General features: G+C 37.7%; 5 protein-coding genes and 1 non-coding gene across 12 annotated transcripts in view; 3 read left to right on the top strand and 3 right to left on the bottom strand.

Moving 5' to 3' along the window:
* Positions 1-6,020: 6,020 nt before the first annotated feature.
* LOC105045970 (MACPF domain-containing protein CAD1) lies at positions 6,021-15,291 on the bottom strand. Its single transcript, XM_010924430.4, has 7 exons — positions 14,476-15,291; positions 10,639-10,877; positions 10,363-10,558; positions 10,183-10,260; positions 7,882-8,065; positions 7,620-7,783; positions 6,021-6,793 (listed from the first exon to the last, which is right to left on the bottom strand). Exons 1-7 carry the CDS (start codon positions 14,728-14,730, stop codon positions 6,161-6,163), a joined length of 1,749 nt encoding a protein of 582 aa, XP_010922732.1. The 5' UTR covers positions 14,731-15,291; the 3' UTR covers positions 6,021-6,160.
* A 13,227-nt stretch (positions 15,292-28,518) lies between these two features.
* LOC105045968 (pentatricopeptide repeat-containing protein At5g15300) lies at positions 28,519-31,786 on the bottom strand. 4 transcript variants are annotated; one of them, XM_073258411.1, is made up of 3 exons: positions 29,070-31,786; positions 28,807-28,892; positions 28,519-28,707 (listed from the first exon to the last, which is right to left on the bottom strand). In XM_073258411.1, the coding sequence occupies exon 1, from the start codon at positions 31,495-31,497 to the stop codon at positions 29,905-29,907; it is 1,593 nt and encodes a 530-aa protein (XP_073114512.1). In that variant the 5' UTR covers positions 31,498-31,786; the 3' UTR covers positions 28,519-28,707; positions 28,807-28,892; positions 29,070-29,904. The 4 variants fall into 4 exon arrangements, with proteins under 4 accessions (XP_073114512.1, XP_073114513.1, XP_010922730.1 ...); XM_073258412.1 differs by having other exon boundaries at positions 28,519-28,892; positions 29,203-31,786; XM_010924428.4 differs by having other exon boundaries at positions 28,519-28,892.
* Positions 31,787-33,734: 1,948 nt separating this feature from the next.
* Positions 33,735-47,761, bottom strand: LOC105045967 (serine/threonine-protein kinase STY13). Of its 2 annotated transcripts, none has more exons than XM_073258413.1 (7): positions 47,537-47,761; positions 46,725-47,428; positions 43,066-43,198; positions 42,641-42,836; positions 41,164-41,288; positions 39,904-40,116; positions 33,735-34,300 (listed from the first exon to the last, which is right to left on the bottom strand). In XM_073258413.1, exons 2-7 carry the CDS (start codon positions 46,958-46,960, stop codon positions 34,010-34,012), a joined length of 1,194 nt encoding a protein of 397 aa, XP_073114514.1. In that variant the 5' UTR covers positions 46,961-47,428; positions 47,537-47,761; the 3' UTR covers positions 33,735-34,009. The 2 variants fall into 2 exon arrangements, with proteins under 2 accessions (XP_073114514.1, XP_010922729.1); XM_010924427.3 differs by having other exon boundaries at positions 39,904-40,062; positions 47,537-47,760.
* An 11,806-nt stretch (positions 47,762-59,567) lies between these two features.
* Positions 59,568-68,508, top strand: LOC105045966 (UDP-xylose transporter 3). Of its 3 annotated transcripts, XM_029264750.2 has the most exons (9): positions 59,568-59,664; positions 59,737-60,058; positions 60,200-60,343; positions 62,743-62,927; positions 63,802-63,869; positions 64,862-64,994; positions 65,850-66,011; positions 66,094-66,366; positions 68,015-68,508. In XM_029264750.2, the coding sequence occupies exons 3-9, from the start codon at positions 60,232-60,234 to the stop codon at positions 68,129-68,131; spliced, it is 1,050 nt and encodes a 349-aa protein (XP_029120583.1). In that variant the 5' UTR covers positions 59,568-59,664; positions 59,737-60,058; positions 60,200-60,231; the 3' UTR covers positions 68,132-68,508. The 3 variants fall into 3 exon arrangements, with proteins under 3 accessions (XP_029120583.1, XP_073114515.1, XP_010922728.1); XM_010924426.4 differs by lacking the exon at positions 59,568-59,664 and having other exon boundaries at positions 59,681-60,058; XM_073258414.1 differs by lacking the exons at positions 59,568-59,664; positions 60,200-60,343 and having other exon boundaries at positions 59,679-60,058.
* A 1,302-nt stretch (positions 68,509-69,810) lies between these two features.
* LOC105045965 (small ribosomal subunit protein eS26) overlaps positions 69,811-72,089 on the top strand; it is a 4,094-nt gene continuing 1,815 nt past the window's right edge. Inside the window, exons 1-4 of the mRNA XM_073258415.1 lie at positions 69,811-69,956; positions 70,040-70,133; positions 70,389-70,473; positions 70,569-70,699. Of these exons, the coding sequence (XP_073114516.1) occupies positions 69,955-69,956; positions 70,040-70,133; positions 70,389-70,473; positions 70,569-70,699 (312 nt within the window). The 5' untranslated portion in view covers positions 69,811-69,954. The remainder of the gene's footprint in view (positions 69,957-70,039; positions 70,134-70,388; positions 70,474-70,568; positions 70,700-72,089) is intronic.
* LOC114914282 (small nucleolar RNA snoR99) lies at positions 71,792-71,893 on the top strand. The gene has a single exon (XR_003801067.1). It is a non-coding gene; the product is annotated as a small nucleolar RNA snoR99 (small nucleolar RNA).

Consider the following 72,089-nt stretch of genomic DNA (forward strand, 5'->3'; position numbering starts at 1 on the left):
AGCTCTGGCGGCTGTACGGCGATCGGAGGAGTCGACCGACCCTAGGTCGGTGGCCAGCTGAGTGGCGTCGGGGCCCTCCGTTGGTCGGCGAGTGAGTCGGCCATCAGACTTCCTGGTCGGTCGGCCAGTCGGTCGGTCGGTCGGCCAGTCGGAGTCGTCCGTCGGAGTCGGTCGGTCGGCCAGTCGGTCGGTCGGTCGGTCGGTCGGTCGGTCGGCCAGTCGGAGTCGTCCGTCGGAATCGGTCGGTCGGCCAATCGGAGTCGTCTGTCGGAGTCGGTCGGTCGGCCAGTCAGAGTCGTCCGTCGGAGTCGGTCGGTCGGCCAGTCGGTCGGTCGGTCGGCCGGCCAGTCGGTCGGTCGGCCAGTCGGTGTCGTCCGTCGGAGTCGGTCGGTCGGCCAGTCGGTCGGCCGGCCAGTCGGTGTCGTCCGTCGGAGTCGGTCGGTCGGCCAGTCGGTCGGTCGGCCAGTCGGTCGGTCAGTCGGCCAGTCGGAGTCATCCGTCGGAGTCGGTCGGGGTCGGTATATCCCAACAGACATGATGACCAATATTATTTCATTGTCCCTTGCGCATGGTAACTGGTCTGATCAGCTCGAATGGGTCTCTTCTCGATCCTTATCAGTTGCTTCGAAAGATCTTGGACATGTTCTTCACAATGATGAAACTCATTTTCTGCCTCATAATTTCCATTGGGTGTGGCACTTGGCTGTCCCAAAGCGGGTCCAGTGTTTTTGTTGGAAATTGTATGGCAAAGATTATTGCCTTTGAAGGAGATGCTATTATATCGAGGTATTATTGCTGCTCAATGTTGGACGTTTCTCAGTTTAGTATTCCATTGCCCGCAACCTACTTCCTTGCTGATGGTGATATCTCAATGTTGGAAATCATCGAGTTTTTCAACATAAGCCTTCATATCCGATGGATCTGTTAAGGCAATGTATATGTTTCTTCCACGATCAATTTCCTTCTACTGCTTTCATTATGTCTACTGTGAGCACTCGGTTTAGGTACTGGAGCTTTCCTTGGCTGTCTACACAACCTTAATATTCTACTCGTCTCATGGAAGCCCCCTCCCCATGGAGTGCTCATTGGTAAACTTTGATGGTGCTGTGCGTGGTCATCAAGCTGCGGCTGGCTTTGTTGTCCAAGATCATTTAGGTAAATTTCTTCTTGCGGGTGGCAAATTACTTCCTAAATCGTCTGTCCCATTTGCAGAGCTTATTGGAGTATGGTTGGGTATGTTCCATACTGTACATTCTTTCCAGCCCTCTTCAGTGGAAATTCAGGAGGATTCTATGGTTGTAGTATCTTAGCTGAGGAAAATGGTTCTTAATCGATTTACTTACTCACCTTGGATGTCAGACATCCGATATTGGGCTCGCTCACTTGTAAGGAGGGGAATCAAGCTGCTGATTGGGCCTCTAAATTTGCCTTTGCAGGAGACTCTACTTTATACTTTAATGACTTGCAGGGATATCCAGATTTGGTGCGCATTTTGGCAGCTGATGCTTATTCGGTGGCCTACTTTAGACATGGGCAGTGCTATGCTTAGCCTTTCTATATATTTATTCCTAGCCTTATAGTTTGTTCAGTCAGTGAAATAATAAGGTATGCCAATCTACTTTGTTCAGCTTTTTGTGGCACGCTATGTGGCATTTGGTTTCATGGCACGCACCCTTGACTATGTGTGGCTGGTTTCTGTATATGGGTCGCATGCTACATATGCTACCGACCCTTGTGCACCTATGCCTGAGGAAGGATATCCTTTCTACAATTCAGTGCAGAGAGGCCCATGGGTGCAGTCTTTGTATGGATACCTCAGTTGGTGTCTATGTCGGCTGAACAAGCTGATGATGAATTTTTATTCTGAACCTGTGAAACAATATTCAGGTGATCCTTTTTGCTATTCAATGCAGAAAGGTCTATGTGTGCAGCCTCTTTGTGGTTATTTTGCTTGGCTTTGGTTTAGCCTGAAATAGCGGATGATGAATTCTTATTCTGAAGCTGGGAAACAATGTTCAGCCTATCCTGTCTACAACCCAATACACAAAGCTTTATATGTGCAGTCTCTTTATAGTTTCTGTTACATATACTACACCCAACCTTTAATTATACTGTACAAATATTCTGCTTCCAGATTCAACGATATATTCTTTCCCAGAACAGGAACAACAGGTTATCTCTGTTTTCCAACAACAAGAACAATTGTTACAGCTTACTACGCATGTCCGTGTATTGGTACTTCAGAACCGAGCCTCCTTGTTATCTTGGGCTCTATTTTTTGCGATTAACATTTTGTACTGTATGATGTACCTTATTTGCTGAATGAAGTTACTGAAAATTGACCCAAAAAAAATCCGCATAGTGATATGATGCAAAAATAATTAAATATAACCACCCTTCCACCAAATGTGGCTTCTGAATTTCATAAAAAACTGACTCCTGAGCGTAGTAAATCCATTTATGTGCTCTTTTGGAGGCAAAGGCATAATGTAAGAAAGCAGTGTCACTCGAGAGACCTCTCAATTTAATGCTTATATTTTTAAAGTCTTACCCTCTGACTTTAAAACATCTTTACTCTTTATTCGGTACAAAAAATAGATCGAAGAAAGGATGGATGGATAAGACCTATAGGATTAAGCAAATAATTGAAATCCGAAGAAATCCATCTAATTCGACCCAATAAACATTCGTTTCGGTCAGTTAAAAGATATAAATCACATGAAATCTAATTGAGATTTGTAAAAAATTAATTATTTACGATCGAATTCGGTTCCTATACTTTTAAATCGTATGAAATCAAATCCAATCGATATAGTATTTCACAAACTCACTTCACTTTTGAGACGACATCGTTTAGACTTCAATACTTCATTCTAAAAAAATATCTCATCACCAATTTAGATTCATAAAAATATTAATGTTGAATTGTTGATAGAAGCACATCAATTTGAGACAATTTTAAAGTGAAAGCTTTCACACGTAGTTGCTTTTAAATGAATAAATCTTCCCTATTCTATTTTATTTTATAAATATTCAAAAATAAGCACAAAATTTGTAACTTATAAGGTTTAAATCTTTTTTGCATTAAATTGATAAAAATGTAAATAAGTTTAAGTTGATCAATATTGAGCTTAAAATTAACATTGGGTCAACATTAAAGCTCAAACCGACACAATCCACATGAACTCGTTATAAACCATTTACTTCGATTTCAAACGATTTATACATAATAAACAATCGACAACAGATTAAATTTTTTTCAACCCAATTGGGTTCGATCGGATAAAATTTTTCTCTCAACCTGATCGAACCCAATCCATACTCAGTCTTAGAGGAGGAAGGATAAATGAGGGAGAAGATGGATAGATCTTTCATCTATCATTTTATATATTTAGTAAAACATGGATGGATGAATAAAAATGATTTCCTCCTCTACTTAATATAGAAGGAATGAAAAGAAAGAAAGGTAATATTTATATAACATTTTTACTAGACTACCTCTTAATAAAAATATTACTATTATAAATTTATAATATTTATTTATATATAAAAAATAAACAATATATAAACTTATAATCATTATAATCTATAATTATATAAAAAATTATATAAATATTTAATTTAATTTAATTTAATAAATAATTTACTAAATAAATTATTAATGAATTAATTATATATATTAATTACATAAATAACTGATTAATTTAAAATTTAATTTAAATAGTTAATTAATACTATTTATAAATAACTAATTAAAAATAATAAATAAAAATAGAGAAATAAAAGATAATTTTAATTATTTAATTATAATTATTGACATTGTGTATTAAAATTAAAATAATCGATAATATAATTTAATAATATATATAAATATATATATAATAATATAAATAAAAAATAAAAAAATATAATTTTATCAAAAAATTAATAAAAAATAATTTTATCAATACTGTTGGGTATAAAATACCCCCAGCCGAAGTTTGTAAAAGACCGACCTTTCTAGAACTTTTTCGGCTTCCGACCTTGTGTGACGTCTTTCTGAACTCCCTCGACCATCCGGACTTCTCCGACAATGAGCTTCCCCATTCATCTACCAGGCCACTCCAAAGGCTCTCTGGGCTTCACTATCAGTCGACCTTCTACAGTGATCAACTATTCTCCGAATCCCTTCCAGACTCCTTCCGACCGCGGACGACCCTATTCCGAACTTCTTCCAAACTTCGTCAATATCCGAGCTTCTCCGACAACGAGATTTCTACGGTAACCAGACTCCATCCAAGTTTCTACGTCGGTCGACCACCTTTCGGATTCCACCCGAGCTCCTGCGAGAGCCGAACTTCTACAACAAGCAGTCTACTCCGAACTCCTACTGCAGGCGGTCTACTTCGGATATCTACTCCGGATCCCAGATGAGCTTCTACAACGGGACAGGCTCCGCCGGCTAGGTCACTACTCCGAGCTTCCACGACAACCGATCTTCGACCGAGCTTCTACAATAAGCGACCTCCTTTCAGCCTTCTGCAAGAACCGGGCTCTGTCCGAACTTCCATAGCGGATGGATTCCAGACGAGCTTCTACAACAGACGGACTCCAGCAGCTGGATTTCTACAACGGCCGATCGCCTCTGGTGTCTGCCGAACCTCCCCAGCCATCAACCTTCAATAGCGTCAGCCGAACTTCAACAACGCCATCCAGACTTCCATAAGATCCCCTAACTCCTCCAGCGGACGAACCTCCCCAACGCCATCCGAAGTCCACCTCCGACCGACCCTCCGCCAGATTCTTCCTGAAACTGGACTTCCCCAACGGAAAGTCCCCGTCCGAGCTTCTACAGCAGATGGTTCTCGCCTGTAGCATCAGTGCTCTGGGCACCCAACAACAGTAGACCCGTCACAACCTCGGATGTTTCTGAGCTTCTCCCAGATCGACGAGATAGAGAGCCATTCCGCTCCATCGGACATCCCAGTCGAGCTTCAGCCGACAGATCCGAACTCTCTGACAAATCACGACAATGGCTACTACCCTACTCCACTCACTGCAATGGATTCCGCGTCGCTCCACCACTCTCTAGCAAGTCGCGACAACGGACACCACTCTACTTTTCGTAACAAACTCTACGTGGCCCTAAATGACCCCTGACGCCACTACTCTCCGTAACAAACTCTACGTGGCTCTGAACGACCCACTACCAGACGGTTAAAGACGTCACTGTCAATCAGTTACGCTCTCCGTCTATAAAAAGAGACCCTCAGATACGTTCTTCTCTAAGCTCTAAACTTTATACTCTGCTAAAATTCCCACTCGAGCACTCCATTTCTATTGAAGCAGAGTACTGATTTGAGCGTCGGAGGATCTTGTCGGAGCACCTCCAACTCCGGTTTAGACTTTCCTTGCAGGTCCCGACGACGGCCGCGATCATCCCAGCTCCAGTTTCTCCGGCTTCGACGAAATTCTACACCAACAAATACAAAAATCCATCCATCAATGCACAAATTTGAGAAAATGCAAATTGATGGACCGATATAGATGGACAATTCCTCCATTTCCATATCCTCTCCGCAACTTTTTTTAATCAAACAGTGAAAGAAGACCTTCCATCCCTTCAATCTCATCCATTCACTCTCTCGCGACTCAAACCAAATATAGGATAAAACACCACAAGCTGGATAAAATTACATCCAATAAACCCCCATATCCTGCAGCTTTGGGTAAATGCAAGAAAAAACAACTCAAATAAAAATTAAAAACCCCAAACCAAAATCTTCTGTAAAAAAGGTTATGAAACCACCATCAGATTAAGCATTGAATTGGGATCGTGGGAAAAGAACAACTGTACGGATCACATGGTGAGAAGGTGAGAAATATGAATTCTGAGACATGTCAGGGGTATACATCCGCCACCTCTACTGGGAAAACACCCAGGTATCTAGGCCTTCTTCCCCTAGGGTTCTACCATATCCACCTATTTAGAGCAAGCTGCTTAGCCATAAAGCACCTTCTTCAAACCACAACATCAAGCGTGCTGTAAAATTTGATGAAGTGCAAAGAATGTAAAAATGCCACTTAAGAGAAACCCAAATCCTCATCCAAGCTAAGCCCCAACAGACTGCCATATTTTACATGCATAACAAACACATCCTTTCAACTAAAACGACTGACATTAGTAATTCAACAATGAATACTTTACTCTCAAGACAATCTTCCCTTTCTCGACTCCAAGCTTTCCACCAGTCACCAACCAGTGCGCTGGTATATCATCCGGGCCTTTGCACATCTCCGACATATCGACTAGCTTCATAAGTTTCCCCGAATCGCTTGAGCCTGAACTTGAGTCACCTGAGTCCTTAGAATCTCCCGCAGACAGTCTCTTTGATTTGTTGTTTGGGCCTGCTGGATTGTGGTCCCACAAGGATCTTCTTATGGTGCATCCAGGTACCTTAGAATAGAGAAGTTTCATGTACAACACATTCTTTGTTCCGAAGTCCCAAACTCCAAGCTGCGCTCCAGTGACTATATACACACCAGAGATGTCACCAAGAAAAGTCTCATTGTGCTCAATTGGCGCTGTACAGATGTGAGAGAAGTTCCTCCACTTCACAGGCTCAAACCACCGGCTATCTTGCTCCTCAGGTCCCTGCCACTTTGGTGCACCTATGGCAATATGAGTGTCCCAATAAGGTAGAAGTATCTTTGGAAGAGACGCCAAGTGCTGGACCTGAATACATAGCCGGTTCTGCTTGGCTCCTTCCAAGCACAATCGTAGGCCAATGACAGGCTTACGACCAACGGATACCTGCATGGTTGTCCAAATGGCATCACAGGAAAAGGAGGATTAAGAAGAAGGTTTACTGCCAAAAAATTTAATGACACCAGGTCATCTGTGTATAGAAAAGGTTTTAAATTATCATTGGCTCAGTGTACGTGGAGTAGAAGGAAAGCAAGAGAAAATATGGATGAAATTTCAGTACAAAGTACGTACTGCATAAAAAATTAAACGTGATAACATGCCTATGACCCTTTCTATATTAAATAGATTCAGATAATCAATAATTTAGACAGCAATTACTGAGAGTTATTATATATGAAGATTCAGAATATGAAGTTGCGGAATGTTGAGAGATGATGATGCCTAATGATCCTTCTGATACTTTTCCAGGTTGCAAGCAGATGCCATCTAAAAAAGGTATACCAATTCTCCTAACTGGTTTAACAAGAAAGGACAAAGATAGCATGACATGTACTGGTAGCATATTAGAATCAGTATAATATATCACAATGCAACCGTAGTTTCAAAGCAGGTACCATCATAAGCAATGGTCATTAAAGTCAACTTTACAATTAAAATATTATTTGCTCTACTCCAATTCATCAAGAAAAAGTTTTATCAATTTCAGATGACACTTGTTTATAGAAATTATTACCAATAAATTTGTTGCTAAATTCACATATTTTTTTGCATAACCGTGCATAGCATTTATGTATCTTTAAGGGCATGAAAAGGAAAAATGAAGGCAGCATTCCCCAAGATAGAGTTTAAAACATTCCAATAATAGAAGCCAGTATCTACCCTGTGATTCTAACGGCTCTATTCAATTCCATGTACCGCATGAAAAGCACACCTGCTCTTGGCTGACATGAAGCTTTGGCCCCATAATACTGAACTGCAAATGTGGGCAGACTGGCTCTTTTCTTTGATGGCCTGGAAGTTCGTTTCGAACTGGGGCCCAAATTCTGGGGACCTGAAACTCTAGAAAATACCGTAGCTCTTCGATTGGAGGCTTATCTGCAAATGGAAATGGAGAATATTTTCAGGTTAGACATATAAAGATCCCATGAACATAATTTGAAAAAGAAACCCATGTGCAAGGGTGGAATATATACACTCCAGATAAAGATTGATAGCCCGCGTTAGATGGTCCCTCCCAGGGATGCTTTCAAGAAGAGAAGTGATCGGATTGAAAGTCATTTCAATAACATCCGGAGCTGAACAGACAGTTCTTGCCCAGTTGGTGTAGCTTTGGACAAGATCATCTCCGCCCCTTCTTCTGAAAATGACAGTAACATCCTGCATCAACAATTGCATCAGAAAATGGAGGCTCAGACATTAAAACATTGCTCGATGCTTAAAAACTGCCAAGGATTAGATATAAGCCACAAGTGAGCAACTTGACATTTGCTGGTATATCTTTATGTTACTAATAAACTCATGGAGAATAAGCATAATAGATGAATGTCCCATCCAAATCGAACAGAAGTCTGTTTCACTAACTAGACTGATAATAATTAGAATAAGAGCAATTAGTTTAGGTTTCTGCTGAAATTGACGAATTTAGTTTAAGACAGCACTCGTGGTTTCAGCTGATCTTAGCTAAAAATGACAGCAATTGACCGCAAGGGCTAAATTTAAATCATGTTTACTAATGTCCCATACATCTAATACATGTGAAGAAAGCATGAATACTTGTGATCCCCATCTATTAAAAATTTTTCCTATTACTCATGTAACTTGATAAATACACTTCAACTTTAATGGGCAATCTTCAGACTAAACTAAGATTTTACCAAGTTTACCCAAAGAAAGATTTTACAAAGTTTACCCAAAGACTTACTGCATTCAGAAAAATGAGAAAATATTTTTTAATAGTATCCATCACAATTCCATCTCCAAAGATCGCAACCAGTACAATACAATCTTTATTAATCTGATAATTTTTCTTGATTTAATTGTTTTTTGCTTTTATTTTATCTTTGTAATTATTTTTTCAGTTGAGATTGCAGAAACTGTTAGTAAAACTCCTTCGGCGTGACATGTTCTTGGTCAACAGCTTAGTTCCAAAACACGTGGTAGAGGATTCAAAACTTCTTTCTTGCATAGAACTTCATTAAACTAATTATGTACTTCTTAAACCAAATCAATTTTGGATTTAGCCAATCATAAACTTGGAGAGTGGCCTGTACAGATGTGGCACATCACCGTACTAGATTATTCATAAGTACGGGAGATGAAGACTAAGGTCTGGCCATGGACCTCACACATATGGGCTCTGGTCTGCTTGTGGTATGGCCATCAAAGTATGAGCGCAAGCTTGATCAGCATCAATCATGTAAAACTTGGACAAAGTCATAAGCATCACTTTTGTGACCAATTCATTGGTCACACATGTAGTATCTAAAGTAGTGAGTATTCAGCAGTCACAAGTGATCATGCAACCCTAGCTATATACTAACATATTTTCAAAATGCAAGCTTCTCGGTGACCTCAGATTGCTCTAGCTTGTGATAGCCTTTGGACATGTGGACAATTGTAGATAGTTATCCTTCTCTTGGAGGTGGGTGAACCACCTTCTATAGGACCTTATGACTTAAGGCCTAGCTGCTAGTTTCTCTCGAGAATGCACAAAAGGAAAGCCCAAAGAGTGCCCAGGGATTTCAACATGATGGTTATGACGAATGGCCAATTTCAGACCTCCTTCGATAGATCAAGGATTTATTTTCAGTAACAAGGAGACCCTTCTGCAGATTCATCCGCAACTACTTGTTGATCTTAGTTATTGAAATGAAGAGAACCAACATTTGAAAAAAAATTCTTCTAGCCACGTCTGAATGCCAGAACACATTTTGGAAGAAGATATTCTGTAGCAATCGCCATCGCAAAAGAGTCACAAACATTCATAAGTTATCAGTTTGATACATTCTACAGAGATATGCTTATTCTATAAAAGTTTTCCTGATATAACATATACATAATAAAATTAAAAAACAATATATCTAACTGCTTATAAATACTTGAGTATGTTCGTGAAATAGTATGTATATGATTTAAATATCAATGGACACATCAAACAAATTTCTCATATGGAAAGCAGCTTGGTTTGGTTTCAATTTCCATATTGCAATTGTTACCATGATATCATGATCTAGGATCACCTCCATATCTTATATTGCATGCATATAAATGCAGGAAAGCTGGTGACGTACATCATCTTCTTGGAAATATTTAAATTTCTAATTCACTAATTTCATTCCCTTTTCCTTATTTCCCCAGTCATAACACCATCATGGTGGTGAAGAAATTTTAATTGTTGTTAAGGGAGGCAATTTGTAGCCTTTACATGCATCTATAAGTCAGAGATACAACAGCAATTGTAAAATATGAATAAGAAAGTATATATGTTGTACTACCTCCTTTGCAGTAAGATATGGAGCACTGGGTGGTTGCGGGTATATTCCTTGACTGTTGAACACAAAAGGATCTACAGCCTGGCAATCCATCCGGTACAAATATGTTAAGCCGATGCACAATACAGGCTACATAAAATGTTCACGAGCAATTTCCAAGTGAAAAAAACACAAAGCACTAGCCTTATCCTTCAGTTTCAATGGACCTGAACTTGTATGCCTTCCAGTTTCTGAGAACCTTTGGTCTCCAATGTCCTGGATATAGTTCTTTATTTCCATTGATGATAAGGGTGACGAACTGTGCTGCTTGACATAAATCACATCCTTACCGCCAATAGTAATGGATGTGATGACATGAGTCCCATAATTCTCAATAAATCTGTAAACAAGTATAATTTTAAATGTCTTTTATTGTCGCAAAAATTTTTCTCTCCTTCACCACACCATTTGTATATTTACCTTGCTAATGACAACGGTTCCCATGAAAGTGGCACAGCATGCCTCACCTCTCCTTGTAATGATAGAGGTTGTTTTACCAAGTAAACCTTACATAAAGGGATGAACATCCCTTCCATTGCAAGGCTTTTTGTAGATGCAGCATCAACTTTCTTTGATCCAGTAAAGCTGAATGCAGAATTGAAGCTTCCTATGGGACAATTTCCCAGCAGATCAGCTTTTCTGTTAAAATATTCTGCCATCTGCACTCACTCATTTGGGTGAGAGGTGGAGGGTCGGTCATAACCAATCATCTAAGATACTCAGCAAGGAAATAGAACATTTCACATCATACTATAATCAGCATATAATATACAATATGGAAAAAACCATCTTCACTTTCTGGAAAAAAAATATAGCCAGGATAGCACGAGCTACTGTGAACTGGAAAAAAATAGAACATAACTTCATTGTCCGCCTGCTGTCATATTGCAAAATACTTTATGAATGATGCGGCAAGGAAGGGTATGGGCAACTTTGGACAGTGGTCCAAACAATTTACCACTGAAACAAGCAGCATGGTGATAGTGTTCCTTTCTCCTTGATGAGAGATTCTAGACAATGGCTAAAACAACTTACAATTGAAACAAGCAGGATGGTGGTAGTGTTCCTTTCTCCTCAGTGACAGAGATTCTGGAAAATAGGTTAAAACAATTCACTACTAAAACAAGCAATAAGATGATAGTGCTCCTTTCTCCTCAATGACCAATAAGCATTATAAGAGCCAAGGTGCATCGATGCTTTTCACAAGATTCTCGGCTGTTTAACTTCTTTTCTTCCAGACATGTGGATAGCCCACTCAGGGTTGTAAATGATACCCGAAAACTCAATAATCTGATCTGACTATTTTATAATAATCGCAGTATGGATCCAAGTTAAGTTTGCAAGAACCTTATCAAACTGAAGTCGGATTCTATATATTGGATCTGATTTCTTATTTGATTAAATGCTGATGCAGCTATGTTCAAATACAAAAACATTGATACATACATATATGTATAAAGATAGAAATATAAAGAGAATAGGCACATGACTTGTGTTAATTCCTTTTCTTCTTGTTTGGAATTATGTCTTTCCTGCATGCATGTCTCCTTAACTCTCACCTATTGCTATTTCAGTTCCAAATCCAAGCCAATACTTAGACTTTGCTTACATTTTAATCGATCTAGATGTAAATAAAAATTCAAATATGTTTCTAAAGCAAAGTTTGCCGTACCGATACCGAACCAGTATGCAGTCTCGTACCATACAGACACTCAATACGCCTTACTGTCTCGTACCGTACCGCATACAAACATTGTAATAGGATATATTGGTACGGGATCCGGCGGCAAACCTTGTTATAAAGTGATTAGATTTATTTTTCAAAACCAATTATTCACTTCTCAGATCATCCTTCTTTCCCACCAGAAACTAACAAGATTCGCTATTTATGGAAGACTATTGTGATAACAGTCCTTGCAGTTTTGCACATTGCTAAATGTCGACTAGTTGGTGCATAAAAATCATGTGCTAAGTTGAACCTCAAGAAAACTTGAATCTAAATATTAATCAAGTTTGGAAGCTAGTTCAGTGTTTACTGATTTTGATGGATCCAAACTCAATTTTTCTTATCAAGTTTGGATGCAGATACAACATGGCTCAGACCCAAGTCTGACCCATTTACAGCACTAAGCCCATTGTGCAATTGGTGAATAGAAGATCGAAGGTTAGGAAATTGCCAGGTTTAAAAGAAACTCATGGGCTTAAAAAAAGGCAAAGATAGAGGGGGAAGGATAACAGGAATTTATATGATTGCCTCTTAAATAAAGGTTATGGAGAGTAATAATTTTAAAACAATACTATGCATACGGCACAAGGCTTGGAACATATTGCTCGGCCAAAATATTTTAACACCAACTATTTGAGTGTTGGATATCTAAAACCAAAATTTTCATAGTTGGATACCCAAATCGAGCAGGTTTAACCTCTCCATTCTAGAACAAATATGTGGCTCATTTAATTCCTTCTGGATATGAGCTTTGAAGAAAGAGTTGAAAATTTTTGGTTGAAAAACCATTCCAAACTATATTTCCACCCTCTCTATACTCTAATACCTTGAACTATAAGAAAAATAAAACTTATTGGTCCCGCCATCAAGACCCAATCTTGCTCTTGCTCACATTCCCTTTCCTGGTTTTAAAAGGCATGGCAATATATTGCCTAGAATTGTTTTAAGGTAGCCATGACATTTTGGCGATACAAAGAAGGTAATTTTCTTGTTGGTTAAACGGCTAACCCTTGAATCTATAAAGGGTTTTTAATCCATAAGAGAAGGTATATAAAACCTGAAAATCAGTGAACAATAGTCAATAGTCATTGACCAATATATGTGGCTTAGCTCATAGAAAGCTTCAGTCCTGAAACCTTGATTTGTCATGCTACAGAGCTAACATACCAAACAGTAAATTCTATCAAAAGTTATATTCTTCCACCATATTAATCAACCAGAAATGAGAAAGACAAAGGTCTCTATGTCAAAGATAAGATTCTACAAAATCCTTAAATAACCCAAAGCAGAACTTGACAAACCTTTAACATTACTGCTTTATGAAAATACCTTTTTCCCTCAGAACCATGTAAGGCGGTCAGCTTCAATCAAATGGCCATCATGGGTTCCATGGTTAAGTTTAAAAAATTAAACTGCAATAACCATTCTGATCATATGTTGCAAAATTATGTTCATTAAGAACTATAATGCATGTTAAAAAATAATTTCTCAATCTTGAAAACTTCAGCCTGACTTCTTTCCTTGTGGTGCTTTATAAAGTCATATGTGACTTCTTACACATCAGTGCTTCTAATCGGAAAAGGAACTACCCTTTGAGTTAATTATGGACTGAATTCTCCTCTATCGCATGATGCATCGAACAAGCTTGCTATCTGAGGTTTGCCGTCTCAATACTGAACCCCATACCAGTACCATCCTATTATCATGTCAATATATAGTAGATACAAGAGGGCAAGACATACCGAGTATTGGTGCCAATTCAGTACTCATACAATACAGTATGCTTAATATGGTACGGTACCGACCGGCACAGCAAATCTTACTATTTTCATTCTCCTTTTGAGCATCAATCAAAAATGACCCTTATTGTTTTCTTAGTTATCATACATGCCCACAAAAAAACACTCTTGAACAAAGATTAACTATTAAATCCAACAACTGATTGGTACTAAATCAAATTAGTTTACAGACCTTTTGTTGACTCAAAAAGACACTGAAACATGCAAATAGTTATGTTAAAGAAGCTTATAAAATTAAAAATGTTGATATACACTAGAATTTAATCCAATGAGCCTAAAACAACACTGAAAACAATGACCAAGTGGAGTGTATTCCCACATATTTTGCTGGCGATCTCAAAACTTATCCTAAAACAGACAACTGATCTCATACAGGACCAATCCTATGTTAGCAATATTTCTTGAAATAACATGTAGCAGTTACAAATCATTGTTCCAATCTTTCATGTGTATTATACATTTCTAATTCTCATTAATTACATCACAGAACTAAAGCAAGATTTTCAACAACTATAATAACAGCATTCTAAGAAAATTAAATAATTCAAACAAAAATCACATATTAAAATGACAATTCACATAAACTAAATTCCCTTGCAATAATTTACTTCCCATCATAAATCCGCGACCAATATGCAGTAGCATTTAACAGGAATCATCACAGAGACGACAACACAAATTAAACTCAGTGAAAGGAACAATTAGGGAAATCAAGGAGAGTCTGCACCATACCTCATAGAACCCGCAAGCACCGTTGCTCTCCCGACCGCCGCTCACGCACGAGCACCTAACATCTCTCGACACATTGGGCACGATCAGACTGTGAGACACCCCCAGATCTCTCGTATGCTCCTCATCGACCTCAACAAGCCTCGACCCGGCAACCCCCTTGCAGTAGAGCAACCGTGTGTCATAGTTAACATCAAAACCCCTCCCCAGAGCCTGGATTGAACTCTGAATAGTGCGAAGAGCAGCATGCTCCTCCATCCTCACCACCTTCCGGACAAAGCCAAGAATCTACACAACCTAAAACTCCAAACCTAAATCCAAATCCCAAAAGACCCAGTCAGATCCCTTTGCATCCATCTCCAGGACCGATCTCTCCATCTAGTGGTTCTCAGAAACCCCCGGGAAGGATCGAAGACCGAATCTTTTGACGGCGTTTTTTCCAATCTTTCGAGCTTAATTTCTCGGATCCTGCGAAAAGAAGCACCTTTCTTCCTTCTTTATTCCTTCCACATAGCTAAAACCCTAAGCCCCAATTTCCAAACCGCGGATCTCGCTTCCCTCAACTAAATTAAAATATTTTTGGGACAGGGATTAAAAGACTTGAAGCTAAAAGGATTATAAAACGCTCTTTTAAACTTCCTCAGGGCGAGGGATTCCTTTTAACCGTAGAGCCTAAAAAGACCTCATTTCTCTCCCCACCCGTCCAGCTCCAAGAAGTTGATAATAAAGCCTTTGAGGACTCGAGCTGCTCTCTCTCTCTCATCTAACTGCGCTTTGACTGTGGGGATCGGACTTTTCCGGACGAGGAGCTTTGGTACTTTAGATTGATGGGATTTGTTAGACCAACCGTGATGTGTCCACACCACACGCAGTCTTTGACTAATTCCAAGATTGGATGTCTGATTTATTATCTAAATTAGGATTAAGAAATTGTTTAGAAAAAAAGGAAGACTAACTGTACGTGCGTGCGGAGATGAAGCTGTGTTTATGGTAGGAAGATTGTCTGCTAAAATGGGGCAACTCTTGGTGACCTGTACCTTACAAGATATCGATGGTACACGTTCCCTCTCACACGAAGGCTTTTTTTTATTCTAATTGTTTGGAAGAATAGTGAGCTTTCATCAATCAGCTTGTTATGCGTTTCCATTTAAGGTGAGGAGAGGAAACCAGACTTATTTTACAAGTTGGCGTAATTCTCAAGTCTAATTAGTAGGAAATTTTTAATGGCTTGACCATCAAGAAGTTGTGAGGATTTGTGAGTCCCACCACCCCGATGATGAGGGAGATAAAAAGCCACTCAACTTTTATTATCTAAATTAGAGATTATTTACAAATAGTACATCTACAACGGAGGTTGGGGTTGTATTTCACGCTAAAGAATGATTTATCTTCCTTTGCACAATAGTCACTTTAACAAATAAATAAAGAAGTTTAAAATGCTTAAAGATTTGTGCAAGATGCGATTCAATAGTCGATACCTTAGAAAAATATCAATCATTCTTTCATTAGAAAGATACAATCCAAACCCTTACAAGAGAAAGCTAGTGTGCTGCTCTTTGAAGAAGCTACATACAAGTATGAAGATGTTGGGACTATTCAACCGACTCCAGATTCCGACTCTACATCGGCCGAATGAACACATTGTGCCGACTCATAATCGATTGACCGATCGACAGTCAGCTATTATCAACCAACAACGGACAATCCCGATCGAAGACCATCAACATATCGGAGTTACCGACGATGCTCATTCAGATCTCCAGGACTACCAGCTTACCACTATTACTGATATATAGTCAGTCTATCTTCTCAACATACCTAACCGTTATAAACGGTTATCGATTACGTGTCACGGTCATTAGTAGGCATAAACAACCCATTAACTCCATGATTATAGTCCGATAATTTAGCACCATAAAAAATGAGACCACGTGCTCGATGATTACAGCAGAATTATCTATAAAAAGAAGGTAAATAAACAGTATCGATAAAATAATTCTGGACTGATACCCTGCTATTTCAATTACTCACTATCTGCTGTTCATCAACTTTTCACTAACTTAAGCATCGGAGGGTCCTCGTCGGACACAATTCCAATTTGTGAGGATTTTGTTTTACAGGTGCTCTTCACCGATGACAGATGATAGGAGATTGACCGCAACAGATTGGCGCGCCAAGTAGAAAAAAACTACGATCAACCATGCTGAAAATCAGAGCTCAATACTTGACTGGATCGGTGAGACAGTCTTTCCATCGGAAAGATATTTCTCCCCCACCTCCAGTGGCAGAGCCTAGTTCTTCGCATCCTGTGGTCACCACAGACGTACAAATTGTTGCACTCATACAGTAAATGAAGGTTTTGACAGAGGTAGTTCAAAACCTCCAGTAGTAGCAGCCGTCGGTGGCTCAGTTAATGCCATCCAGACACAGTCGCCATCCTCCACGGCGCTCACCCTCCTCATCTCTGGAGCGACCACCGTCTTGACACTCCTATCGAGACGAGCAACTGCATTCTCAGCACTCCCATTATGTCACCCATCATTCACGGTGTTCTCCCTCTCCTTCTCATTTACACAGTATCAGGAAGGGAAAGTGATCGCGGACACCTTCTGCTTCTCCCTCTTTAAGCTCTTCAAGGGATTCTACCCCTGAAGTTTTCCAGCAACGGCAACTTGACGATCATGAATGCAAGTTCAAAGAGATTAATCATCAGCTTGCCTGACTTCATGTGAAAGATCGGAAATCCTCCAACAACTATGACTTCTACGCTACCCAGCCTCTCTCTCGACGCATCCTGGATGAACCGATTCCATCTCGGATCAAAATACCATAGATGGACCCATACGACGGCTCCACCAATCTGATCGACCATGTGGAGAGCTATAAAGCTTCCATGATGATTCAAAGGGCAACTGATGCCCTTTTGTGTATTGGCTTTCCGACAATTTTAGAGAAGGTTGCTCGAGCCTAATATTTCAGGCTTCAGTTGGAAAGCATTAACTTTTTCGAACAGCTAGAGCATTCCTTCATGGCCCACTTCAGTACTAGCTGAAGGCCGCTACATACATCAGATAGTCTCTTTTCTATCAAGCAAGATGAGATAGAGACGTTGAGAGACTTTGTGGCTCGGTTCAATGCAGCCACACTTGAGGTCAGGGACCTCAATAAAGACATGGCCATTCGACCATGAAGAAGAGTCTGAGGGGATCGAAATTCACCTACTCTCTAGACAAGACTCTCCTTCGAAACTATGCTGAACTTCTAGAGTGCGCATATAAGTACATTCATGCGGATGAAGCTGCTTCTGACCAACGTCAGACAGACGAAAAAGTTCAGAAGAAGAAATAAAAGAAAAGTGAGGCTCCGACCGAATCAAGTAGGCCGACTATCAATAAGCGAGCTTCACCTCGACGACAAAGTCTGAAGCCGAATAACTACAGCAGGTATGACTCCTATACTCCTCTTTCTGCTCTCCGTGCACAGATCCTGATGGAGATCGAAGGAGAGGAGTACTTACGATACTCCCCACCAATGAAAGCGCCATCGAGGAGCCAAGAGAGGAAGAGATACTTTTGATTATATCGTGATCACGGTCACGATACTGAATAGTGTATCCAGCTTAGGGACGAGATAGAGATCTTAATTCGATGAGGCTACTTTAAAAAATTTCGACGAGATCGCCCGACTCAACCTCCCACCGACCAACAATCTCAGCCACAAATTGAGGAGACACTCGACAATCGACCAACGATGGAAGTAATCAACATAATCTTTAGACGACAAAAAAATTGGGGGATAACTTTCAAAGAAGAGTCGACGAAGAAACGATAACTCGACAATGTAATTACTTTTTCGAAAGATGATGTTTGGAGAATACAAACTCCTCATGATGATGATGTCATTATTTTAACAATGATAATAAATTATAATGTAAAAAAAAAATTAGTGGATATAAAAGCTCGATGGATGTTTTGTTTTACTTGACTTTCTTCCGAATGTGACTACTGATTGATCGACTCAGGAGAGTCTCGACGTCATTAGTCTGCTTCACTGGAGATACGATTATTATGGAAAAAGAAATCACTCTCCCATTGACCATAGGAACTGAATCACAACAGAGTACTGTTCTCATGATATTCATGATTGTTCGAGTTTCTTTGACTTATAATGCCATACTTGGATAACCTGGACTTAATGCTCTGAAAGTAGTAGTCTTAACTTATCATCAACTAGTCCAATTTTCAATAAGAAACGGAGTCAGAAAGATGCATGGCGATCAATAACTTGTCCGACGTTGCTTCCTAGTTTTCATACAAAATAATCAATCTGAAGACTCTTTGTCCGTATATAAATTAGACCAAAGAAAAAAATGAAGAGAGAGATGAACCAGTCGAACAACTGATTTTCATCTCACTAAAAGAAGAGGATCCTGAGAAGATGATCCAAATTGGATCACAGTTGCCTGATCCAAAACGACAATAACTAATAAATTTACTAAGAGCAAATGTCGATATTTTTACTTGATCGGCTACTGACATTCCAGGCATTCCTCCAAAGGTAATAACCCACCAGCTAAACATTGATCTGAAGGTTAAACCGGTGAGATAAAAGAAAAGACCTTTTTCTTTTGAAAGGCAGAAGATCATCGATGAAGAAGTCGACAAACTCTTCGCAGCTGGCTTCATCAGAGAAGCTACTTATCCTGATTGGCTCATCAATATAGTAATGGTGAGAAAGACTAATGAAAAATGAAGAATCTGCATCAACTACACAAATCTAAACGAAGCCTGTCCGAAGGATAGTTTTTCTCTGTCGAAAATTGATCAACTGGTTGATGCAACTTTTGAACACCGACTTTTGAGCTTCATGGACATCTTTACAGGCTATAATCAGATTCAGATGGCATCCAAAAATGAGGAGCACACAACCTTCATAATCGATAAAGGCATCTACTGTTATAAAGTAATGCCTTTCAGTTTAAAAAATATCAGAACCACATATCAACGGTTAGTTAACAAAATCTTCAAGGTACAAATCGGGCAAAATATGAAAGTTTATGTAAATGATATACTGATGAAAAGTCTTCAAACTACTGGTCATATTCAAGATCTAAAAGAAGCCATCAGCACACTTCGATGATATCAGATAAAGTTAAATCCGACTAAGTGTGCATTTGGAGTAACTTCTGAAAAATTTTTTGAATTTCTTGTATCGCAACGAAGAATCGAGGTCAATCTTGTGAAAATAAAGACTATCGTCAATATGAAGCATCCAAGCTCCAAGAAAGAGATACAGCAGCTCAACGGAAGGATCACCGCACTCAGTCGATTCATATCAAAGTCGACAGAAAGATGTTTGCCTTTTTTCAAGATCTTGAGATAATCAAACAACTTCATATGGTCAAACGAGTATCGACAATCCTTCGAAGATCTAAAAAAATATTTGATATCTCCACCGTTGCTTATAAAACTAAAGGTCGGAGAAGCTTTGTATCTCTACTTAGCGACATCAATGGAGGCGGTTAGTTCAGTGCTTGTCCAAGAGGATGAAAATCAAATTCAATGATCAATCTACTACACTAGCAAGGTGCTTCACAATATCGAAGTAAGATATTCAAGAACGAAAAAGATGATCTATGCTCTAATCATATCATCACAGTGACTTCGTCCATATTTTCAAGCACATCCTATTATCATCTTGACATATCAGTCGTTGAAGATAATTTTATACCGGTCTGATACTTTAGATCGAATGATAAAGTAGATGATAAAATTCAATAAATTTGATATACAATATCACCCACGTCCATCGATGAAGATGCAAGTTTTGGCTGACTTCATCGTTGAGTGTACAATTCCAGATAATAATCTTAAAGATGAAGCTAATGACAAAATAAAGAAAGTTACAACTCTCGAGTCCGACTTAACGTCGGTATAGATGCTACATATTGATGGAGCATCTAATGCACAAGGTAGTAGAGCTGATTTTATCCTTATCAATTTCGAAGGGGTTATAACTGAATATGACCTTCGATTTAATTTTAAAGCTTCGAATAATCAAATCGAATATGAAGCATTCTTAGCCGGCTTGAAGATTGTCAAAGAGCTTGACATCGATAACCTGAAGATCTTCACCGACTCATAATTGATTGCTGGATAGGTCAAGGATGAATTTGAAACCCGAGATCCTATTATAATGAAGTATCTTCAGAAGGTGAAAGATTTTACGTTCACTTTAAAATATTTTGAGATCTTTCACATCCCAAGAGTAGAGAATGCCCGAGCTGACTCACTTTCGCGACTCGCAACTACTTCTTTTAACTCGCTGGATCAGACATTCATCGAATATCTTAAACAACCGAGTATTAATAAAGTCGAAGAAGTGCTACAGATCAATGATGAACTAAGCTGGATGAATCCGATTGTCCAGTACTTAACTAATGGAACTCTACCTACGGATCCCTCAAAAGCCAAATGACTCAGATGGATAGCCTCGCAATATATTTTGATGAATGGCCAACTATATAAGAGGTTGTTCTCTCTTCTCTTATTGAAGTATTTGAGACCGACAGATACCGACTATGCACTTAGAGAAGTTTACAAAGAGATTTGTGAAAATCACTTGGGGGGTAAACTTTTGGCTTACAAGGTCTTACAACAAAGATATTACTGGCCCACCATAAAGAAAGATACAGTTGAATTTGTCCGAAGGTGTAAATCATGTCAGAAATATGCAAATATATAATACCAACCGGTCAGTCAGTTGACATCAATTGTTGCATCATGGCACTTTCATAATGAAAAATTGACATACTTGGTCCTTTTCCTCCGACATCTGGTCCGAAAAAGTTTATAGTGATCGTCATTGATTACTTCACTAAATGGATGAAAGCTAAATCTTTGACATAAATTACTGAAAGTAAGATGAAAGAATTCATTCAGAAATCAATCATATGCAGATTCAGTCCACCACACACCATCATCACTGACAATGGCCGATAATTCAACAATCAGAACTTCAAAGAGTTCTGTGTGAAATTTCACATTACGTACAAACTCACATCAGTCGGCCATCTACAATCCAACGATGAAGTGAAAGTGACAAACCGAACAATCCTGTATGGACTCAAAATCAGACTGAATGAAGCTAAAAGTCTTTGGGTGGAAGAGCTATATCCGATTTTATGGGCATATCGAATGACTCCTCGCATGCCAATGGTAGAATCGCCATTCAATCTGACTTATAAAATTGAAGCGATGATCCCACTTGAGATCAGATTACCATCAGCAAGGATGGAGCAATACAGTGAGCCAAATAATTCAGAATGTTGAAAAGCCGATCTAGATCTACTTCCAGAAGTCCGACAACAAGCTCAAGTTCGGATGACAATATATCGATAAAGGATAATCTGATACTATAATACAAAAGTTAGGTCGAAAGTATTTCATCCAGGAGATCTGGTTCTAAAAAAGGCAGAAGTCTCAAAGCTTTTGGACCAGGAGAAATTATCTCCAAATTGGGAAAGACCCTACAGAGTCACTGAAACACTTAGATCGAATGCATATCGGCTGAAAACTTTTGAAGGAACAGCTATTCCACAAACATGAAATGCTGACAACTTAAAGATGTATCATCAATAAAGTTGTTCATATGTACAGTATTTAGAATGAAACATTGAATTTTAGAATCACAAAAATTTCAGACGACTACAAAGTAATGTTAAACCAATGAATGGACGGTCAATTCCTATCAACTATATTTCGACTTTTCACTGTGAAAACTGACACATCGAATATATCTCGGCTTTTACTGTAAAAGCTGATAAACTGAGTGTATTTCGATGCTGACTATATTTCGACTTTTCATTGTAAAAGTCGACTCTAATCGAATGATTATTTATGCCGACTTAATTTTAACTAAGTAGAACATTATACCAATACAACCTAAGTTGAATTGGAATTATAGCGACTTGACTACGGTCGGTTGAAGGATATTCGGCTTGCCATCTATTATCAAATAACTAGACATACTAACCCGACTATGATCGACCGAAGGAATTTGACTTATTACCATTTATCCTGATACCTAAAAGGTAAAGTATGTCAATAGATATTTGACTATTAAACTAGACTAACAAATAATTCTACAAGTACTACTGAACGTTCGATTTTTCGAGCGATATTCGATAGTCAAATGATAATTCTATGATATTGCAAATATACAGAAAAGAAAGAGTTGATATTTGAAAAAAAAATTATTCATTAAAAAAATTATAAAATTAAACCGAAGTCAGATTATAAAAGTTTATAATTACAAAAAGAAAATAAAAACACTACACCGATCATCAGTCATCGTCTCCATCTCCTTGCTCCAGTGCAACATTGACAACCGGAACATCTTCTGGTGCAATCGGTGCAACATCTTCAGTTGGTGCAGCTCCTTCTTCGGCAGCTTCATCTTTCGGTGCAGGAGGAATGATTCTACTTAAATCCAGATTTGAGAACAACTTTCTGATCGCATCTCGACCATCCTCATACCTGACGCAGTAAGAGGCGAACCCGTCTTCGAAGATTTCTTCCTTAAACTCTTCCAAATTCTTAAAGTTCTCGATGGTTTGGTTCAGAGCTTCCCTTGTCGACTCTGCTTCAGCTTTTGCTAACTCCGTATTAGCTCTTGCGGAGGCTGACTTAGCATCGGCCAATGCCAACATTTTCAGGCTAGCCCGATGCCTTTCACGTTCGGTTTCGAGTTCATCAATGCAATCATCCCTTTCCCGTCGAAGCCGATGGATGGAATATTTTTTGCTCTTGATCTGCGATTCAAGAGACAAGACATTTTGATGAGCCAACTCAAGTTCGGCTCTGGAAGATTGTAGATCGATGGTCAAACAAGAGACTTCTTCCTGAAGCTTCACCTTCCGCTCAGTCACCACCTGGAGTTGTTCAAAGGCAACTGTCTTTTCAGCATTGGCGACCGCCACTTTGTCCATCCATGACCGACGGAAGTCAGCAATTTTCTAATAGCCGACCTCCAGGTCATGCATATCGTGCGTCCACTGAAAGCAGAAGATAAGTCAGATCAGATTGAAAAAAAAAATGAAAGATGAATCAAAAAACTTATCCCGAGTATTATCGGATTAAAGGAAAAAAAAATATCTCGGCTACTGTCTGGTTCTTCCTGTTCTTCTGATCAATTAGGAGTAGAGCAGCTTGGATGAGCCACTTGACTAATGCTGGATTGGCCAAGACCGACTCACCCTCGAAAATTCTGATGTCGAAGAGAACGAGATGGCCCGTCGATGATCCATCGTCAGCCGAAGTCACCGGCATTTTCCCCCGATCTTCTGTCGACAGCCCCGCGCTTAAGAATGCAGAAAAGTCGGTGCACAACTGTGCCCGAGAATGTTCCACTGTCGGAACAGCTGGAATAGCTGTGGATCGTTCTGGCTTGACTGCGACTTTCGCCTCGATCCGAGCTTCAGCAGATGGAGCTGCCGACAGTACTGCTGTAGCTCCATCTTTTTTGCCGCCCCATCTTCAGTGGACGGCACCTCAGGGAGTCAGGGCCGACAATGCCAAAACTAGCTCGGAAACTGACTCCGACAGAATGTCGGATTTCCTCACCAATGCAGATGGAGTAACTACTCGACCCTTCTTCGACGGTCGGGATGGTCCAGCTTTAGATACTGCCTTCTTCTTGGCAGCATGCTGACGAATATCAGCAGCCGACACTCGTGCCCTCGGCTGCATAGTTGCAATCAAAACAAAAAAGTTAGTACAGTTCAGAAATAAATAAAAGCAAAAAGTAAATAGCCGACTATGTTATACCTAAAGAGGTGATCGAACTAAGGTCGGCATTGTAGAGAACTTGATTGGTCATCAGCTCTCGCTGTGGTGGAACTACCATATCCTTCAGTCAGTGAAAATCTTCTCGATCATCGACCTCAACCTGACTATTCTCGTTGGGATCGATCCTTGGATCACCCCACCACGAAGGAAAGCCCCAGGAAGAAGAAGAAGAAACAAAAAAAAAATTGATTCTTCCATCCATGAATGGACGATGAAAGACTGATGATGAAAGAAAAGTCTTTTTTTGTGTTGAAGAACCACCAACCCTTGGCCTTGGGATGAGAATGAAGGATGAAGAAAATTCGAAAGAGAGAAGGACGAGGCTCAGTCGGTATGAGCCGACATAACAAAGCAAAATTGATGATCAGCCAGATGAAGTTCGAAGCCAGCTGAGCTGGATAGAGATTGTAGTAGTCTAGAAGATTCCAGACGAACTCCAAAATCAAAAATCGAAGACCGGCCTGAAGATCTTCGACATAAAATGCAACCTGACCCGGAGGAGAAGAATTAACCCAATCGTCCGCGCTAGGAGCAAAGAGCTGATACTGCTTCGAGATATGATACTGCTTTCGAAGCCGTTCGATATTGGATCTGGATAGGGAAGAAGTCTCCACTTTCAGACCCAAAGGAGAGTCGTCGGTCAGATTCTTTGACCAACTATCCCGAGAACAAGAAGCCCTAGCCATAAAGATGAAAAACTAGAGAAAATCCTAAAATGAAAACTCAAAGAGAAGATGGACCCAAGGAGAAGGAAAACTTGATCTGAAGTTAAAAAGGGACGAAGAAGAAACCCTGGAGCTCTGGTACTGGGGCGATCTTCCAACAGAACCTTCCGTTACAGAGGATAGTGACAAATGCAAAGTAAAAATTTGACTGAAAGCGACTCCATATATATAGAATCCCTCAACGGTTCGGATGAAATCGGTCAAATCTTAATCTCATCAGATGACGACAAGTGGCAACATCCAGACTAACCATTGGTCGGACGGTTCGATGCACCTGCTCCAAATCGTGCCACCTCACTGTTATCCACGTGAACAGCTCCGATCTAATGATGTTTGGATACGTGGCCAAGATCTACTAATCAGAATTAAATCGTCTAGCGCCAAATTATCTTTCTGAAACAATGGCTCAATAATGATTTCACAGCTATCGAAACAACAAAATAGCCGGAGATCTCTTGTACTCCGAAAAGTCATTATCATCAGCAGTCGAGTCAGAGCTCGAGACGACATATGACGACTCTCTTCGTCCAATATGACAGATCACATGATAATATACACATCGGACTATCTTGGACTTGGGAGTGGGGGACAACTATTGGGACAATTCAACCGACCCCCGACTCTGACTCTACATTGACTGAATGAATACATTGCGCCGATTCACAATCGGTTGACCGACCAACAGTCGGTTATAGCAACCAATAACGGACAACTCCGACCGAAGACCATCGGCATATCAGAGTTACTGATCGATGCTCATTCGGATCTCTAGGACTACCAGCTTATCACTATTACCGACATATAGTCGGTTTGTCTTCTCAATACACCTAACCGTTATAAATGATTATCGATTACGTATCACGGTCATTAGTGGGCATAAACAATCCATTAACTTCATGCTTATGGTCCGGTAATTTAGTGTCATAAAAACGGGACCACGTATTCGACGGTTACATCAGAATTATCTATAAAAGGGAGGTAAATAAACAGCACTGGTAAGACAATTCTAGGCTAATACCCTGCCATTTCAATTACTCATTATCTGCTGTTCACCAACTCTCTTCTAACTTGAGCATTGGAGAATCTCTGTCGGGCATAATTTCGGTCTGTGAGAATTTTTTTTTACAGTGCTCTTCATCGGCGATAGATGATAAGAGATTGACCGCAACAGGAGATATAAGCAATGATGATTAATTGAAGAAGTGCTGCAACCTCAAAAATAGCTAGTGATAAATCCATAGGTGCAATCTGATTGAACAAAGACAGCATGAGATGACTAGCAGAGACGATTGCAAGATTAATGGAGCCAGCAGTAAACCTGCAGAGGTTGAAACAGAGTGCCCGATTTGAGAGATGATTGGGACAGCAGGAATAGGGCCCTAAAGTTGCCATGTGCAACCATCCACCTAGCACTCATGCACCTTGAGGCTTGTTAACCAAGCTTTATACTTTGATTTCTGCACAACATTACTTGAGACAAACATTTGGAAATGTTGGAGAATTTGCTAGTCATGAGCATTTTATCTGTGTTAGCTTTATTTCACATGATCATCTGGTTGCTTGGCTCAGCAGTCAAGGTAGAGATGGCTGGGGTGAGGTGAGGTGGTGCAGATTATTGAGTTTCAATTTGCTGCCCAGAGGTGAGCAAGTATGCATGCCTGCTCAGGCTAAAGTAACTATGTTTTTTTCCACTTCCAGTGAAGAAAGAGATCTACTCGACCGCAGGGTGCAATTGTCCTTGTGGATATCCATAGTTCAATATCTTATGCATGCATGCATGGTCAACGTTTCAATTTTCAATCTACAATGACAACATCTATGATGGATGGAACATGGGCTTGACATTTCTTCTTGTTAACTGGCCTCCTTTAAATGAGTGGATCGCAAGGGACAACCAACTTATCCAAGTCATAGTCTCTTTGGAACGTTTCTAGGGCGAGAAACTCTACGTTTTCTTTTGCCCCTCCACCTCTCACGAGAAAGGGATCTCCTCCAAGATCTGGAAACATTATTTTCCATACAGAAGAATACATGGATATTAACAAGCCAAATATGAATACGTTGGAAGGGTTGGGTCAAATTTGACGCAGCGTGCGTTTAGTGGCTAGACCTACGGCTTTCACCTCTGTTTCCCATCAATAGGCTTGGACCACGACGAACGATAGGGCAGATCAATCTCCCAGCGGGTCCCTTTCGGAAGTGATTCCCTCACCTCAGCGGCCAACGCAGCCCTTGGAGAGCAAGGTCCATGGTTTCAGACGTTAGAAATATTCTGTATAGAATTCCGGGGCTCTTCTTTCTCGCGCGTGTTGGTAGGGTTCCAACCATAACTGTAGGGTTCAAAGCATAACTGCAGTCAAATTGGTGTTTGTCAAAGGAGTAACTAGTTGCAATTTCAGCCGAGAGGACACGTGAACCCATTCCAGTCAAATTGGTGTTTGTCAAAGGAGTAACTAGTTGCGATTTCAGTCGAGGAAAATCCCTCTTCATACTATGTACAGTGGTTTTCTGAACTTTGTTACATGATCTTGTATCAAATCATAGTCTAACCAATGTTATAGCATAATTTTACACCTGCATCAAGATGAAGAAGCTGGTCAACATGCGTGTATGTTCCAAGAAAAAAGAGGGAGTGAGGGATAACGGGGATATATGTCCAACTAGGATCTTTTGCGGCACAATCCACACACCGCACAGTATTATGCATCTCTAGATAGCCACCTTCAAAAGATGGACAGCCATCTAACAGGACTATTTTCATGCTATGTTTTCTTTTTCTCACATCTTAAAAAAGAAATCAAAAGTCAAATATGTATAGGACTTCTCCTACTAATGAAATTTATTAGTTCAATAACTATAAAAAAAAAAAAAAATTGTATATCTAAAAAAGATCCTTCATGAGGAAAGACTGTTTATATCCTCTTTTTTCCTTATTAAGCTATTTTTTTCATCCATAAAGTTTTCTTCTCAAGTCTCTTTCTCTTCTTTCAAATCCCATATGCTATCTCTTCTATTTGTGAAGTCTTTATCAAATCTCTGACTGATACATATTTTAAATAATACACACTAGATAATTTACTGATGAGCATCATATTATAGAACTATGTATCGATTTCTCTAAATATGTATATTGAGATGTTGGATAAATATTTTTTAACTGACTATGTACTGTATATTGATTTCCCCTTTTTCCATGGAAGATTATTTCATTTTCCTCTGCCCAACCCAACCAACATACTGCTGAAGCCAAAGTCATCCTTCAAACTGTAAATCATTTCTTCGGTTAGTCTCTTTCCAGTCTTGCCATAGCCCATTGACAATGACACTGACTTACAAAAAGAATATGGGAGAAATGCAACCAAATTGACTTGAAAAGGAGCATGTAACAAACAAATGATGTGCACTTTCCTCCTGTTCACATAAGGCACAAGTCAGCAGAGTTGCAATTCCTGTTTCTCAAATGGCTAAAATCCTTGGTTTAAAGAGTGAACACTGGGCCACTTTGATTTTTTATGGAAAAATGCATACACTCCAGATTTGTTTGATCTGGTAAGAACGATTCCACTGAAGTTCAATCTCTTGTAGCAGCTGTTAGTTGTGAAGATTCCATTGGCATTCCATCTCCACTCAATCGCGTCCATTTCAAGAGAATTCACCACATCCTGCAAAAGATATATACTCTTGACCATCTCTCAATTGACACCTTGCCATTTGGGTGATAAAGGTTGACAGATATCAGAGAATAAAGCCTTCTTGATCACCATTCCAAAAGAGTTGCAAAATAATCCATTCGTGATTGTAGAAATAGCCAGCAGCCATTCCAGAGCTCTAATACAGCCTCCATTTCCTACACAAAATTGTTCCCACTTTGAAGATATCACAATGTGAAATTCGTTTCTAAGATGGAGAAGAGAGATCAATAAAAGAGTAAAATATGATTAAAATATTTGACAAACAGTATACAAAAAGATGATATTGAATTGGATTCTATAAAAGTTTCTTGTTAAGATTGACTTGTGAATACCCTTCAAACTCCAATTTTTGCCATTCAATTCAGTTGCATCATTGGCCTGATACCTGAGAAAATACATTGGCAACACATATTTTACCATGGTCTTCAGGAATGGAAACTACCAGCCTGAACAATCGCATCATACCTTATCTCACATACATTCTTTGTGACTAACACAACAAGATTCCAAGGCAACCTTTCTCTGTCCACCTTGGCTTCTTTAAAATTCCCATGACTCCTCATGTTTATGGGCAGGTCATTAGTAAGGAGAGAGGAGCTCTGCCCACTAATCCTCCTTGACCATAAGAGCTAAGTCTATCGGTGATTGGTCCTTTGTCAATAACCCCTTTCCATCTCTCATGCATTTGAAACATGCAATCACAGCAAATAGAAGTTAACTTCACTTTAGGCACAAAGTAACAAACTTTCACTCGCCAACGACATGGAGGAGATATACGAGACAGAAAAACAGGGCATCAAAGTCTGTATAACTATAAATCTCATCCCAATTAACCATGCTTATGTCTAATATCTATTTGAGATCATAATGCAGTACATTCACAATGAACCAAATGTCTTCAGCCAACTCCATGAGCTACTTTGGTTCACAAAAGATTGGCTCTAATTGTAAGAACCAATCCAAGAATCAGCTATAGAATCTAAGGATCTTCTATAAATAACCACCCTGTCTAGGCTTGATCCAACATGGACTCACCATATACTAACCATATGCCAAGCAGTATTTCAAGACAATGTGCATGGCAGTCTTTCCGGGACAGCATTTTGAGCCCTAGATAGCACCTTCCAGTACTGCGACACAGGATGGACACATCAATTAAGTTGGCCTCTAATCTAGCTCAATCTGAGTACAACCTTGTTGCTTTGAAATGCTATCACCAATCATCCCTGTCCTTAAACGCTCGACATCTTCCCATCTCTCAGCTTCTGCATAAATGTTCGACATCAGAACATAATCCGCATCACTCAATGGAGCCAACTCTGCAAGTTCTTTGAATGCTTCCTCTGCCAACTCCACATCACCGTGAACTCTACAAGCCCCAAGCACCGTCTTCCACAACACTGAATTTTCCTTCATTGGCATCTCCTTGATCATCTGAAAAGCTTCGTCAACCAGTCCACACCGGCTCAGCATATCAACCATGCAACCATAATGCTTTATATCAGGCTCAATGTTATACTCTTTGACCATTCTCTGGAAAAAGTCTTGCCCCTCCTTTAGAAGACCCTTGTGGCTACAAGCAAGCAAAACCCCCAGAAAAGTGACCCGGTTGGGCTTCACACCGAGGCTTGCCTCCCTCTCCATGGAAGCAAACAGCTCAAGAGCATCCTTACAGTGACCATGTACTGCCAGAGCCACAATCATTGTGTTCCAGCACGTCACATGCTTCATTCCCATCGCATCAAACACTTGCCAAGCCAGCTTCAAGTTACCACATTTTGCATACATATCCAAAAGAGCATTGCCCACATAGCCTTCAATTTTGAACTCCTTATCCCTCAAGTATTTGTGCACCTTCTTACCCATCTCCAATGCACCGGTCTCAGCACAAGCTCCAAGAACAGACACGATGGTCAGCTCTGTTGGCTCAACATCATTCGCTTGCATCCGTTTAAAAAGTTCCAACGCATGCTTGTAGTTTTTAACCTGAATGTAACCTGCCATTAAGGTGTTCCAAGAGATGGCATCCCTTTGAGACATTTCGTCAAAGATTTTCCTCGCTGCATTAACGTCTCCCAGCCTCACGTGTCTCGTGATCATACTATTCCAAGAGACCACACTCTTCTCCTCCATCTGGTAGAAAAGCCGGTCCGCCAACTCCTGTTCTCCATTCCTATCATACGCGGCTATCATAATATTATACGAGACGGTGGTCCTTTCAACCATTTCATCAAACACCTTGCTGGCGTCCCTGACGCGCCCGCATTGCGAATACATCGACATGAGCGAGTTCTGGATGAAGCCGTCGCGCTCCAACCCAAGGCGGAAGGCCCGGCAGTGGACTTCGGAGCCCTTCCGGGCGAGAGCCACACGGGGGACCTCGCGCTCGACGTTGGCGGCGCGGCCGCAGGCCTTGAAGACGAAGGGGAAGGTGAGCTTGTCGGGGAGCAAGTGGAGGCGGCACATATGGTTGTAGAGGTGGATGGCTTCGGTGGGGAAGATGCTCTGGGAGTAGGCGCGGATCAAGACGTTGTAGAGGAGCACGGATTTGATAGGCACTGCGTCGAACAGGGAGCGGGCGTGGGCTAGGCTGCCCCAAGGGGAGAGGGCGGAGAGGGCGAGGAGTTTGGCAAGGAGAGGAGGGTGATAGGCGAGGCCGGTTTTGGTGAGTAGAGCGTGGGTTTGGGTGAGTTCTCGCAGGCTGGAGGTTCGCTGGAGTAAGAAAGAGATGTGTTTGCTTGTGGACGAGAGGGATCTCATGGCTTTGGTGGATTGCAGACAGAGTCCATGGCTCCTCCAAGAATGGAGGCATGCTTAGGATTCCAGAACTGGAAAATGAAATCAGAGTCAAATAATACTGGGCACATAAAAGAAAGAGACTGCTGATTCCACATTATAGAGAAAATAACCATAGGATTGTTGGCTTTTTCGCGTTTTATTATATAAAAGACTGTTAACATCTATGTAATTAAAGATGTTATTAATCTTAAAAATTTTATAGTATCTGAGTAGTGAGTTTGTCAAATTACATGGCGAACCCTTCTTGGCTCCTACTTTCCGCCCAAATTTCTGGTCGGTTCGACTTTAATGCAATACACAAAAATTAGGTGGATATCAATCTGAAAGCATCACACAGAGTTGTGCAAATTGGTTTAGCTTTTTCTACGAAAATTGTTATTGATTTTTATAATAATTATAATGATTGCTATTTGCTAAAAAAAAAAAATGCCAAATGTTCAATATTACATTGCCGCATTAATTCGAAAGAAAATAATAAGTAACAACAAGAAAATAAAGATGCTATCATATCACTCACTTTCTATTGGATGAAAAATATTATTTTTGAAGATGATAGTTATAATTCATGTTATATATATATATCCATACAAATATATATTTTTAAAAAATAATTATTTGCTTATACACCTCTCCAATCACCCTTTTTTTTTTTTTTTTTGGCATGGATTTCCCTCTTGTTAGTTTTTGGATATTAATAAATTACTATTTAAAATGTAAAATAACTTTACCACCCTTTGCGTTAACACCTTTGAGAAATTTTGCATAAAATTACCTCTCTCTCTCTCTCTGGTACAAACTGACTATTAAATTTTTCTAAGGTATTGACATAAAAAGTTAATAATGTTAAATGATGCTTGAAAATGTCATCAAGCAAAATCTATTGAGGGGCATCCCCGAAAAAATAGGATGATTTGAGAGGCACATATACAACCAATTATTTTTAAAATAAATATGTAATAAATTATATTTGCATGGATGTACATGCAATAAATACATACATATATACAAACATACATATTTGATAGGTTTGACTTGACTATACTTGAATGAGCCTTCACTCAATCCAGTCAGATTCAGATTGAACAATGAAAATATTTCACTGACGATTTAAGTTGCTAAATATAATCTATTGCCTCTAAACTACTTAAATATAAAAAATTATATGAATTGAAGGTCCCGAGCTTTTGCATCAGATAGTTAAATCAACATATATTGTTTCATGATCGATATGAGGCTTCATCTTCCAATCTAAACATAACGGGATCTAAGTGAACATTCACTCATACATACATATATATATGTATGTAAGGATGTTATTTTAAACACTGGTCCGAACAAGTAAAAAGAGTGCCAAGTAGGTTGGCTATTTTCACTAGCGTGCCATGCACTCCTATTCAGCTCAGACGCGCATTATTAAACAACACCAACATACTCCAGGCAATCAGCTGCACATTGCCTTCAGCCTGTACGGTGGCCAGGACCCAAAACAAATTTATATTCCAGTAGTCATTACCACTAATTAAGAAGTGCTCCAGATGAATTTTCTCCACAAACACTACTCAAAAAAAAAAAAAGAAAAAAAAAAAAGAAAAAGAAAGAAGAAGAAGAAGAAGAAGAAGAAGAAAGAAAGAAAGAAAGAAAGAAAGAAAATGGACTGGGCCAACAAGACCATCTCATAGTGAATTCAACAAGAGGGGCATCGCATATTAAGATCCAATTGTCATCCGATTCACACAATTATGGACATATCAATTTATAGACAGGAAATATATGCAAATCTAAAAAATGATATAAAAAATTAAATGAGCAATAGATGATGCCATCATTAGCATGAGTGAAGTCAACAGATCACAGTATTAATAAACCTCGAAGAAACATCACATACAATGCACCTGCCACAAAAATATCCCTGAAGAGTGAAAAACTTTAGTACAATATATATGATGATCTTAATGTTCTCCAGACACTAATCCATCCACACCTCATTGCTATCATAGATGCCAAAAAGGCAATTTCATGCCAATTTAGCCCAAACAGAACACATCTTAGTTCATGAAATAAGAGGGTCCATGCAACTAGAATAGATGTAAAATAGTTTCTTTTAAGGAAATTACTCAGCAGATAATCCAATTACTAAGGATCTAAAGCTGATCATTTGATCTTTTGGTTAAGACATGCATATGCTTTAGACAAGGAGATATAAAATCATTTCATTGCAAAGAAACTTGATATCACTAGTGAGTGACATACTGTCAACTGTTTCTAGCTATAGACATCACTGTGAGCAAAACTAAAGAGAGGTCCGCTGTCAACTGTTAAATTAGATGATCAGGAATTCTGATTTTTATGCATCTTGTAATTCCTGCTTGCTTTAGTATCATTCCTTACAATTTCTAATAAGCATGGTATTCCTGTATGACACAGCCTATAATGCTTCCCTTCTTAAGAAAGAAACATCCGCAACCTTTACGGCTCATGTTCTACTATTGCCTGTTCTCTTTGCAGCAAAGAGCTGACGAAGAAAAGAAAGCTTGCCTCCAGTGCGTGCAGAGGATGTAGCTGTAATAGTGCCCCTGTTGTTCACCACAGAAGGAACAACTTCAGGCTCTGGCATGGATGGTGGAGGAATTGTGAAGAGGAAGGCATTTAGCATCCGTATAATCTGGCTGAAACTGGGACGTGTATTAGGGTCCTCAACCCAGCATGATTGCACGATGAACACTAGCTCGGGGGGTGCATCCGCTGGAAGGGGTGGCCGCATTTGCTAAAGGAGACCAACAATTAGTTCAAGTCCGCAAATAGTATCATTCAAAACACAAGCACTTTATAACTATCAGAAAATGAACTATTTGTTGCTATTATGCAGATTAGCCAGATGTGAAACTTTTCACAAATGAGAGAATTCAAAACTGTTTTTCGATCGAGATATCACTGATATAATATAGCTTTGTTTGCCGCTTAATGTTTCAGATAATCTTTAGCTAATGGTGCAACAACAGCAACATACAAATGCATATATGGATACCAAAGAATTTTAATTTACAGTCCACAATCTCTCTTTTCTTTCTAGATAACTATTTAAGTGACGCTTTTCTGGTATAAAACAAAAGTAGAAATAAAACAAGGTAGGAAAAGACTGAGGGTATGTATGTATGTATGTATGCATACATCCATTTGCGCATGTATACATGTATGGACAGCTTGCTAGATTCCACTGTTTGACGTTGGCCTTTCTTGATTAATGCAATTTGGGGGATGCAAAAAAGAGGCAAAGATTTTCACAGCAATAAAAGAACTTACAGTAAAACTTTCTTCTCCTCTCTTGTAAATCCATTTAATAATATTTGGCAAGGATTCAAATATAAAGGCATAAACCAACACATACCATGGTATGCATCATACCAATTAGTGAACCGGACAGGCCCATACCTGATTTTTAAAAACCTTCTGTGATTCCCACAGACAAATTATATTGCTCTAATGTAATCAAACTTTATTGCTAATAATAACAGTTTCCTTGGTCTCCATCGATTGCAAACTTAGGTGATCCTCCTGAAGAAACTGAACCATCCATCTCACTCTGATATGTCGATAAAGAAACCTGACTTTCATTAACAGTAATAACTTTCACTAACAATAATAATTTCCAGTTATGTCTTATTCAACATTTCAAACATATAAAGGAATATTCTCTTATGAAAATCAATTCCATAATTTATATCTGCTTTCTTGATTTTGTGTTGCAACTGATCAAAGATGTGGGACAATAAACTTCAATTCAAAATGTCTACAATAACCAAATTATTCTTGGTACTGACCATTCAACCAATGCAATATCATGTCTAGGACCCTCCACAGACCATCCACTGGAGATCAGAACTTTGCTGCACTATGTGGATCATTTCAGGATACCAGTACTCAGCCATAGTTCTAGATATACCTAAGAATTTTTCAATGCTGGTTTATTCCATTTCATTATTCATCTCAGAGGAAAATCCCATCATGTTGTGAAATGGGAACTAGGCCTGTCAAATGCCAGGGATAAGCCACACAAAGGTATCAGAATTGAATTGAAAGCAACAGAGAAAGAATTATTGTAAGATCCTCACCGGTATCTGAACCTATAACAACCCACAAAACAACGTTATCATTATCCCAACAAGAAATATTTTGCTCTCTAGAGATTTCACAATCTAAGAGGATCCTCACTCGATGTGGACCACTTTGACCACCACGAATAGAATTTAGATAGAGTCCAAGAGCAAAATCCACCACATCAGCAAGCCGAATTGCATACCAAACTTACAGAAGATGATAATTTGGTCATATGATGCCCGACTGAATTTTTTTTAAAAAAAAATTGATATCTTTTCGAGATCTACGACTTTGGGCTAACCTCTTAATGGGTTGAAGTGGGCCAAATTTCATTATTTGGATCCCAAAACAAGATGGTCAAACCAAAACTTTTCTTTTCGAAAAATATTTTGATCGGGTGTTATCTTCCAATCCGTGAAGAGTTAGGTGGAGCGATAGCAAACAAAGTTGATGTAGAAGTCGAGACATACTCTTATAAAATTTTGATATTTTTTAATCATTTATATTATTCAAATTTTTTAAGAGATCTAATCTTATTCGAACTAGGAAGAGTAATTCGGTCCAAATTGTTCAAGGTCAAACATCCTTTTATAAACTAGAAAGAGAAACTCAACCCAAATTATCCAAGGATGAACCGTACTATTATAAATAGGGGATACGTACATCAATTTATGGTGTGGAGAATCAATCGATGAAAAAAACTTAAATCTTACTTTTACAATTCTTCCATCTTCTTTCAATTTTCTTTTGAGAGATTCAAGTTGAGCGAATTGAAGAAAATCTTCCTTCTCTCCGATTAGATCAAGTTGGTATCAGAGCATAAATCCTCTACATTTGTCAGTGTCTTAATTCATAATCTAAATGCACTAGCAATACAAGTAATCAGGAGCAAAGCTATCCGTGCTTCAAGTACATCAAAGGACAAAAACAAGTATGGCTATTAGTTATTCCTTGATAGACGATGAGATGAAGGACGTCTCACATAACTGGAGAGAAAGATTGCCCAACTCACCGAGATCGTCTCCAGATTAGCAATATCTTCAACGCAAGCACAAGCACCAGCAACTTCTATTGCGAAGCTGTCTCCTATATTTAGAGATGAAGATCCTCTATCCAGTGAGGAGATCAGCAACCTAAACGTATGCAAAATCTTTTTCAACAGTTTAAAATTAAAGCTTGAATCGAGATCCCCATATATGATGAGGCTGTTGATGCAGAAGGCTAGATAATTGACTGGACCAATTAAAGACCTACTTTACTATCTATGGATACTCCAATGTCTAGAAAATAGCTTTGTCTGTCTTAAGCTTTCTAGCCATGCTCTTACTTAACGAAATTCATACATGAGGAACAATAGCATTTCTACTCTAATATGAAGCAAATTCAATGGCCTAATCGAGAAGCAGTATTATCCAACTGACCATAAGGAGGATCAGTGGATCAAGTGACAGTACCTATGATAAAAGTATGATCAATTCATCCATGACTGCGCCACTAAAATCTATAAGCAAGCAATCTTCATCAATAATTATGCAATTTCTATGAAATACATTGAAGGTCTCCATAAGAGCATCCCAAAGAAGCTAAAACTCTTCAGAATTGAAAATATCAGTGAAGCCATTATGAAGGCCATGAAGATTGAAAAGAATCGGCCTAGGAAAGACGAACGACAAATTCAAGAAAGGCAGCAGAACATTAAGCCAAAAGGAGCAAGACAAGAAGCAGGCCAACATGATTCAGAAAAATTATTGACATCAACCTTCGAAGGCACATCAACAAGTGGTGAAAACTTCACCTTGAATTGAAGCTGAAGTGGAAGAAGCCAAAGGATGATTCTGAGAGGAAAGAGAAGCCGATCCTCAATGACATAAAGTTTGAGGAGCTCTATAAACTCGGACAAGCATATTTGAAATTGAATTTGATCCCAAAGAAACTTGGTACAACAACTAAGGCAAATCTAGAGATGCAAGAGGAACTCTTCCACTTGAAGATCCAGATGAAGCAAAGCATCACTAAGGCTATTATAGATCCTGAAAGCCAGAAAAATCTCATTTCTGAAAATTTGATTCAGAAGTTATATTTGCATACCAAGCCTCATCCACATCCTTACCCTCTCAGTTAGATTCAAATAGATGTTGACTTGAAGATCATCGAGCAGTATACCTTCAATTCCCTCATAACATAGAAGTATATTGACAAGATAACTTGTGAAGTAATTTCTTTGAATGTTTATCAAGCTATCCTTGGGAGCTTGTTCTTAGTCTTCCATAAAGCAGCAAAGGAAATATTGTCTCATAAACGATAGAAAGGAATTCATGATCAATGCCTCCAAACTACAAGAAAACATATACCTTGCAACTGTTGCCTAGGCGAACTTGTTAATGCTTGCAGCAAATTTATGATGATAGTATGAGAAGCCGATACTACTCATGAGAGCCCAAGCTCTTGTTATTTGGTTCCACCAATCAATCAATCGAAATTGAGATTGAGATCGAGCACGTAGTCGTCATTGACAATGAGGATGAATAGCAAGGAGCATCCCTACCATGAAGTTCACATGCAGGAGCAGAGCTAGTGGTTGTGCGACCCGAGAGCAAAGAAGAGCAAGATCAGACTATCTATGAGCAAAACCAGGCAGTACAACTGTGATACAGGGGAGTAAGCATTTCCTTAACTTCAGTTTTGATTTAGCAAGAGTTAAATCCCCTAAACAGGAGAAGTTTTGATCTGGATGGATCCTCGAACTCAATGTGGACCACTTTAGCCACTATCAGTAGGACTAGATAGGGTCCAATAGCAAGATCCGCCACATCAAATAACCAAATTGCATGCCAAACTTTAGGAGATAATAACTCGGTCATATGATCCCCGATTGAGATCATCTGTTTTTAGAACTTGGGCATCTTTTTGAGATCTACAACTTTGGACCAATTTCCGACATGGTTCAATCGAACCAGAATTCCATCATCACAAAATAGACTAATCAAACCGAAACTTTTTTTTTCAAGAAAGACTTTGACTGAGTATTATCTTACAATCCGTGAAAAATTAGATAGACCAATAGAAAACAAAGTTGATGTAGAAATCAATATCTACCTCCTATAAAATTTTAATACTTTTTCATAATTATTTATTATTCATATTTTTAAAGACCTAGTCCTATACGAACTAGGAATACGATCCAAATTGTTCAAAGACAAACATCATTCTAGAAACTAGAAAAAGGAATCCAATCCAAATTATGCAAGGACAGACCTTACTATTATATATAGGAAATATGTACCTCAGTTTATAATGTGCAGAATCAACCAATGAAAGGAAAAGAGACTTAAGCCCTACATTCACATTCTTCCATCTTCTTTCAATTTTCTTTCAAGAGATTCTAATTGGGTGGATTGAAAGAAATCTTCCTTTTTCTCAATCGAATCATTTCACCATCATGTCATCTATGATTTTGTCCATTTGATCTACAAAATACAGTCCTATGTAGCTTGAGAATACCATGTTTATGAGAACTTGTAATTTCTATGTTTAACCAATCCTTACACAAGCCAATAGCATCCTAGGCAGTGATTTGTATTGACCCAAGCACATACCCATGCCAGCCCGTTCACTTGCTAGGCACATTCTGGATGCACGTGATGTGCAGTGCATGCTAGTCTGGAGACACATTCAGCTGCTTCCTATGGCCAGCCTAAGAAACCTAATCTACCATTTTTGCATGTGACATGATTTGTATACATCAACAGCATGTTTGTATCCCCAGGCTATCGTAGGATTGCAATCCCCAAAAGGTTCCCCTTCCTGCCCCTACCCCTTCCATTATAAGAAACTAAATAGATGAACAAAAAAATTGAGACAATACCAAAAATACAAATTATACCATGTACTGAATTATAATCCATTCAACATAAAACCAAGCTCCATATCATTTTTTTTACAGAATAAATAAACATTCAATACACATGTTCAGCTGATAACCCTTCATATGCAGAAGACTAAAATGGAATCTTAAGGATGCATTTTACATTTTAAATGAAAGTATTTTCATCAAAGATTTAATTGGTTATCCAGCTCAGTCATAAATTGTTAGATTTATATAGAGTGACTTTAGTTTATATTAGAAGTTTAGAACCACATATGCAACTGAATTAAAACTAGCATGGGATTTTTTTTTTTTTTTAAATTAAAAAAAATGGTTGATGTGTCTAGATTCTGCAGTCCGCATTATCAGCTCTAATATGAGAAATAAATTGAATTGTTAGTTTTCACCTTAAAAGCAGCAGCATATGCAGCTTGCAAGTTGGACATGCCTTCAAATGGCATTCTGTTGGTCAACAACTCCCACAGAACAATGCCAAAGCTGTACACATCAACCTTGTTGGTGTAGTGCTTCTTCTCACCACGGCGCAGTGTAACAGTGCTATATAACTGCGATGTCACATTTAAAGTCCCATAAGAGGGTCTGGGCTCATGGCAAGAAATCTAACAGCATGAACAACAATCAAGAGTTTGCATTTACAGTAAAAGAAAGGAAAAGAAAAAGAAACAAGCAGGAAGTGTAAACAAGAGGGCAGCAAAATGAAATTTTCTAAAGTTGCATCTCAATTCATAAAGCCAGTTGCCTAATATTCGCAAATTTCAAAGTATAGACTCATTCATAAAGCTTCCCGTTTATGGATAGTAAAAGGCTATCAATTTAAGGTTTACTCCAAGAAAAAATGGTGTAAAACATAGTATAGTGAATTAGATAATAAATGCGAAATTTTATTATATAAATTGGGTATAAATCCTTAAGAAACAAACAAAGATAGTATAGGTAACAAACAAATATACAGCACCTCAAGATAAATTTGCATGAAGCGGAAATTGTTAAAAACAATAAAAAGGGATATTATACAATAAAATAAGTGGGATACACAAATTAATTCATAGTTTTTCAAAAAAGTTAAATTACTCATTTAATTGACACAACCATCCAGCCTTGACACAACTATTTGAGATCAGCTTAATGAATCTACATTTACCAACCATTCATATTAAGTGTCACTTCTGTGTTACTAAAAGCCTTTTCACATGTTTATTATAAACATGGATAATTACAAAAAAAAAAGAACTTGTAGCTATTTTTTGAGAGGATTTATAAAAAGAATTTACAAATATGTTTGAGAATTATACCAACAAGAATTTACAAATATTTATCCAGCTGTCCTGGAAGTTTTATGGGTCAAGCCTTTGAGCCTATTCTATCTCAATATAGATTCCCGTTTCCAATAACTAAAGTACATTCAGCATGGAAGGTGTTTTAACATTTCCAATACCTGTATCATCTTCAATGAACTTATTGCACTGTCCTATTGGACTTAGCCTCCATATATTAATTTGTAACAAAATAATCTTTACTATAGCATAGAAAACAAATGTGGCTGCCTTCATCAGTTTCCTATTCAATTCCCAAGGATTTACACTAAGTGATATTAATAATAAATTTTAATAATTTTTAAATGATCAAAAAATTTGTTGATGTATCACCTCAGGAGCCATCCAACGGTATGTTCCGGTTTCGGCAGTCATCATTTCAGTCACAGTTTCTTCTCTTGCAAGTCCAAAATCAACAAGTTTGACATTCTTCTGATTTGCAGTAAGCAACAAATTATCTGTGTATTTGAATCATATTTTGATAAGCAAACGTGTGGCACATGTACCAGAAGATATATAGGACTAGCACCAGATTATCTTTATGAATGATTATACAACAATAAGACAGATGAGGGAAGTTGATATTCTCATTTTGAGGGGAACAGCAAGTTGATAAAAGGGGAATACCATCACTTCAAACCATCAAGACCTAGAGTACTTCATGTATTATTTCTTCCTGTATATTTGATACAGCATCAAAAAAAATTTCCATAAACATGTACTTCAGAGGGGAAAAAATTCAACAATGCAATCAAGATTTGCAAATGGATAAAAAGCATGCTAACTCAAACAACGTTCTTTTTGTTCCTATCGAAAATATTAAAGGGAAACTAGATAAAGTAAACATCACGCTTTGTCTTACCCCTGAAGCACCAGACTGGCTTGATCAACAGAAAAGGCCCGTTCTTTTACATTAAAAAGGTTTCTGGAATACCATTAAAAGCTTGGAAGTATAATAAAGATTAAAATGTAAGAAATAGGTTTGGTTGAGTATATTCAGACGTTCTTTTACGGGCATCTACAAATATCTTCCCCAAACATGAGCCTAGGTACCACAGTAGACATTCTTTTACAATAAAAGGAATGCAATTTAAAAGCTTGATAATAAAGTTAAACTATAATAACAAGGTTTGGTCGAGCATATCTAGATGTTCTTTACAGACATTGCACATCCACAAATATCTTTCCGAAATATGACCCTAGGTACAACAAAAAAATTTACGACTTAAAAGAGCCACAATAATAACACTTGGCAGACAACCAACATGAAAAGGAGAAGGCAAAAGGAAAAGGTCTTCAGACCTTCAAAAAAAGGCTAGAGGAAGGCAAGGTATATAATGAAAAGTTGAAAACAGATCCAACATGCTAAAAGAATTTTCATGGAGCTACTAGAAGGATAATTAGAATGTGGCATCTTCAAAGAGATGAAACAAGGGATCCTGCAACGATAAATACCTAAAATCAGCACCATGCAGACCAAAATATCATAAAAAAAATCCAATATGATAAGATATTGGTAAAAGAAATGCAGACATTGAGAAACACAATGGAAATTGCCAGTTGAAAAAGCCCATGTACTCCGGTTGCATTTGAGTTTTGATAGCACCCAGTTGTATATATTATTTATATTCAGGATTTCTTTTTATCTTAACAGCCTCATGCAGAAAGCATTTATGAACACATTGAACAGGCAACCTATCAGTTGCCACTAAGCTCTCTGAGTTTGTCCAAAGCAAATGCTGATGGAGCTAAGTTTAAAATGCTTCAAGGAATAGTTTATGACACAAGAAATAGATGAGCAGATGGATACCAGGTTTCAAGTCTCTGTGTATTATCCCATTGGCATGTAGGCAGTCCATTGCACGAGCTATGTCAAGTGCGAAGCTAACTGCTTGATGAAGATCAAGTTGTTTGGGGCGAATGCTCAATAAATATTTTTTTAACGACATTCCTGGTAGTAGCTCTGAGGCAATTACCATGATTGGGTCCTTGCATGCACCAATGAACTACATAAAAGAGGAAGACAATCATCATTAATGCAGAAAATGTTAAGCAAAGAAAAAAAAAACTATGCTCAGTCTCGAAACTACAATAATTACGGCACTTATTGGAAGCAAACATGAAATCAGTGGGCCGAAGAGCATGAACAAGCCTGGAACTTTCGAGCCCCATTTCCAAGTAATATATCATGTATCTAGTTACCCAGAACTACAAATTATTAAGCAGAAATCACACCTTGACAAGGTTCTCATGTTTCACTCTGGACATCATATTCACTTCTCGAATAAAACGAGCTTCAAATGTTGCCTTTTCTTCAGGAGTGTTGCCACTATTGAGTACTTTGATTGCTACAATTTGCTCTTTATACCTGATTGGCCAAGAGAAAAAAAACTTTAGCAGACAGGCTTAGTTGATACTGATCATATCAACTTACAAAGAATAATTTTCCTCAAAAAAATATCAAAAAAAAAAAAAAGCACAATGTCACCAAGCTTCTTCATGATCAATAGACCATTTCATTAGGTTAACAATATACAGTCCATTTTAAGTTCATCTGAGAAAGAACTATTAGAAAAATATTTTGAGAAGTTATTGATTTAAAATGACAAATTCTTTGATACCTCCCATCAATGTCATGAGAAATTTTGAGTGCTAAGTCCATTTGCATAGTATTTAAACCCAAACAAGTTTCAAGTTAAAGAGAAATAATGTTCTACAACAAAGTTTTTCAAACTTAGCGGTCATCATGTGATACTCAGAAGCCAAAGCATTTTCAAGCAGAACAGAAACTACAACTCAAATTGGCTTTGTGTTTTTTGTTCAGATTGTATCAGCTTTTTGCATGAGTCATGCTGATGCAGCACATGGTGCAATCGGCAAGTCCTATAACCAGATAGACCATGCCTAGCTGGCGGGAGCCAGCGAATTTGTAGGTGAAAACTTCAACAAGCAAATGTTTGATTTATTTCCATCCCACAAGCGAGCATGCGGACAAATAGGATTCAAAGATTTTCACCAGATTTTCTAATAAATTTTTCATTAGGGACAATATCAAATCTTAGTTAGGTTTCTATATTTGTGGTAGAACAATTCTAATATGTTTTCTTATTGTTAAGTCCCATTTCAAGTGTGATTCAGAGTTCTATATTTGTAGTGGAATAATTCAGAGTCCAATTGTTGGGATTTCTTGAACCCAACCCAACCCAACCCCATTATGAGCTAAATTTGAGCTGAAGCGGTTAGCCAAGTAGGATTAGACTAGTCTGGTGGAGTTGGTTTTGCCATGTTATTTAGGTTAAATTGGGTTGAATAGGAATTTGAAATAGTGGAAAGGTTTGAGACATTTTTATTAAATTAATATATGTTAAATCAATCAAGAATTCAGATCCCAGCGGGATGTCCCACGGGACACTGGGATGGGATACCATCCCATGTGTCAGGACAGGGCCGTCTCGCTAGCATCTCAATGTTTTGATGGGGATACCTTGAGACATCCTCTGTCCTAAATGTCGGGACAATGCAGGATGGCGGCACATCCCATTTTGTGAAAAAATCGGGACAATCCCGTCCCACGAGATTTAAATCCTTAAAATCAATGCCTCAATCATCTATAAACTTCAGTGATGTACTTACATATAATTTAACAGGATTAAAAACACAATTATACAAACATATAAGTTTAACTTATAACAAGCATGAATATGGATTATTTGTTTACTAGTATATCGGGTTGAGTTGGGTTGCTTTGGGTCAGGACGGGTTCAATTTAGGTTGAAGGTCAACTATAACCAAACCCTATTCAAGGTCATTTCAGATTTTTAAGCCCAAGCCCAACCTAAGTTTATAAAATTTCAACCAAATCCTACCCAATGAGCGAGTTGGGCAAGATGGTTCGGGTTTAGCCCAACCATAGTTGGGCCCCTAAGCAAAACTTAGCAAACACATTTAATTTTTGTTCATGGTTTTATGGTTTTTTTTTCCATCTTCCAATATATCATATTTATATATGTTGTGTCTTAAAAATTAACAAAGAAAGCATGAAAATTAATTTGTCTTTAGAGGAAAACTTTTCTGGAGAAAACCAAGAAGATCTGCCAAATTACTTAGCAACATGTAAAAGTTCTTTTGTTTTCCATGAACTTCTAGTAATTAGATTTTTTTTTTATTCAGAGTTTTGCGAATGTCCAGCTACTCAAGTTCTCATGCCTTTTACTCTCTATCTCTTTAAATGGTTACCCTATCTTACAAGTTACAAGCTGCAACCATATATTGTAGTTCCTACTGCAACAAGCCTATATAGGTGGAAGAAGAATATATGTGTCATACTATGACTTCACGTCGTCACCTAAAAAAACTAGTCAAAAGTTATTATTTGAGTTCTATGACCCTATATAAGTATCCAAGATCTCCCAAATGCACACCAATATAGGGCTAAATGCACGCAAAAGCATTGGCTCTTACATACTCCCCCATTTAAACCCCAACATCTTTGCGAAGCAATGGATCCAAAGCCATCAAATTCAATTACAAACATCAAAATTGGTCAATGATCAGCTCCAACAAGACCATGCTGCAATATCCCCTAATTATACATCGACCATGGGTCAAGGCTTATGCCGCAATATCTCCTAGTTACACATGGGCCATGGGCCAAGTCTAGTCCGATATCATTTGTAATAATCCAAGATCTTATCCAAAAAGACTAGTCAGAAAGTATTATTTAGATTCGTATGACCTATATAAGTATTCAAGATCTCTCTTACGTCCAATCAATATGGGACGAAATGCATACCAATGCACACTCTTCACATACTTAGCTTGTTTAAGCCGTACTCGTTAGGCTAAGAGTCTAAATTCAATCAAATCTAATTACAAACACCATGAGTGGCCCATGGTCAGTCCCAAAAAGACCCCTAATGCAATGTTCCCTAGTCACACACAGGCTATAGGCAAGAGCCCATGCTACAATATCCCCTTATCACACAAGAGCCATGGGCCAGATTTGCATTGATACGATTTGTAACAATCTAAGATCTCACCTAGAAAGGCGGTATTATTTGGGTTCCTTGACTATATGTAAAGATGCAAGATCGTTCCAGTGCACAACAAATATGGGATTAAACACATGCCAACATGAGGTGAGAAATTTGTGAGATGAACCACTAAATGAAATAGGAGATAAGGTCCCTCCCTCCTTGTGTCTTTGTTGGGATCACTAACAAAACCATATTACTGAGGTTCATGTTCAACCAACAGGGAAACAATATTTCATTATCAATGACAATTGGTTTCAAGAATAAAGAAATAACCTGAACAAGGCTTCTTCAAGACACAGAGAAACTCAAAAACTTTCTTTCTTACCGTACCATGCCAATGAGGATTTTTTGGTCAAATCATAGTATCATGAAATGATGCTATACATTAAAGTTACAGAAACACATGCTAGAAATATGTACAATGAAACATTATGTAACCATACATGTTCATATAAGGATTTTCTAGCTAAGTAGAATCGACTATACTTTCATGTAATCGAAAATTTAATTGCTACATCATAGGCTAAACACTCAGATTGAAATCATATACAAAAAACATTTGGGGCCCCAAAATGAAATTATTAAAGATTCAAGTTAACCAAGGTAATCAAAGATAACTGAGATGATTAAATATTTTGCTGCCATGTCTGAGAATAAGAAAGCAGCAAAAAAATTGTAGAACCTATCTATGTCTACTGCAAAATTTCACGTGAATCATGGGTTCGTGGTTCACATGATAATTAGAACCGTTAAAAGGTACCAGATTTTCTTTTTCCACCAGAGAACCCCCCCAAAAAAAAACAAAAAAGAAAGAAAAGAAAAGAAAAGGCACTCAAGCAATCAGGATTTTGCACTTACTTTCCCTCGTAGACTTTCCCATGGGCTCCCTCTCCAATCTTTGATCCAATATAAAGCAACCTTGGGTCAATCAGTAGCTTCTCGTCGATATCAAGAGATGGAGCTGGAACAGTACCATTCCTTCCAAAGGAGTGCCTTCCAAGCTGCACAAAATCATCCGCCACTTTGTTCGGTCCTGGACGCTTAAACTCCTCACCCTCTTTTCTGCCGTCCTTACAGTCGCCACCACAACTCATGCTGCAGCAATCACAGCAAAACAACAAAACCCCGGACCATATAAAGAAATTAAATCCGCTCGATCCTTTCACTATTTGAATAAAGCATCGGTCCCAAAATTACACCTTTTTGCTCCACTTCATTTAAAAAAAAAAAATCGAATTCTTCCCTGATAAAACTGCCTTCAAATAGTGCAGCAACCACTACTCTATTTACAAAAATTTATTTTTGTGAAAATATATCGCATCCAACCATCAAATCGGAGAGAAGAACAAACCGATTCATCTCTTCCCCAACTAAAAGCTCTGCTGCACACGCCCCAAATCATGACAAAAACCAACTCATTTCCATCAACCTGCTATTTCTTGAAACTGGAATTTCTCAGCCAGTTCACAGCTCCAGAAATACGCGAAGAAATCAGTAAATATACAACAAGAAGGCTATCAAACTCTCGAATTCGAATCCGATTCTTCCTATCTTTACAAGAACTGTACAGAATCAACTCCAAGAAAAGAAGAGCATCAGAAATTTTTTTTAAAAAAAAGTCGAAAAAATAAAAAAACAAAACGTTAGTGATTAGCAAGAGAAAAGCCTACTCTTCTTTGAACTGCAATCGATCAGACTCCACGGCCTCTAAGATAGATTCTTGTCGGTGTTAACTGATCTCCAAACTTCAAACCCTAACCCTAAGTTCAAGGACGGTTCTCTACCCTTCACTCGCCCTCGCTTTCTCTCTCTTCCTCTTTTCGGATGGATGGGGCTAAAGAAGAGTTGGTGTCTCTGAGAAGATTTTCCGAGCATCGGTCCTACCGCGGCGGCAGCCGCTTTTATACCGTAGAAAAGGCCTGGGCTACCCATGAAAATCCCACGACCAACGGAATACCACCACGTGTCCCGCAGTGGGAGGCAAATGGCGATGCTTGTGGCCACAGCATCGGCGATCCGGTTCCCTCCGGACGACCAACCACGTTTCCCGTTTCACCCGCAGAGATTTTTTTAAAATTAAAGCATGTGACTCACGTGACGATCGGGGATTTGGTTTATATATTGAAATTGAAAGTTGTGGTGGACTGACATGGGTTGTAGAGGGATGATTTGATGGGAGAAGGATCGGACGGCCGTGGATTTTGACCTGGGTTGGTGGGCCCCGCTGGCGGGGGAGAAGATGCGCATCGAGGTGGTTTGACCAGAATGGCGGAGTGGACGTTCGGAGTTGGAACGTGCGGGCATATGCAATCGTGTGGGGCCCATACGTTGATTTTAACTTCTTTTTTATATTATTACTCCGTGAATTTCAATAAAAATCTAACTGTTAATTTTTAAGAAAATATTTTTTTAAAATAAAAGTCATATATTTAGAGATTATTAAAATTTTTTTTTTTTTCTGAGTTCAAGGATGAAACAGGTGATGCATTTTTAATGAACATTCTGTACATGCGCTTAATATTCATATATTTTAAATATCTTATGTATATTTATTTAGATATTATCCATCTTGTGCTTGCAGCAAATAACAAATTAAGTTGTCTAGGATCATTTTTAATATATTTTTTCATACATAAATAAATAAATAAATATAATTTTCCTGTAGAATAAATAATTAAATATTTTACACACAATTTATCATAAATTTGTTAATTTCTACTTCTTTGTTAAGGTGGCTTATGGTTTCGTCTTTTTACATTGGCAATGTAACCTACTGGTAAAACATGGACAACAGTCGGACGCCAAGGAAGTTTCCTTGAGAATTTTAAATTCGGTGGAGTAAAGATGTGATGTCATCAAACGCGGTTTGTGTCGCCTGCAATTCCAATCCACCACAATCTAAGCCATGATAAATTCTGTAACCTTTTAACCTTTATCTTAAAGACTGACCATCTTGTAGTGTGATACTGCTGTATTATTTGCTAATTGCTAGTAAGAAAACTATCTGATGTAACTATATTTCCAAATTTTCGGCATCACACTTTTTATCCAAGGCAATGCACAACATGGTCCACACATTAGAGAGAAGGAGAAGGTTTGGGTGTTACCATTTATACAAGCTTTACAGCAAGCTTATAACTCATTGCTTACCATCACTGATATATGATTTGCTGAGCCAAAGGCTCTCTATACATGCACTCACACAAAAGGCATGCCTCCCCTCCAGAAAGCTAAAGATTATTAGTACGGCTAGTATCTCAACTTATAACTTTGACATGATATAGGCAAGTCATAATCTTTGAGCTAGGAGAATGATGCCTACCTCAATGAAACAAAAGGCAAGTACGCTAGTGCTAAAGTAAAGTTTTGATGGAAAGTAAAATTTAACTGCATACAGCCGTGCTATTTAGATATTTAGATCATAAGTTGAAGCCATGCTATTTAGATATTTAGATCATAAATTGAAGTTTTTCTTAATCGGATGAGCTTGTCTGACACGTGCATTTGACCCACATAGTTAAGCATGGATATAGCACCATTTGCCTTAGTCAAAAACCATGTAACAAAAGATGTGCATACGAATATTTCAAAAGTCAAGCTAGCATTGTTTAATATATATAATAGCATTGGCTTTACTACTATATTTTCGACCTGTGATATATAGACTATAATACGACACATGCATCTTGCATGCTATTTGCCGCACCAATAGCTAAAAAGTGACTCACACAAGTACCAATAAATTTATTTTTGAAAACAAAACCACCTGCCTTAGTCGCAACCAATAATATCATAAGGAAATATGGAGTAATTTAAGTCAAAAAAAATATATTTTTATCTTTTTTTCTCATGTTGGTTATTTCTTGGCTTTTAGAAATAAAAATCTCTTAGCATGTCCTATCAACAATCCCCGAGCATGAAGTTTACAATAAACTAACGTACATAAAGAGAAAATCTAAAATATTGACAAAATTCAAATCGAAGAATTTTTCAGCATCTTCAACGAGGATTACCACTTGCATGGGCTGCACACCGGTAGGTTGTATGAGAATAGGCTTAACAACATCTTCTTAAAAAAAGATCACGCATTGTCCTAGATGCAGGGCAGACCATTAGCACACTTCAACCACGCTCGCACCAGAAACCTAATCACTTGCTAAAACCATATCTGCACCCATTTCAAAAACTTCAAAATCCAAGGTGGTATTGCCATCAAAAGGTATGGTGTACAACCTTCTCGTATTGGCACTCGCATGAGTTACGTCCATGTGACTCGTTCAGAAGGCAAGTAGGCTACTAGAAGATCCCAACATTGAGATTCTTTGGTGCCATCTTTGATTGTTTATAAGTCCTTATGACTTTTATGTCTATCCTTTGTTCCTCGGTGCTTTTTTATGAGCATCTCAAGTCACGCTCCAAATATAATGATTTTTTAAAAATGACGAGAACAAGTTGATGGCAACATTTCCAACTTAAAAAAATAAGGAGACTTGGTGGGTAAATTCCTTCAGAGATTAAGGTTGTTTTCAAATATCAGCTCTATAAAGAATGCAGTCTCACCTCAGAAAGAGAGAATTTTTAATTCTATGACAGATTCTTGATCTGAAAGGACCTTTTCTTCAGACCATCAAAACTTACAAGAAATATGAGAAATCTCTATTGACCTTTTTTTTTCCTCAAAAAAAGAGTCCACACAAATTTGTCACCTTTATTGCAGCAAATTCATTTGAGAGGGACTTCTTTCTAATCCTACATACCTCGAATTAAATTTCTATCAGAAATCATAATAGCAATTATGCATAACACAGATCATTTGATAAATCCTTAGCATGCAAGCATTAATTTGCTCATAAAATACGGAAAAATGTGATGAATAATAGATTATAAGAGCCATTTTGTTCAACAAAGTGTCACATAATTAAACTCATGAAAAAAGTTTCTTCCGTAAAGCACTATTAGGACCCACAACTGATATTGAAATGCAATATATCACCAGTATGAGTTTTATGGCATCAGAAAGACCGACCAAATTAAAATTTTAGCTACAAAAAAAAAAAAAAAAAATCATATTTCATTTAAGGTACCTTTGATTTCTATCTTGTTCGAGGATTCAATTAGCACTTTCTTGAAAAGAAGGATGTTCTTGATTTATATATGACTTTGCAAGATGACAGCCCCATATTGTGCTTCTTACAAGTCCTATATTATAGTTTTCTGAAATGATTTTAGTCGAAAGAGTTTCCTGCATTGAAATTTTGCAATCATTATTTCTTACTTTTAATATTCTCATAAGAATATGATGGCTATTCTCTAAAACATACATCGTTTCTTCTTGGGACAAACTCTTGTGCATTTTTTTTTTTTTATTAAAAGAGTTATATCAAAGGAAGCTTCCAAAGCATCATGTTTCTTGGCATTGCACGATTTTGAAATCTATAAGTAGAGATCATAAGATAGCCTAAACTTGTCGTGGACAAAGAGTAGTGAGAGATCCGCACTATTTTCATATCCAATTCTGAAGTTCTGTTTTATGTTGTTCCCTACTATATTGGGGCTTAGACTAGTTAGACTTATCTTTGATTTGCCTGATTGAAGAGCACCTAAAATTAATGATGAAGCAATTCATTATATCTTGAGAGTAGATCGCTGTGAATAGTTTGCATCTAAATCGAGTGATTTATATTCTAAAGAGAGCATTCATCATAACATCCCTTAAACCCATGATACTCTTCCAATTTATTCAATGTATTATGTATTAATATATTTTTATATGATAACAAGTATTAATTAATTTTGTAGTATTAATATTGGATATTGGAACTGAATTTTCATTACATATGTAGTAGCTTTCTTGCAAGCTCTGCAAGTTTACTCCACATTGGGTGTACATTGAGTGAGGAAAAATATTATAAACCTCGGAAAGAATCCAATAAAATGACTCCAAGATCCATGTCAATTATGGCAAATGAAATGGGAAGACAATTGGCCACTTGCAGGAGCTTGACATCAGAGACAGGCGCCTGCCAGAGGATAATGCTAGAGATTTTCATAGGCTTATTTCTGAAATAATTGTTTATTATGGGGACATGAAATCCTTGGCATCAAAAATCAAGGGACTAGTGGCTCAAGGAGGGGTACAATAATAGAAGTTACTTTTATGGATCAACAATCCTAAAAGGACATGGAAATAGAATTAGTCAAATTAAGAATGCAGAAGAGTAGGGAGCAGAAGACGTGGACTCTGCCAGTGATGTGCTACTAACCTTCTTTAAACTATGGTGGAATTCTAGGAATATTAGCATTCTTTAAACTAAGATGACAAACTATGAGTCTTTCATTACACATTAGTGGCACTCTAATAGGTTATTTTTCAATCCTTGATTGGGATAAGTAATATACCTTTAAGAAATTGGCTTGCACCAATTCGTGTTAACCTCTCCGCGAGTACCGTGCACTGGTTAATGACTGAAGACAAACAATATATTAGGGAGCTAATCCAGAGTTTCATATGGAGGTTGCTCCACATCTTGGCCATCACTATCGCTAGAAGTCAATCAATGATCGAATTGGGTGGAAAACATTGGCAATCCTACAACCAAAGCCAAATGAGCTAAATCAATATTCTCTACAAAGTGTCACCATCTCAAATCATTCTGTCAGTTGAATCTAGAGACAAGGCTTATTACTGTCTAATTATTGCTTGGACCAAGTCTAATGGATCATGCCAAATCCCATGGTGGATAACATGCCGCACTACCCTTTATATTTCACCAAATCCTGATTGTGCGTTATCCACCGTGCATACACTCCGAGATTTGCCCTGGTCCACTTGGATCCAATCCATACAATAATTTCTCCCTATCACCCTGCATTGCCCTTTTTTGGTGCAAATTAGTCCAAATATTTGGTTTCTTATCTAGATAATCTCCTACAACATTTGAAACAAGCTATTATTATGGTGTTATATAAAATTACAGTTTAAGGGAAAAAATGCTCATAAACTCAAGCCTGTATTTTGTTGCTGAAATACAAAGATCAAATCCTTAAAAAACAAAGCAGTGGAGCTGATATCCTTCTCCCAATGGAACCACCTAAAAAAACTCTCATGCATGTGAAGGTTTTCTTTTCTTCCCCCCTTTCGGAAAAGCTCACGTGAAGGGTATGAAGAATAGCCTTAACGGTCCTCCAAATGGTTGGCATTGTAGCATGGCTTTCCACCTTTCATCCACCAAATTTCAGATGGTGGTTTGTCAGTTGGAGAATTGTGAGAGCACGGATCCACCATATAATGCGGTACAAATGTGAATGGCCACCGCTAGAAGATAGATGGCCATCAGGGCCGCACCACAAAGAATCCCGATTGCGATCATGGCCACAAGCATCCAAGCAACTAGATATTTTTTTTATAGGGACTAGCATTATGCATGCGCATTATTGTACTTGCATGGAACTCACGGAGATCGACTTCTTGCAAAGGCCAACGTGAAGTGAGCTCAACCTAATAAATTTCAGGATTGCAAAGCTTCCGTCAACCAATTTGATTGGTGCACCGCGACTGAAAGTTTGAAACTACAATAATAAAAAAAATGGAAAAATATCAATATCCTGATAACTCCTCTCCTTGGTGCTGTATTATGACAGACGGATATGGACATTTATTTGCTAAGATGGACGAGATCAAAACCTCTCGACCATGGAATAGAAAATAAAAATTTAAGTCTAAATCCACTAGAAAACTATTTCACAAGCATCTGTCAGATTTCATCTTGTAATAATAATATCATGATGTAGGACTAGTCACACACTTTTATAACCAAAGATAACTCGAAACTGTAAATGGAGCTTGAGTCCAAATTCTCTATGATGTCATATTTTGTGCCGCAAAGGATGATGAAATCTGCATAGTCATCGCATCATCCATCTCGGAGACAATTAATCTTCTTTCTCTCATCCTGTATTTTGTATTGCACTAAATAGAACTAAGCCACCATCCAAGGTTGCATCGTTTTTCTTGATAAGCTCCAATGTTGTATCCTTTAAGATGCAAAACATATATAATAGAGAATTCAAATCCAATAGAGCTTAGAGGTTGTTTGCATACAGTAGCAGCGAGTGTGTGTATATATTTGCATAGCAGAATTATTTATTTGAATCTTGCATTGCATATTTCTGAGTATCTCAACTTAAATAATTATAAAACTGATAGGAACATCTCCCTTCATTTAATTCCCGTGGAAAAAACCTTCGCCGGAAGATCAATGTAAATAAATTTTTAATAGCATTAATATAAGAATGAGATGATGAGGTCCAATGGAACTTCATAACCACAGTAAAAAAAAAAAAGAAGCCCTGTCTTTCTTCGTTGCTGCCAATTTGGTGGGAAGTCACTTTGGCCTCCGCCAATTATCCCATATTCCATTTGACAAGTCTAGATCATAGCTATTGCTCTCTCACTCAGTCTCTTAAATTTCATGCTAAAACTCCATCAGAGGTTGACACGTCAAGCGCTTGTGCCAAAAGTTGGCTAAGAAGCAACGAACCCCACCTATAAATACGGAGCATGAATGGTTGAATATTAGCTCTATGACATTGTCTCATAGTCATGTCCCGGAGACAAGGTGGAAGACTGCAGAAAATGAAAGCAGGGGGCATCCATGGCATTTAACATATAATGTATGCAAAGTTTTGGGTAGATTCGAAGGCTTCCATGTTATGCACACATATACGGTCCTTGTATTCTGATCTTTTCATTAATGACCTTGTCACCCGTTATTATCAGAGCTAGTTCTTGAAAAAGAAATATCCGGCAACTATTTATTGCCTTGGTTAACATTTTCCTTCGCGTTAAGATGTTTGCAAATGTCATTATTAAAAATGGGTGTCGTATCGAACTTAGCAAGATCCATCGTATTCAAAATTTGACCGATCAGTAGTAGCCACAAGGCAACCTAATCTGATTCAGTATTAGATTTTAATTGCACAGATCATCACCAAACAGAATTGGACTGTCTTTTATTTCGACATGTGCACATTGACTTGGAAATCCAAAATTTCTAGGATATCCGTAAAGTTTCTTTCTTGGTTGTAATCTACAAAGTTTCTATTATCTGACTGTATAGGCGCCTATAGCATTTCTATCACTGCCAATAGTCAGAAATCATGGTCCTTATTTATAGTTATTTTGACCGAGGTGTTAAGCGAGCTTCTTTTTGCTAGTCTGGATTTTGCGATATGTATAAGCGTGCAGTCCTTTTTCCCTTTTTTTTTCCCTTATAACTCTTATCCTTTTTTTGTTATTAAAATATTTATAAAAAAAAAAATAAAAGATAGAGAGAAATAAAAATTTATATTTTTATTTTATCACATTCAGTACATCTCAAGAGTTATATATTCCTATACAGATTTTATATAAGAAAAAAATATAGATTGATACAGAATCACACAAACAAAAAAAAGAATATTAGACCTAATATGGTTTGTTGTACGATTTTTAAAATCATATGATCATCTAAAATCATATGATCTCACTAAAATTATGTGATTTTTATCATCATGCTAAGATCCCCCTTTCCCCTCTCAAAATCAAGATAGTGCTGTAGGTATTAACTTGAGTTTAAAAACTAGAACACGAATATACTCAAAAATTGATATTGTGGCAGATCAAAAACTAGAACAGCAACTTAAAAGCTGATGTAGTGATAGATTAGGAGCTAATATGGCAGCTTAAATATAGAAATGATAGATTAAAAGTTGACATAGCAACATAGAGATTAATGTAGTAGATCAGAAACTGTCATAGTAGCTCAAAACCTGATATAACAAATCAAAAGTTGATGTAGCAACTTAGAAGTTAATATAGTAAATTGATATATCAAGCAGATATGATAGTACAAAATCTAATATAGTAGATTAAGAGCTCAAGTAGCAGCTTAGAAGTTGATGTTATAGATCAGGAGTAGACTTAGCAGCTCAAAATCTCATATGGCAAATTGATATATCCACTAACATGGTGGAATGATGTGGCAGACTAGTGTATATGTGAAGTATTTGATTGATGTGATAGACTAATGTATCTGTTGATATGACTAATCGATGTGTTCGATGACATAGCAAACGATATGACGACTGACATTTAATAATGTGGACTATTCTCTTGTTAATAGCTGACAATGCTCTTATATGTAAGCTTTGCAGCTAGGCAGATGATGGCTTGATAGGATGTCACAACTGATCAATGATGATATAGCTGGATGATGTATTATATTACACTAATATAGTAGAGTAATATATCGGTTATTGTGACTACTTTAGATGATATGGTTATGTGAAGACACATAGAAGATAGTGGTTGTAATGGGGCAGTGTTTGGAGAGAAGGTAGTCGAAGATTGATAATCCTCATAGATAAAGATATCATGGAAAAGGAGCATGAGATCTTGAATTAAATGGTGAAGGAGCTGGAGGAAGCAAGTGAAACGAAAGATGGAAAAAAAGAGATTGAGCGATGGTGAGGAGAGATGATGAAAGATCTAAAGGTGAAAAAAAAGTGGTGGAGAGGAGCTACAGATCCATTAAAAAATAAAAGATCTTCATGTGTTTATCTATTTGGAAACATAGAATTTACAAATCTTCCCAGGAACATAGGACCTTTGGATGTTGATTTACTAGAAAACAAAGGATCGATTAAAAGATCTACTAGAAAAATAGAAGATCTATAAGAAAATGAAAAATATGTAAATCCATTAAAAAATTGAAGATCTTTGAATATTGATTCATTAGGAAACAGAGATTGATAGATAGGCAATGGAGTTCTTCAAAGCTTCTAAACATGACAACGATGGGTAGAGGCAAAAAAGATGGTGGCATTATATTAGGTGATTGGTGACTCTAATACCATATTAAAATATTTGTAGAATAAAAGAAAAACAAGAGATAGAGAAAGGGAGAGAAAGGAATTTGTATTTCTATTCTATCATATTCAGTACATCTCAAGGATTATATATATTCGTATATAGACTTTATATGAGCAAAATAATATATGATGATACCAAATCATTTTAACAAAAAAATATTTTGGGTTAATATGGGTTGTTATATGATCCCTAAAATCAGGTTAGTATCTAAAATTATGTGATCTTCTCAAATTATGTGAGCATCTAAAATTATACGATTTTTAAAATCATATGATCTTTCTAAAATCATATAATCCCTGCTGCCTAAAATCATGCTAACAAGAGATATACCTAAATAGAAATTTAAAAAAAAGGCTCTATATTTTTGTTTTTATCACAGCCATGGTACATGCAAGAGTTATATATACTAATATACAAACTTGATACAAAAAAAATAATATAGGTTGATATATAATCATACTAATAAAGAAAAATATTATTGGCTAATATAGATTGTCATATGATTTTTAAAATCATATGACCACCTAAAATCATATGGTCTCTAAAATTATGTAACCACCTAACATCATGTGATCTTTCTAAAATTATGCGATCCCTATCACCTAAAATCATGCTAACATCTCCATTTGCTTTTATTATAATAAAAGTATTGGTCAACAAATACATCAAAAAGAAATTAAATGGATAAGTTAGGAGAAAATGAAATCAAGATTCGCCAAACCGATATTGAAGGTCATGCTAGCAAGTAATTGCTGGGGTCTGGTACTAGTCTATACTGTACCTTTCAAAAGTTAACCAAAAATAGGAAGAGGAAGGGGGATGGGGAGGAGGGAAGAGAAAAAGAGATTAGGAGAGGGTGAGGGAGGAAGGAAGGAAGAGATATGAGAAGAGAGAGAGAGGGACCAAGGAAGTTCAATCCGTCGTAGTGGAACTTCAAGAGCTTCATATTTGACAACAGGGATTGAGGGAGGGGGTGGGGGCGAGTCACCTGGGATGCACTTCAGTAAGTAGGATTTTAGGAATTTCGGACTTCGCTACTTTGAGGATGAAGGGCTTCAGAGCCATGTGATCAAGTCCTTATATATCGATCCATGGCTAAAAAAAATGAATGGAGGTTTAATTTTTTTTTTTTTTTTTTTATGTACTGAATCGATCGACTGAACCATGCCAGTTTGATTAGTCTAATTCAATACGCTCCAAACTGACTAATTCGTTACGATTTAGCAATCCTTAATTATAACTATTAAAGTTTAACCTGCAATCCTCAGTTTAAACAATACACCCATCTCCGCAGAGGGACGAGCAGCTTACAGGAGTTGGTTTAAAAAATTAGGTGGAAAATTGATAATTCTTTTCGGAACTTTTTGTATGTCTGTCTGTTTATACCTGTTAGTTTCTTTTAGTGAATTAATTTTGAAAGTTCCTCAATTTGGTGAGTAAAGGTAACTAGTCAAAATTTGAAGTACCGGAGAGTTTCTTTTCCTCGTTAACAATCACCTGCTTTTATCCAATTGGTCATCTTTTTCTTAATTCACCTGCTTACTTAAGTATAATCCTTCCATTCTCAATTAGCTATTAATTAACCCCGTCCATCCCGTCCTTTCCATAGCGTTCTTTTCCATTTGTTTGTGATTTTGCCCCTGTTAGCTTATTCCTCAAATCTTGCTATACTATTTCCATAAAAAATCATATGGCTCAAAGTCATCCATCGACAATTACACCATGAATACTATTCTATGATTGCTCAGTTCTCAGTAACATTTTGTTGTCACTGACGCTGCTATTCCTAACCTAACCACCATGGGAATCAGAGGGAGAGACCCACCATTGCATAAGCAACAAAGACAAACTGATTTTTGTGTTAATAGAAATTAGGAGAATCATCACAATCATAGGAGGCCCCACCAAGGGAAAAAATCTTGAGAAATGCAAGAGATGCTGATCTAAATTTGAAAAACTGAGGCATATAAATCCGAAGTATGACAGAATCACCTTACTCAGATAAATCCATTTTCAAGTGTCCTAAACATGGCAATACCCATGCTAATCAGAGCGTAGACATGGATCCTATGAGAAGTAGGGATGTTGTTTATTCTTGGTTGGCTTTTCCTAGACGTTACACTTTTGGGCACCTACCCACTTTATCTCTCCTTCCCTCTGATGATGGACAAAGAAGAGCACTTGTATTAAAAAGTTAAAAGACAAATTTAAGTATTTTGGATCGAAAATTTCAAAAGGAAAGAGTTTGGAGAGATTCTTTCAGAATCCTCTATTTAGGAGCTGGGCAACAACTATAGCATACTCTTGCTTGTAAATGAAGTCAGGTAGTTGAATCATGAGCTGATTGCAACGTTTAATTTCGTTAACTACCAAGCCTTTCCTTTATCTAAATGACCACATTGGCAACCCAACCATTACGACACAAATCTATCCAATCTCCACAGCATCCTAAATTCGAACGCTACATGAATTATCGCATGTACAAGAAAGAGGTGAGGAGATGCAACATTTTGATATTGTGATACACCATGTGAACACCTGGTCAGTTCATTCAACTTAATTAAAACTACCGACATCATGTTTATATGTATGTGTGCATGTATGTATGTATAGATACACACATTTGTATGTATTTATATCGAGCACTCGACACATGTAGTGTCTTTGGAGAATGACATGTTTGAAACTTTGAATCTTGCTGTTGAACATTACATTACTTTGGATTGAATCTAATTAGTCTTAAGTCCTGATCCAACCTAATATTGTTGTATCAGTACCTTCCATACAACCCAAGGCCAGCCCAACCCGTTCTGCACGGCTAATTCTCTTTTCTTAGAATCTCCTCTTCATGGCTTTCTATTTACGTTCGCATTCAAAAATTATCCGGTACACCTCCATTCACTTTCCTTCAATTTTTTTTCCCTTTCTTTTCTCACTTTTATTCGTCGTCCAAACTAGGTTGTTACCGGCGACGAAAAAGGATTGAGGCGTTAAGGCCAAAAGCACAAAGAAATAAAAAACAATCGAGAGAAAATAAAGAAACAACGCGAGTACGAAAAAGAGATAACTGTATATATCTATAGAAGCTGTTTTCGGAGTTGGATCGCCAGAAGAAATCAAGAAGGTAGCGTCTCGATTCTCTCTCTCGTTCTCTCACCAGATCTAGGGTTCGGATTTGCTGGATTCGCTGCTGAGGTTTGGTTTCATTTCGCGTTCTGGAGCTCTTCTTGATTCCTCTTCGCGGTCGAGCTGATTCGATATCGATATCTCCTGGAATGAGGTTGGTTCTGTTCTCTGCTGCAAATTTTTTTGTGATCTTTTCCTTGCTTTGATGCTGGTTTTGGATTGTATTTGGTGTTTGTTTCGGGGTGGGCGGTTTGGGGTATTCGATCTGACGGTCGGGGGTGTGTCCGTGGTCCAGATCGCGAGTGTGAGGGGAGTCTTGGAGTGGAGATGGGGGAGAGCAGGCTGGGGACTGTCGGCGCGCTGAGCCTGTCGGTGGTGTCATCGGTGTCGATTGTGATCTGCAACAAGGCGCTCATCAGCACCCTCGGGTTCACATTCGGTGAGAAAGTGAAAGTTGAGCCAATGAGATTATAGTTTGTTTGGGATTGCTTTTGAGGAATTAATGTTCTAATTGCGTTGATTGGTTGGTTCTTATTTGTCGATATTGTTGTCTTGTCTTCGATCTTTATTGTCTTTGGAGGCTTTATCGTTGCATTCTCTCACTACTGCTGGGATTATCTGGCGGTATGTATTGCAGGATTTTCGTCGTTCGATGTCAACTTTTGTCAGCCAGTAATTTGTTCTACCAAAAAACGGTCAAATCCTAAGTTATAACTGATATCTTGTTGGGTAGCATGCTGACAATGATATTAGTTTCATGGGATTTGTCTTAATTTGCATTAGAACATCATACTAGTCTGTAACCAACATGCATGCTGAAATATGATTGTTCCTACCTTCTAACAAAAGAAGCTTTTAAAAATAGAACATAGACAGTAAAATCTTGGAAATAAGGACGACTATATACGGTTTTAGCTTATTGTCTAGCTGCTTTAGCCTCTGCTTGGACTCCCTATGCCATTTTAAACTATTGCCAACATAAAAGCAGTCATTTCCCTTGCATTTGATCCTGTTCATGCCCCCTAACTAAGAGCTGAACTCTCAAGATAAATTCTGACAAAAGTTTGGAAAGAGTGTTGCTGCTAGTTTTTGGTAGAAGATAATCAACGGAAATATCATCTTATCTTGCAAGGCCAATGACAATAATGTTCACGTTTTGCTGTTTGCTTGTTTGACAGCCCATCTGCTTCATTTTGTAAATGAGTTTGGAATGAACACATAATTATGAGTGATCACACATTCACAGTGTGAAATAGTATTAGCAAGGTGGAGAGTGAGTTCTCCATGGTAAATCTTCGACATTGTTCTGGACTTGGTGTTTCTTCCTTTGAATTTTTCATTTTTATTCCTGAAGCTACCCAAGCCTCTGTATAACTAAAAGCTCTTATAAGGTTCTGTTAAACTTATTAACACTGGATGGTGCATAATTATTTGTATGTGTATCTCGGGACACAACCTGATATGATTCCCTAATCCTAGTGTTTGAAATATAGAGCATTCGTATGAAAGATGCCATGGATCCTCTCTAGATTTTTTGTGTGGATATAATTGAACAAAAAAGGCTAAAAGGGAAAATAATGGTATCCAGGATTCTGGGACTTGTCAAATTAGTTGGTCACTTGGTGCTAATAAGGAAAGAAGACAAAACTAAAGGATTTCTTGTGTATTGAAGGTTTATATTGTAAGAAAATAGTGAAATAGCTGTAGTGTTATGTGGACACGTTAGATTTTGGTTTGCTTGACACATTGAATGCTTGGATGCTGGGGATATTTCATAGCATTCCTTAACGCTTCATTTGGCATCTTCAAATTAGCTTTAAGGCAAGATAGTAATACATGCTAGAAACCAAAAGTCGATTTAAAAATGCCCAAAATCTATGAAGGCAAAGTGATACGGACCTTCACAGAATTTGTGCTTATTATTTGATGTCATTGGCATAATGAGCACAAACCAAAACACAATATAAAAAGTTTACATTAGATGAGAATTGTTTATTGAAGTGACCTTTTTTCCGTATATAATCTAATTCTCCCCTAGGGACAAACCCCTTTGAATCAAAGTGGTCAAATCACCAGCAAAGTGATCCTCCCAATTGTGTTTCTTTGAGATTGTGAGCTGGTGCTTGCAAACCAGTTTCAGTATAATGATCTGCCATATGGATTGGAGCAGGTTCCAAAACTGCTGATAAAATTCTGAAAAATTATTGATATATGTTGGAGGCAGACTTAGTTGTGTCTGAGTCATTCCCTATGATGGAGGCAGATATGCAAGTAGAGGCTTAAATTGCAACCAAAAAAAATAGTAGAGGCTTAAATCTTTTACTTTTATGTTAGTTCAAGATAAACCTTGAATCAAACGACTTAAATTCTTAAACATTGGGAATGCTAGTCCCACGTCCCAAAGAAAAAAGGTAGTGGAGGATTGACATTTGGTTGGTTCGCAAAAGATGTCAAACTATGAAATGGATCTGTACTTGATGAATATTTGCTTCATATTAACATTATTGGTGACTGTAAATAGGAATGCTTGGTGAATTAGGATTCATAGAGCCAGCCCCAAATAGTTGGAGCAAGGCTGGATGGTTATGGGTATCAATATTGTAAATGGCTACCATGACTGCTACAATGACGATTTGCCTTTAAAGTCTGTTCTGTTATCAATGAAGTATTACCCTATCTGCAGAAATGTCAATTGGAGATGCATTGGATGTATCTCTTGGACTAAATTATGTCATTTATGCTTTTACATTCAAAACATTATTCTGAGCCATAACAAGACATAAATGCCTGGTATATTTGAGTATAATTATGTGCTTATTTCCCATCAATGGTTTGCAGCTACTACTTTGACAAGCTGGCATCTTTTGGTCACATTTTGTTCCCTTCATGTGGCACTGTGGATGAAATTATTCGAACACAAACCTTTTGATCCAAGGGCAGTAATGGGCTTTGGAATACTTAATGGAATCTCTATTGGGTTATTAAACTTAAGCCTTGGTTTCAACTCTGTCGGTTTCTATCAGGTGCTTCTCTCTCTTGTTCAGCTTTTATATATTGTAATAATGCTTGTAGAAACATGCCTTGCTCTTAAACATGTCATCCTTTTTTTTAGAATATTATGCTGAATTTATAAGCCTTACAAGTCATTCAGATGATAATCTTGTCATCAAAATTCAAAAGATTGATTGAAAACTTATTTTGGTATCTAGTATTAGTTCTGCACAAAATCAAGCATAATTTGATTATGCTTCATTTTTATAGTTTGATATTGATTTTTTTTTTTTTCTCAGCAATATGGTAGAGACATACGACTACCATCATTTGAACCCTAGATTCCCCAAGGGCTTTCCCATGTGAGAGTAGTGCCAACCAGCTTAGCTAATGGTTGTTGGCATTGCAAATTCGATATTTTCACTGTTTAATCTTATTGCTTATTCATGAAAAAAATGACTTTTCTTCATTGCTTTGTATTTTTTAATTTAATCCATTCAAAAATAACATGGATGGAGTTTATGAGGAAGGATATAGAGAATCTTGGGATAGCATCAGAGGTGGTCCTAGATAGGAATGCTTGATAACTGAGGTTTCATAAAGCCGACTTAGTAGCTGGGAAAAGGTTAGATGATTATGATTATAATAACTTTATATTTTTGCATAGGCTACAATGTTTATGCATTTACTAGAGTATCATGGATATTTTTTGAGGAAGATGTTTTCTTGATTTATTTTGTATTTTGTATAAAAATCCAATATGACCTCTAACATGATTATATTGTTAAAATTATCAACATCCTGCATTATATTGTAAAAAACATGAAAGCAGTCTACCTTCAAACTGCAATACCAATTTTAGTTGCTTGAATTTGATGTTTTTCTTACATACTCCATAAACTCCAGATGACGAAGCTGGCAATAATTCCTTGCACTGTACTATTGGAGACTCTTTTCTTCAGGAAGAGATTCAGGTCAGTTTTTACTACGTTGTTGACACTAAAATTATCAATCTGTTCGTTTGAATTTTCTTTGAATCTGAACAATCTTATTATATATGAAGCACCATGCATTTCCAGCAAAGCCAAAAGCCAAAGATCATTTTTAATATGAACCTTTGTGAAATATTTGCTCTAGGATAGAAATATTCTCAAATTAAACTTTTGTCCCTCAAACAAAGATTCAAAGAGGTGCTTATCCTGTTTAGAGCATTGGTTTTATGATTGGAGATGTAGGGATGGCAATGAGTCAAGTCATGTTGGCATCACATGTGAAAATGTAAAGGCTTAAAACGCATACTTTACCTGGTAAATTGTTGCTTTTTGACCCCTTCCACCTGCAGGTTGCCTTGTTGACCAGCATTTGCCTAATCACTTGGTTACCAACTATCTTATTACCAAGATAATGCAATATATAAGATAAATAAAATTCATACACTGATATTAACTCCATGATGATATTTTCATACTAAGGTTTCAGTCCCAGTTTGGGTTTGTTTCACTAATCAAATGCTTAAAATTATTTATTTATTTGATCATTCATAAATGCTGACTAGTATGTCCAATAAGCACGCCTCTTTTATTAGCTGTCATATCTTGTCAGGTCTTCTTTAGGCTGTGTTGAATGGATATCTTCTCTGTTACAAGGCATTTAGTTGCATCTTCACTAAAACTCTGATGGTGCAATAGTAGTTGCTTGTATTCCTGCCCGCCCGTATGTTTATCTAGTGTTTGGCCATGTGATAGTAAACATGCTGTTAAACTTTTTAGAAACTTTCCTCTTGTGTGATCCTCCAAATCATTTCAAACTTCTATCCATTGCTATTGCCTTATGAACACCAACCTTGCATGTGGTGCATTGATGATACTAGTCCTTGTTGGGTGCTTATGATGTCTAATTTATTATGCCTTCTCTTTATTTGGTGACTAAAATTTTGTAATTCATATCTTGTTGCTTATTGTTTCAGTCGGAGCATCCAGCTTTCACTCCTTGTCCTTCTATTTGGTGTTGGCATTGCTACTGTGACAGACCTACAACTCAATATGCTGGGATCTGTCTTATCTCTACTTGCAATTTTTACAACATGCATTGCACAAATTGTATCCTTCATCAACAACCTTCGATAGAGCTCAAGTTATTTCTTTCACTGTCATGATAAACTGCAGTAAACAAAAATGTTTTTCTAGGGAAAAACTGTTGAATTTTACATTGGAAGAATCTTCTTGAAATAAATGTGTCTTGCTTATATAGATGCTGGAACATTAATGTGCTTCTTCTTTCTCTTAAACTATGTATATAGCAGCTGAAATATGTTTTCTCCAGAAGGCAGCAGATATTACACTGCTGACTTTAATTTTGTGGTCACCAGTTAGTATCTTTTGCATCTCTCCAGCTATGGAGAAGCTGGATTTTGATTGTGAGATATTGCCTCACTTGTAAGTGGTGCTAATAGAATAAATGGCCATTCCAAAGGTTCGAGAAAATTTGACTTTATAATGCCAACAACTTCACTGTGATTGTGTCATCCTAGAGGCTCTTTGAGTGTCTTTGATGGTTCACTCGCTTATATGCAGATGTTTTCCTCCAATGAGGTCTTCATGAGAAGTTGCATTGCTTACATAAGAAAACTAGCAGTGCAAGTACTTTTAGCTGGACCAGTAGGTGAGATTTACCTTGCTTGGTGGTGATTGAATGATAACTTATCTCAGATATTCTGCTTTAGTGCAGTACAAGCATACACTAATGTTGTGAATTCTTATCATGAGAATATGTAATGACACAAGAGTAACTGGTCATGAAAAAATTGCAGTATAAACCTGTAGTAATGGAACTCTAATACTGGAACAAGCTGATTCATCTAGTCATCCACTGTCTGGGCCCTCTACATTTTTGCATCTGAAACATGCCAATATCTTTATCGATTTTTGTTTTTGATCTTAACCAGTCCTTGTCAGATGACAAACACTATTCAGAAGAGATTCAAGGTCTCTTCAACTCAACTCTTGTATCAATCCAGCCCCTACCAAGCATTGACCCTATTCATAATTGGTCCATTTCTTGATGGGCTCCTGACCAACCAGAATGTTTTTGCTTTCAATTACACACCTCAAGTTCTGGTAAATGACCATGTCCTTTAATGTTTTGCTTTATTACATTCTGTTTCTAAGATTTCTTGTAACTGTTTTAAATTTGTTGCAGGTTTTCATTGTACTGTCATGCCTGATATCTGTCTCTGTCAACTTCAGCACATTTCTGGTTATTGGAAAGACATCTCCTGTGACGTATCAAGTCTTGGGTCATCTGAAAACTTGTCTGGTATTGGCATTTGGTTATGTTTTACTTCATGACCCATTTAGCTGGAGAAATATACTTGGAATTCTAATCGCAGTAGTTGGAATGATCCTGTATTCTTACTTCTGCTTGATTGAGAACCAGCAAAAGGCTGCAGAAGCATCTGCTCAGTTACCGCAGGTGCAACTTGTTTTTATTTTTTATTTTTTCATTTGTTGAATCACTTATGAGATACTTGTTAGTTGAACATTTACTTGATCATGTCTCTTTGGAGGCACCTTAGGAACATCTGTCTTATCCTAAAGGCCTTTTTGATAGCATTATAAGTCATGTATCTCGGTTTTGAAATGCTTATATCGTGAATGTTAGTTTTGTGCTTGCTTGTTAAGCACTAGTTTATAGTTATATCATAGTAAAATGCTGTATGTCTATGAAGTCAGTTAGTTTCAAAGGCTAGGTTACAGATTGGAGTGAATTATAATACTCTATTCATGATTGGAAAGGTGATGTTTCAATTTTGCTTTATATGGTAAACCAATCCCACATAGATGGGACTGGACTTATTGTTGTGTTCAAGGTTTCAAATAGTAAATTGAAATGGTTAGTCAACTAAAGTCACAAAATTATGAAGATCAGAGAAAAATCTCCTTGGCACAAAAGAGCATCAATGAACTTCTGCCAAAATTTAATAAGCATTTGTAGACATGGAAACCATTTGAAATGAGTACAATAACAATAACAATATTTTGGGTCTGTGAGATTGATATTGATGCATTGACCAGAGAAGAGGAAACTTATGAGCTGGTTAAATGTAGTCTAAGATTGAGATAGGTAACAAAAAGCATCTTGGAGACATTATCCTTTAAAAAAATTTTCTGCACATGTAACTTCGTGTGGTCATCTATATTGACAAGAGGATGTTTACTGTCTACCGAGCCCCTTGAGCACCAGGCGAAGAATAAAGAAGAAAGAGTGCAAAAAGGGAGGAGAATAACGAGTCTGGTACTTTTGGTATCTTTCAAGTATCATTCATTTCTTGGATTTGTACAATATGAGAGGACAATCTTGCCAAGTCTTGACAATTTTTTGTTTAGAATAATTAAGGTTGCAAGCCTTTTGACTAAAATGGAGTTTATTTTGAACCTTCTTTAGTCGTGTTTGTCTGGCATTTATATTTACTATTGCAAAAGTTTCCAGTTATGATTTCTTGTTATGATCCAGTGCTCTCTATCAAAGTTGGCACAATTATATGACTGTTGCTTATTCATTCTCTCTGTTTTTGAGTTATTATATACTGAAAAGGGGTATTTAGTTTGTCTGTTACTATTTCTATTGGAAAGACATGAGTCTGCCTGTGCATGAATGACGGATATGTTCTCTTATTTTAATGTTAAAAAACAAGGCTCTTACAGGAATCCCATGAAAGAAATTATGCAGAAGGCAGCCTTGTCCACTTTCCACCTATAACTCGCATCTGTAACACACACAGTTTAATTCTTACTCGGGGGGAGAGAGAGAGAGACCAGAAGCAGTTTATTTGTCAAAAGAAAACAATAAGTTAGATGCAAATTAAACACACTCAGTTTTCACACACGTACACGCATGCAGAGAGAGTGACAGCGGGAGAGAAGCAAGAGAATGGAACCTCCCGACAATTGATCAAAAGAGAGAAATAAATCAATACAGATCACAACCACACATACTCCCTCATTTTCATCTCATTCACCCCACAAACTCTTTAAATAGATCTTATTGTTCCTGATTGTGATTCACTAATAGTCATATCAATCTGCTCTTTTTTTCTTGTCTATTTGGCAAATGATGCCAGGTGAAGGAAACTGAGTCCGATCCTCTACTCAACGTGGAAAATGGAACCAGTATTGCTGATGGTGGAGTCGTCCTCAAAGCCCCAGTATGGAGCTCAAACAAGGATTTGGAAGCATGAACTCTTTGATCATACCTGCAAGTTAATTTTTTATTGAAGGCCAGGATGCTGAAGGTGGTTGGAGGAAGGACCTCTGTCTATGAATTACAAGTCTTGAGAACTTGGTAGAGCTGGATGACATATCTTTGTTTCCCGTAGAATTTTTTGTTATTTTGTGAATTAATTGTGCGGAGTATTGATTCTTGTTAGAGGTATATGTTCTTGTGGTCTACTTATATCCAAATTTGCTGTCGCACAGATATAGAGAGCCTCTTGATGGAAGCCTCATATGTTCTTATTTGAAAACTGAGTTTTTTAATATTTGAACATTAATCAATTGTAATGTACAGAAGGAAGCACGTCATTCAAGCATGCATTATATTTCCAAAAATACATTATCTCCGAATTAGAATAATGCTGTGTATTTCAAATGTCGTCAATAGATTTGTGAAATGTCGACCTCTTCTCCTTTAGGTAACGCTTGCTTAGATCTCTTATTGTCATGCATATATTCCTAATAATAATGTAAATTAGATCATGATCATAAGTTCGTGGTGCTTGGGGGGAACAAGTGTCAAATCTCAGTAGACTTTTGGATAAATGGTTGAGTATCATGAATAAAAAATGCAAAATTATTTTGTCTTTCTATAATTATACATATTTAATTATTTAAAGAAGTTCAGAGGAGGCAGCATGAAGATCAACGACACCGGCCTCTGGCTACCTGCTAGAGATCCAAGGTTCGGTTACCTGCATGAACGATCTTTCAAAGAAGAAAGCATAACTTGAAAATCCTTGCTGTAGTTCTTTGCTCCAACCAAAAGTGTACCCACAAAAAGCTTCACTATTTTAGCTTGTGGTGTTCCAATCATAATGTGAATCACTTGTGGTATGACAAATTGTGTTACATTAGATCTTTGCTCCTACATGTGTTTTCCACCAAACAAATAAATGGATCTACTCTAAGTAAAGACTTTCTTGATGCAAAAGAGTGACATAGATGATATCAGAGCCACTGAAGGGCTCTTGCTAGTGGTGCCTCATTACTCACTAGACAAGTTCCATGTGAAGTTAATCCTACTGAAAAATTGAAGGTGTCTATAAGACTTCATGAAGACAGAATTTATATTAGCACCGTATAAGTAAACGCAAAAATCAAGATCAAGAAACCATATTGGTACCTGAATAGTGCTTTGCACATGCAATTCACATGGTAGGATATACAAAATTGATAAAATTTTAATGATAGAAATGTTTAGGAAAGTAAGAAGGTTGTAATTTTTCTACCAGTGATGAGATAGAGATAGAAGCAGGATGATGGTTCTTGCATGTTGCACGCATTTCTTTAATTTTCTGATTTCAATAAGTAGATTTATCATGTGTCACATTTATTTATCTATTTTATATAAACTGCATTACAATTTTATTGAAGGCATTGTCAGTTCTATCTTTTCAATCAGAAAATTATAGCTACAGAGAATATCTTGAATGCAGAGAAAAGTTTGATCATAAGAGCTTCTCTTGTCGCAGAAGTAGAGAAAGGCAAACAAAACTAACGGCTACTAATTTCACCAACTCCATTGGAATGCCCTCAACATTCGTGTCCTTCCGCCGTACGATCAGCTCGCTCAAAACCCCCAGCCGCGGCATCGATTACACGATCTCAAAGTAATTGGTTGGACGGCTAAGATGGCCCTCTCTACATAACGGTTGCCTATAAATAGTCGCTCACAGCCCTTCGGTTCGTCACCTCCCAAAACCAAAACCCTAGAGAAAAAGCGAGCGGGGAAAAAGCCGTCCGCATCTGAGGTTAGGGTTTCGAGAGGAGCAAGCGTTCGGTGGCGATGTTAAGAACCCTACCCCTGCTCATCCTTTCCTTTTCTCCACCTTCTACTCTCGTTGGATCTGATTCCGTTGGCTTGTTCTGCAGACCTTCAAGCGTAGGAATGGTGGCCGCAACAAGCACGGCCGCGGCCATGTCAACTTCATCCGCTGCTCCAACTGTGGGAAATGCTGCCCTAAGGTCAGATCTTGTTCCCTTTTTTTTTATTCTTTTTATTCTATTTCGATTGTTTTAAACCCTATATTGCTCGATCCTTGGAGATTTGGAAAGAAGGTTCAATTTTGACGTTGATCTTGATCTCATATTATGTTCTTTTTAACTTTAAAACTGAAAAAGATCATCTTTGTCTTGTTTGATCCCAAATATCTTATACTTTGTTTTGTTATAGACTATATTGGCACCCTAGGTCTCATTCTTTGTTGTGTTCTATGAAAGGATAAGGCCATCAAGAGGTTTCTTGTGAGGAACATTGTGGAGCAAGCTGCAGTGAGAGATGTGCAAGAGGCCTGTGTTTATGATGGTATTTTTTCCTTTCTTTGTTGAACTTTTGGTCGTTATGCTCGTTATTTGTGTTGTTCCTTCAGTTTCTGATGAAAATTTTGTTTTTTCTACTAGGGTATACTCTTCCGAAGCTCTACGCGAAGATGCAGTACTGCGTTTCCTGTGCAATCCACTCTCATGTGGTCAGAGTCAGGTCTCGCGAGGCCAGGAGGAACCGTGAGCCTCCGCAGCGCTTCAGACGCAGGGTACCATTTCTATATCTTGAAGTCTTTTATTCTGGGAGTATTTTATTGTGTGGCTGCTAGTGGTTAGCGTTTGATATAGTTCATTGGTTCCTTAGGAGTATCGTCTCTCATTGCAAGAAAGAAATGCATTAATTTTTGATGGAGGAGGTATTGTGAATTGAAATGCCCGCGTTAGCTTTTTTATTTTTTAGTGATGAATGGCACACTCTGCAGCTCATCTAGTGCTTAAGTTATGGAGAAGAGTTTATGGTTCTGTGACTTCTGTTGGTTTTTGTTTTGCCTGAAATCCTAGTTTGCATTACTTTCTCCTGCAACGCTCATTTGTTCCAAACCATACTTGTATGGTTTTGGTTGTAGTTCATTTTTTTTGAGGTAAATAGCTGATTAGGTTTTTGAAAGTAAAAACTTGAGTTCGCATGTCAAATCTTTCAAAAAATCCATGATAGCTAGGGAGCATTTTGATTAAACTGCTTCCACTCTATCTGAAATTATATACATGATTGGTATATTTGTTTGTTGTTAAATTGAAATAATGTTCCACATTGAGGAACACATACATGCAATTTCATTTCTTGAAAGCAGAGTTTATGTAGCATTTTTTTTTCGGTGCCAAATAATTTTAGAACCCCCGCTTTTGCGAGGCGTTGCGTTCATTGGGAATTCTTTTTACAATGGATGCGTCAACAAAAGCGTAAAGCAACACGTTTTTAGTGGTGCAATGCAGGACTTCAAACTTGACAGCTAATTTTTTTCAGTTGTTGAGGTCCTGCTTGCGTTCATTTATTCTGTTGCTAGAATTCACATATTTTAAAAGTGATCTTTTTCTACGTTCCTTCTAATTATTACAGTTGATAGCAAGTACATGGAACTATCTTTTCTGGAAGGATTTGATTGTTTTTGCAGTCCTGAATGTTGTTTCAATATTCAGTCAGGCATCTATAAATGACAACAGTTAACCCCATTTTCTAACATTTGTATGCCCAGGCATCATTGTAGACTGTTAGAGCAGCTTCTAAAATGTGTTAGCTTGTTTGGGGCTATATTAGTTTCTAATGATGTGGGACTGGACGTCTGCCCCACTGGTTGTTATTTATACCTTTGGGATGAACCGGTCCCTAATATGCAATCACCATCGCTTCACTTTGTCAGCTAATGCAGTTCAAATTTTAGCTGATCATTAAGGATGGCACATTAAAATTATAGTAATTCTGATGGGCAAGTACAGCCTCGTTCTACAAGTTATACCACTCGTGAGGAGGCACGTATGTGCTAGTCTAATCCTTTAAGGGTACCAACTTTAGATCATTCCAGCTTTAAAAATCCTAGTATAAATGCTTTTTTGTAACTCAAATATTTTTATATAGTTCCTGTGTTTTCGTTACTTGTGGTG

The sequence above is a fragment of the Elaeis guineensis genome, chromosome 5, assembly GCF_000442705.2.
Source record: "Elaeis guineensis isolate ETL-2024a chromosome 5, EG11, whole genome shotgun sequence".
NCBI lineage: Eukaryota > Viridiplantae > Streptophyta > Magnoliopsida > Arecales > Arecaceae > Elaeis > Elaeis guineensis.

Excerpts from the sequence above, each read along its gene's own strand:
- LOC105045967 (XM_073258413.1), bottom strand. The coding sequence starts at position 46,960 with ATGAGTTGTGGTGGCGACTGTAAGGACGGCAGAAAAGAGGGTGAGGAG. Across the intron at positions 43,199-46,724 it reads GGGAAAGTCTACGAGGGAAA|GTATAAAGAGCAAATTGTAG; the intron begins GTAAGTGCAAAA and ends TTGGCCAATCAG. Across the intron at positions 42,837-43,065 it reads AACATGAGAACCTTGTCAAG|TTCATTGGTGCATGCAAGGA; the intron begins GTGTGATTTCTG and ends TCTTTTATGTAG.
- LOC105045966 (XM_029264750.2), top strand. The coding sequence starts at position 60,232 with ATGGGGGAGAGCAGGCTGGGGACTGTCGGCGCGCTGAGCCTGTCGGTG. Across the intron at positions 64,995-65,849 it reads CAACATGCATTGCACAAATT|ATGACAAACACTATTCAGAA; the intron begins GTATCCTTCATC and ends AGTCCTTGTCAG. Across the intron at positions 66,012-66,093 it reads ATTACACACCTCAAGTTCTG|GTTTTCATTGTACTGTCATG; the intron begins GTAAATGACCAT and ends AATTTGTTGCAG.
- LOC105045970 (XM_010924430.4), bottom strand. The coding sequence starts at position 14,730 with ATGGAGGAGCATGCTGCTCTTCGCACTATTCAGAGTTCAATCCAGGCT. Across the intron at positions 10,878-14,475 it reads GTGCTTGCGGGTTCTATGAG|ATGGCAGAATATTTTAACAG; the intron begins GTATGGTGCAGA and ends GAGTGAGTGCAG. Across the intron at positions 10,261-10,362 it reads CATTGAAACTGAAGGATAAG|GCTGTAGATCCTTTTGTGTT; the intron begins GCTAGTGCTTTG and ends ATGGATTGCCAG.
- LOC105045968 (XM_073258412.1), bottom strand. The coding sequence starts at position 31,497 with ATGAGATCCCTCTCGTCCACAAGCAAACACATCTCTTTCTTACTCCAG.